Source organism: Opisthocomus hoazin, unplaced genomic scaffold, assembly GCF_030867145.1.
Source record: "Opisthocomus hoazin isolate bOpiHoa1 unplaced genomic scaffold, bOpiHoa1.hap1 HAP1_SCAFFOLD_42, whole genome shotgun sequence".
Taxonomy (NCBI): Eukaryota; Metazoa; Chordata; class Aves; order Opisthocomiformes; family Opisthocomidae; genus Opisthocomus; species Opisthocomus hoazin.
This window is the reverse complement of record NW_027448984.1, coordinates 671,464-740,673: the sequence shown is the minus strand read 5'-3', so window position 1 is coordinate 740,673 and position 69,210 is coordinate 671,464.

Here is a 69,210-nt window from a genome sequence, read left to right as displayed (position 1 = left end):
GCCACCTCAAACGTCAAACGAAGCTTTAGGTGTCTTTGCCGGGCGCCTGCGGCAGCCCTGCTCCCAAAATGCGAACGTCTGCAGATAGCTCGCAGGCAGAAAGAGCTAGCCTGGAAAGCTGTTGCTCAGCCTCATCTACCCATGGCACTGCTCGCACAGAGGCACAGAGACTGGGGCTGCTTGCTTGTCTTGCCACCTCAAACGTCAAAGGTATCTCTGGGTGTCCGTGCCGGGCGCCTGCGGCAGCCCTGCTCCCAAAATGCGAACGTCTGCAGATAGCTGGCAGGCAGAAAGAGCTAGCCTGGAAAGCTGTTGCTCAGCCTCATCTGCCCATGGCACTGCTCGCACAGAGGCACAGAGACTGGGGCTGCTTGCTTGTCTTGCCACCTCAAACGTCAAACGTATCTCTGGGTGTCCGTGCCGGGCGCCTGAGGCAGCCCTGCTCCCAAAATGCGAACGTCTGCAGATAGCTCGCAGGCAGAAAGAGCTAGCCTGGAAAGCTGTTGCTCAGCCTCATCTGCCCATGGCACTGCTCGCACAGAGGCACAGAGACTGGGGCTGCTTGCTTGTCTTGCCACCTCAAACGTTAAACGTATCTTTGGGTGTCTTTGCCGGGCGTCTCCGGCAGCCCTGCTCCCAAAATGCGAACGTCTGCAGATAGCTCGCAGGCAGAAAGAGCTAGCCTGGAAAGCTGTTGCTCAGCCTCATCTGCCCATGGCACTGCTCGCACAGAGGCACAGAGACTGGGGCTGCTTGCTTGTCTTGCCACCTCAAACGTCAAACGTATCTCTGGGTGTCCGTGCCGGGCGCCTGCGGCAGCCCTGCTCCCAAAATGCGAACGTCTGCAGATAGCTCGCAGGCAGAAAGAGCTAGCCTGGAAAGCTATTGCTCAGACTCATCTGCCCATGGCACTGCTCGCACAGAGGCACAGAGACTGGGGCTGCTTGCTTGTCTTGCCACCTCAAACGTCAAACGTATCTCTGTGTGTCTTTGCCGGGCGCCTGCGGCAGCCCTGCTCCCAAAATGCGAACGTCTGCAGATAGCTGGCAGGCAGAAAGAGCTAGCCTGGAAAGCTGTTGCTCAGCCTCATCTGCCCATGGCACTGCTCGCACAGAGGCACAGAGACTGGGGCTGCTTGCTTGTCTTGCCACCTCAAACGTCAAACGTAGCATTGGGTGTCTTTGCCGGGCGCCTGAGGCAGCCCTGCTCCCAAAATGCGAACGTCTGCAGATAGCTCGCAGGCAGAAAGAGCTAGCCTGGAAAGCTGTTGCTCAGCCTCATCTGCACATGGCACTGCTCGCACAGAGGCACAGAGACTGGGGCTGCTTGCTTGTCTTGCCACCTCAAACGTCAAAGGTATCTCTGGGTGTCCATGCCAGGCGCCTGCAGCAGCCCTGCTCCTAAAATGCGAACGTCTGCAGATAGCTGGCAGGCAGAAAGAGCTAGCCTGGAAAGCTGTTGCTCAGCCTCATCTGCCCATGGCACTGCTCGCACAGAGGCACAGAGACTGGGGCTGCTTCCTTGTCTTGCCACCTCAAACGTCAAAGGTATCTCTGGGTGTCCATGCCAGGCGCCTGAGGCAGCCCTGCTCCCAAAATGCGAACGTCTGCAGATAGCTGGCAGGCAGAAAGAGCTAGCCTGGAAAGCTGTTGCTCAGCCTCATCTGCCCATGGCACTGCTCACACAGAGGCACAGAGACTGGGGCTGCTTGCTTGTCTTGCCACCTCAAACGTCAAACGTATCTCTGGGTGTCTTTGCCGGGCACCTGAGGCAGCCCTGCTCCCAAAATGCAAACGTCTGCAGATAGCTGGCAGGCAGAAAGAGCTAGCCTGGAAAGCTGTTGCTCAGCCTCATCTGCCCATGGCACTGCTCGCACACAGGCACAGAGACTGGGGCTGCTTGCTTGTCTTGCCACCTCAAACGTCAAACGAAGCTTTAGGTGTCTTTGCCGGGCGCCTGCGGCAGCCCTGCTCCCAAAATGCGAACGTCTGCAGATAGCTCGCAGGCAGAAAGAGCTAGCCTGGAAAGCTGTTGCTCAGCCTCATCTACCCATGGCACTGCTCGCACAGAGGCACAGAGACTGGGGCTGCTTGCTTGTCTTGCCACCTCAAACGTCAAAGGTATCTCTGGGTGTCCGTGCCGGGCGCCTGCGGCAGCCCTGCTCCCAAAATGCGAACGTCTGCAGATAGCTGGCAGGCAGAAAGAGCTAGCCTGGAAAGCTGTTGCTCAGCCTCATCTGCCCATGGCACTGCTCGCACAGAGGCACAGAGACTGGGGCTGCTTGCTTGTCTTGCCACCTCAAACGTCAAACGTATCTCTGGGTGTCCGTGCCGGGCGCCTGAGGCAGCCCTGCTCCCAAAATGCGAACGTCTGCAGATAGCTCGCAGGCAGAAAGAGCTAGCCTGGAAAGCTGTTGCTCAGCCTCATCTGCCCATGGCACTGCTCGCACAGAGGCACAGAGACTGGGGCTGCTTGCTTGTCTTGCCACCTCAAACGTTAAACGTATCTTTGGGTGTCTTTGCCGGGCGTCTCCGGCAGCCCTGCTCCCAAAATGCGAACGTCTGCAGATAGCTCGCAGGCAGAAAGAGCTAGCCTGGAAAGCTGTTGCTCAGCCTCATCTGCCCATGGCACTGCTCGCACAGAGGCACAGAGACTGGGGCTGCTTGCTTGTCTTGCCACCTCAAACGTCAAACGTATCTCTGGGTGTCCGTGCCGGGCGCCTGCGGCAGCCCTGCTCCCAAAATGCGAACGTCTGCAGATAGCTCGCAGGCAGAAAGAGCTAGCCTGGAAAGCTATTGCTCAGACTCATCTGCCCATGGCACTGCTCGCACAGAGGCACAGAGACTGGGGCTGCTTGCTTGTCTTGCCACCTCAAACGTCAAACGTATCTCTGTGTGTCTTTGCCGGGCGCCTGCGGCAGCCCTGCTCCCAAAATGCGAACGTCTGCAGATAGCTGGCAGGCAGAAAGAGCTAGCCTGGAAAGCTGTTGCTCAGCCTCATCTGCCCATGGCACTGCTCGCACAGAGGCACAGAGACTGGGGCTGCTTGCTTGTCTTGCCACCTCAAACGTCAAACGTAGCATTGGGTGTCTTTGCCGGGCGCCTGAGGCAGCCCTGCTCCCAAAATGCGAACGTCTGCAGATAGCTCGCAGGCAGAAAGAGCTAGCCTGGAAAGCTGTTGCTCAGCCTCATCTGCCCATGGCACTGCTCGCACAGAGGCACAGAGACTGGGGCTGCTTGCTTGTCTTGCCACCTCAAACGTTAAACGTATCTTTGGGTGTCTTTGCCGGGCGTCTCCGGCAGCCCTGCTCCCAAAATGCGAACGTCTGCAGATAGCTCGCAGGCAGAAAGAGCTAGCCTGGAAAGCTGTTGCTCAGCCTCATCTGCCCATGGCACTGCTCGCACAGAGGCACAGAGACTGGGGCTGCTTGCTTGTCTTGCCACCTCAAACGTCAAAGGTATCTCTGGGTGTCTTTTCCGGGCGCCTGCGGCAGCCCTGCTCCCAAAATGCGAACGTCTGCAGATAGCTCGCAGGCAGAAAGAGCTAGCCTGGAAAGCTGTTGCTCAGCCTCATCTGCCCATGGCACTGCTCGCACAGAGGCACAGAGACTGGGGCTGCTTGCTTGTCTTGCCACCTCAAACGTCAAAGGTATCTCTGGGTGTCCGTGCCGGGCGCCTGCGGCAGCCCTGCTCCCAAAATGCGAACGTCTGCAGATAGCTCGCAGGCAGAAAGAGCTAGCCTGGAAAGCTGTTGCTCAGCCTCATCTGCCCATGGCACTGCTCGCACAGAGGCACAGAGACTGGGGCTGCTTGCTTGTCTTGCCACCTCAAACGTGAAACGTATCTTTGGGTGTCTTTGCCGGGCGTCTCCGGCAGCCCTGCTCCCAAAATGCGAACGTCTGCAGATAGCTGGCAGGCAGAAAGAGCTAGCCTGGAAAGCTCTTGCTCAGCCTCATCTGCCCATGGCACTGCTCGCACAGAGGCACAGAGACTGGGGCTCCTTGCTTGTCTTGCCACCTCAAACGTCAAACGTATCTCTGGGTGTCCGTGCCGGGCGCCTGCGGCAGCCCTGCTCCCAAAATGCGAACGTCTGCAGATAGCTCGCAGGCAGAAAGAGCTAGCCTGGAAAGCTGTTGCTCAGCCTCATCTGCCCATGGCACTGCTCGCACAGAGGCACAGAGACTGGGGCTGCTTGCTTGTCTTGCCACCTCAAACGTCAAAGGTATTTCTGGGTGTCCGTGCCGGGCGCCTGCGGCAGCCCTGCTCCCAAAATGCGAACGTCTGCAGATAGCTGGCAGGCAGAAAGAGCTAGCCTGGAAAGCTGTTGCTCAGCCTCATCTGCCCATGGCACTGCTCGCACAGAGGCACAGAGACTGGGGCTGCTTGCTTGTCTTGCCACCTCAAACGTCAAACGTAGCATTGGGTGTCTTTGCCGGGCGCCTGAGGCAGCCCTGCTCCCAAAATGCGAACGTCTGCAGATAGCTCGCAGGCAGAAAGAGCTAGCCTGGAAAGCTGTTGCTCAGCCTCATCTGCCCATGGCACTGCTCGCACAGAGGCACAGAGACTGGGGCTGCTTGCTTGTCTTGCCACCTCAAACGTTAAACGTATCTTTGGGTGTCTTTGCCGGGCGTCTCCGGCAGCCCTGCTCCCAAAATGCGAACGTCTGCAGATAGCTCGCAGGCAGAAAGAGCTAGCCTGGAAAGCTGTTGCTCAGCCTCATCTGCCCATGGCACTGCTCGCACAGAGGCACAGAGACTGGGGCTGCTTGCTTGTCTTGCCACCTCAAACGTCAAAGGTATCTCTGGGTGTCTTTTCCGGGCGCCTGCGGCAGCCCTGCTCCCAAAATGCGAACGTCTGCAGATAGCTCGCAGGCAGAAAGAGCTAGCCTGGAAAGCTGTTGCTCAGCCTCATCTGCCCATGGCACTGCTCGCACAGAGGCACAGAGACTGGGGCTGCTTGCTTGTCTTGCCACCTCAAACGTCATACGTATCTCTGGGTGTCCGTGCCGGGCGCCTGCGGCAGCCCTGCTCCCAAAATGCGAACGTCTGCAGATAGCTCGCAGGCAGAAAGAGCTAGCCTGGAAAGCTGTTGCTCAGCCTCATCTGCCCATGGCACTGCTCGCACAGAGGCACAGAGACTGGGGCTGCTTGCTTGTCTTGCCACCTCAAACGTTAAACGTATCTTTGGGTGTCTTTGCCGGGCGTCTCCGGCAGCCCTGCTCCCAAAATGCGAACGTCTGCAGATAGCTGGCAGGCAGAAAGAGCTAGCCTGGAAAGCTCTTGCTCAGCCTCATCTGCCCATGGCACTGCTCGCACAGAGGCACAGAGACTGGGGCTCCTTGCTTGTCTTGCCACCTCAAACGTCAAACGTATCTCTGGGTGTCCGTGCCGGGCGCCTGCGGCAGCCCTGCTCCCAAAATGCGAACGTCTGCAGATAGCTCGCAGGCAGAAAGAGCTAGCCTGGAAAGCTGTTGCTCAGCCTCATCTGCCCATGGCACTGCTCGCACAGAGGCACAGAGACTGGGGCTGCTTGCTTGTCTTGCCACCTCAAACGTCAAAGGTATTTCTGGGTGTCCGTGCCGGGCGCCTGCGGCAGCCCTGCTCCCAAAATGCGAACGTCTGCAGATAGCTCGCAGGCAGAAAGAGCTAGCCTGGAAAGCTGTTGCTCAGCCTCATCTGCCCATGGCACTACTCGCACATAGGCACAGAGACTGGGGCTGCTTGCTTGTCTTGCCACCTCAAACGTCAAACGTATCTCTGGGTGTCTTTGCCGGGTGCCTGCGGCAGCCCCGCTCCCAAAATGCGAACGTCTGCAGATAGCTCGCAGACAGAAAGAGCTAGCCTGGAAAGCTGTTGCTCAGCCTCATCTGCCCATGGCACTGCTCGCACAGAGGCACAGAGACTGGGGCTGCTTGCTTGTCTTGCCACCTCAAACGTCAAACGTAGCATTGGGTGTCTTTGCCGGGCGCCTCCGGAAGCCTTGCTCCCAAAATGCGAACGTCTGCAGATAGCTCGCAGGCAGAAAGAGCTAGCCTGGAAAGCTGTTGCTCAGCCTCATCTGCCCATGGCACTGCTCGCACAGAGGCACAGAGACTGGGGCTGCTTGCTTGTCTTGCCACCTCAAACGTCAAAGGTATCTCTGGGTGTCCGTGCCGGGCGCCTGAGGCAGCCCTGCTCCCAAAATGCAAACGTCTGCAGATAGCTGGCAGGCAGAAAGAGCTAGCCTGGAAAGCTGTTGCTCAGCCTCATCTGCCCATGGCACTGCTCGCACAGAGGCACAGAGACTGGGGCTGCTTGCTTGTCTTGCCACCTCAAACGTCAAAGGTATCTCTTGGGGTCCCTGCAGGGCGCCTCAGGCAGCCCTGCTCCCAAAATGCGAACGTCTGCAGATAACTGGCAGGCAGAAAGAGCTAGCCTGGAAAGCTGTTGCTCAGCCTCATCTGCCCATGGCACTGCTCGCACAGAGGCACAGAGACTGGGGCTCCTTGCTTGTCTTGCCACCTCAAACGTCAAAGGTATCTCTGAGTGTCCGTGCCGGGCGCCTGCGGCAGCCCTGCTCCCAAAATGCGAACGTCTGCAGATAGCTCGCAGGCAGAAAGAGCTAGCCTGGAAAGCTGTTGCTCAGCCTCATCTGCCCATGGCACTGCTCGCACAGAGGCACAGAGACTGGGGCTGCTTGCTTGTCTTGCCACCTCAAACGTCAAAGGTATCTCTGAGTGTCTTTTCCGGGCGCCTGCGGCAGCCCTGCTCCCAAAATGCGAACGTCTGCAGATAGCTTGCAGGCAGAAAGAGCTAGCCTGGAAAGCTGTTGCTCAGCCTCATCTGCCCATGGCACTGCTCGCACAGAGGCACAGAGACTGGGGCTGCTTGCTTGTCTTGACACCTCAAACGTTAAAAGTATCTTTGGGTGTCTTTGCCTGGCGCCTGCGGCAGCCCTGCTCCCAAAATGCAAACGTCTGCAGATAGCTCGCAGGCAGAAAGAGCTAGCCTGGAAAGCTGTTGCTCAGCCTCATCTGCCCATGGCACTGCTCGCACAGAGGCACAGAGACTGGGGCTGCTTGCTTGTCTTGCCACCTCAAACGTCAAACGTATCTTTGGTTGTCTTTGCCGGGCGTCCCCGGCAGCCCTGCTCCCAAAATGTGAACGTCTGCAGATAGCTGGCAGGCAGAAAGAGCTAGCCTGGAAAGCTATTGCTCAGCCTCATCTGCCCATGGCACTGCTCGCACAGAGGCACAGAGACTGGGGCTGCTTGCTTGTCTTACCACCTAAAACGTCAAACGTATCTCTGGGTGAATTTGCCGGGCGCCTGCGGCAGCCCTGCTCCCAAAATGCGAACGTCTGCAGATAGCTCGCAAGCAGAAAGAGCTAGCCTGGAAAGCTGTTGCTCAGCCTCATCTGCCCATGGCACTGCTTGCACAGAGGCACAGAGACTGGGGCTGCTTGCTTGTCTTGCCACCTCAAACGTCAAAGGTATCTCTGGGTGTCCGTGCCGGGCGCCTGCAGCAGCCCTGCTCCCAAAATGCGAACGTCTGCAGATAGCTGGCAGGCAGAAAGAGCTAGCCTGGAAAGCTGTTGCTCAGCCTCATCTGCCCATGGCACTGCTCGCACAGAGGCACAGAGACTGGGGCTGCTTGCTTGTCTTGCCACCTCAAACGTCAAACGTAGCTTTGGGTGTCTTTGCCGGGCGTCTGAGGCAGCCCTGCTCCCAAAATGCGAACGTCTGCAGATAGCTCGCAGGCAGAAAGAGCTAGCCTGGAAAGCTGTTGCTCAGCCTCATCTGCCCATGGCACTGCTCGCACAGAGGCACAGAGACTGGGGCTGCTTGCTTGTCTTGCCACCTCAAACGTCAAACGTATCTCTGGGTGTCCCTGCCGGGCGCCTGAGGCAGCCCTGCTCCCAAAATGCGAACGTCTGCAGATAGCTGGCAGGCAGAAAGAGCTAGCCTGGAAAGCTGTTGCTCAGCCTCATCTGCCCATGGCACTGCTCACATAGAGGCACAGAGACTGGGGCTGCTTGCTTGTCTTGCCACCTCAAACGTCAAAGGTATCTCTGGGTGTCCCTGCCGGGCGCCTGAGGCAGCCCTGCTCCCAAAATGCGAACGTCTGCAGATAGCTCACAGGCAGAAAGAGCTAGCCTGGAAAGCTGTTGCTCAGCCTCATCTGCCCATGGCACTGCTCACACAGAGGCACAGAGACTGGGGCTGCTTGCTTGTCTTGCCACCTCAACCATCAAACGTATCTCTGGGTGTCCGTGACTGGCGCCTGCGGCAGCCCTGCTCCCAAAATGCGAACGTCTGCAGATAGCTGGCAGGCAGAAAGAGCTAGCCTGGAAAGCTGTTGCTCAGCCTCATCTGCCCATGGCACTGCTCGCACAGAGGCACAGAGACTGGGGCTGCTTGCTTGTCTTGCCACCTCAAACGTCAAACGTATCTCTGGGTGTCCGTGCCTGGCGCTTGCGGCAGCCCTGCTCCCAAAATGCGAACGTCTGCAGATAGCTGGCAGGCAGAAAGTGCTAGCCTGGAAAGCTGTTGCTCAGCCTCATCTGCCCATGGCACTGCTCGCACAGAGGCACAGAGACTGGGGCTGCTTGCTTGTCTTGCCACCTCAAACGTCAAACGTATCTCTGGGTGTCCCTGCAGGGCGCCTGCGGCAGCCCTGCTCCCAAAATGCGAACGTCTGCAGATAGCTGGCAGGCAGAAAGAGCTAGCCTGGAAAGCTGTTGCTCAGCCTCATCTGCCCATGGCACTGCTCGCACAGAGGCACAGAGACTGGGGCTGCTTGCTTGTCTTGCCACCTCAAACGTTAAACGTATCTTTGGGTGTCTTTGCCGGGCGTCTCCGGCAGCCCTGCTCCCAAAATGCGAACGTCTGCAGATAGCTGGCAGGCAGAAAGAGTTAGCCTGGAAAGCTGTTGCTCAGCCTCATCTGCCCATGGCACTGCTTGCACAGAGGCACAGAGACTGGGGCTGCTTGCTTGTCTTGCCACCTCAAACGTCAAAGGTATCTCTGGGTGTCCCTGCCGGGCGCCTGCGGCAGCCCTGCTCCCAAAATGCGAACGTCTGCAGATAGATCGCAGGCAGAAAGAGCTAGCCTGGAAAGCTCTTGCTCAGCCTCATCTGCCCATGGCACTGCTCGCACAGAGGCACAGAGACTGGGGCTACTTGCTTGTCTTGCCACCTCAAACGTCAAAGGTATCTCTGTGTGTCTTTGCCTGGCGCCTGCGGCAGCCCTGCTCCCAAAATGCGAAGGTCTGCAGATAGCTCGCAGGCAGAAAGAGCTAGCCTGGAAAGCTGTTGCTCAGCCTCATCTGCCCATGGCACTGCTCGCACAGAGGCACAGAGACTGGGGCTGCTTGCTTGTCTTGCCACCTCAAACGTCAAAGGTATCTCTGGGTGTCCCTGCAGGGAGCCTGCGGCAGCCCTGCTCCCAAAATGCGAAAGTCTGCAGATAGCTCGCAGGCAGAAAGAGCTAGCCTGGAAAGCTGTTGCTCAGCCTCATCTGCCCATTGCACTGCTCACACAGAGGCACAGAGACTGGGGCTGCTTGCTTGTCTTGCCACCTCAAACATCAAACGTATCTCTGGGTGTCCGTGCCTGGCGCCTGCGGCAGCCCTGCTCCCAAAATGCGAACGTCTGCAGATAGCTGGCAGGCAGAAAGAGCTAGCCTGGAAAGCTGTTGCTCAGCCTCATCTGCCCATGGCACTGCTCGCACAGAGGCACAGAGACTGGGGCTGCTTGCTTGTCTTGCCACCTCAAACGTCAAAGGTATCTCTGGGTGTCTTTGCCGGGCGCCTGCGGCAGCCCTGCTCCCAAAATGCGAACGTCTGCAGATAGATCGCAGGCAGAAAGAGCTAGCCTGGAAAGCTGTTGCTCAGCCTCATCTGCCCATGGCACTGCTCGCACAGAGGCACAGAGACTGGGGCTACTTGCTTGTCTTGCCACCTCAAACGTCAAAGGTATCTCTGGGTGTCTTTGCCTGGCGCCTGCGGCAGCCCTGCTCCCAAAATGCGAACGTCTGCAGATAGCTGGCAGGCAGAAAGAGCTAGCCTGGAAAGCTGTTGCTCAGCCTCATCTGCCCATGGCACTGCTCGCACAGAGGCACAGAGACTGGGGCTGCTTGCTTGTCTTGCCACCTCAAACGTCAAAGGTATCTCTGGGTATCCCTGCAGGGCGCCTGCGGCAGCCCTGCTCCCAAAATGCGAACGTCTGCAGATAGCTCGCAGGCAGAAAGAGCTAGCCTGGAAAGCTGTTGCTCAGCCTCATCTGCCCATGGCACTGCTCGCACAGAGGCACAGAGACTGGGGCTGCTTGCTTGTCTTGCCACCTCAAACGTCAAAGGTATCTCTGGGTGTCCCTGCCGGGCGCCTGAGGCAGCCCTGCTCCCAAAATGCGAACGTCTGCAGATAGCTGGCAGGCAGAAAGAGCTAGCCTGGAAAGCTGTTGCTCAGCCTCATCTGCCCATGGCACTGCTCACATAGAGGCACAGAGACTGGGGCTGCTTGCTTGTCTTGCCACCTCAAACGTCAAAGGTATCTCTGGGTGTCCCTTCCGGGCGCCTGAGGCAGCCCTGCTCCCAAAATGCGAACGTCTGCAGATAGCTGGCAGGCAGAAAGAGCTAGCCTGGAAAGCTGTTGCTCAGCCTCATCTGCCCATGGCACTGCTCGCACAGAGGCACAGAGACTGGGGCTGCTTGCTTGTCTTGCCACCTCAAACGTCAAAGGTATCTCTGGGTATCCCTGCAGGGCGCCTGCGGCAGCCCTGCTCCCAAAATGCGAACGTCTGCAGATAGCTCGCAGGCAGAAACAGCTAGCCTGGAAAGCTGTTGCTCAGCCTCATCTGCCCATGGCACTGCTCGCACAGAGGCACAGAGACTGGGGCTGCTTGCTTGTCTTGCCACCTCAAACGTCAAAGGTATCTCTGGGTGTCCCTGCCGGGCGCCTGAGGCAGCCCTGCTCCCAAAATGCGAACGTCTGCAGATAGCTGGCAGGCAGAAAGAGCTAGCCTGGAAAGCTGTTGCTCAGCCTCATCTGCCCATGGCACTGCTCACATAGAGGCACAGAGACTGGGGCTGCTTGCTTGTCTTGCCACCTCAAACGTCAAAGGTATCTCTGGGTGTCCCTTCCGGGCGCCTGAGGCAGCCCTGCTCCCAAAATGCGAACGTCTGCAGATAGCTGGCAGGCAGAAAGAGCTAGCCTGGAAAGCTGTTGCTCAGCCTCATCTGCCCATGGCACTGCTCACACAGAGGCACAGAGACTGGGGCTGCTTGCTTGTCTTGCCACCTCAAACATCAAACGTATCTCTGGGTGTCCGTGACTGTTGCCTGCGGCAGCCCTGCTCCCAAAATGCGAACGTCTGCAGATAGCTGGCAGGCAGAAAGAGCTAGCCTGGAAAGCTGTTGCTCAGCCTCATCTGCCCATGGCACTGCTCGCACAGAGGCACAGAGACTGGGGCTGCTTGCTTGTATTGCCACCTCAAACGTCAAACGTATCTCTGGGTGTCCGTGCCTGGCGCCTGCGGCAGCCCTGCTCCCAAAATGCGAACGTCTGCAGATAGCTGGCAGGCAGAAAGAGCTAGCCTGGAAAGCTGTTGCTCAGCCTCATCTGCCCATGGCACTGCTCGCACAGAGGCACAGAGACTGGGGCTGCTTGCTTGTCTTGCCACCTCAAACGTCAAAGGTATCTCTGGCTGTCCCTGCAGGGCGCCTGCGGCAGCCCTGCTCCCAAAATGCGAACGTCTGCAGATAGCTGGCAGGCAGAAAGAGCTAGCCTGGAAAGCTGTTGCTCAGCCTCATCTGCCCATGGCACTGCTCGCACACAGGCACAGAGACTGGGGCTGCTTGCTTGTCTTGCCACCTCAAACGTCAAACGTACCTTTGGGTGTCTTTGCCGGGCGTCTCCGGCAGCCCTGCTCCCAAAATGCGAACGTCTGCAGATAGCTCGCAGGCAGAAAGAGCTAGCCTGGAAAGCTGTTGCTCAGCCTCATCTGCCCATGGCACTGCTCGCACAGAGGCACAGAGACTGGGGCTGCTTGCTTGTCTTGCCACCTCAAACGTCAAAGGTATCTCTGGGTGTCCCTGCCGGGCGCCTGCGGCAGCCCTGCTCCCAAAATGTGAACGTCTGCAGATAGCTGGCAGGCAGAAAGAGCTAGCCTGGAAAGCTGTTGCTCAGCCTCATCTGCCCATGGCACTGCTCACATAGAGGCACAGAGACTGGGGCTGCTTGCTTGTCTTGCCACCTCAAACGTCAAAGGTATCTCTGGGTGTCCGTGCCGGGCGCCTGCGGCAGCCCTGCTCCCAAAATGCGAACGTCTGCAGATAGCTCACAGGCAGAAAGAGCTAGCCTGGAAAGCTGTTGCTCAGCCTCATCTGCCCATGGCACTGCTCACACAGAGGCACAGAGACTGGGGCTGCTTGCTTGTCTTGCCACCTCAAACATCAAACGTATCTCTGGGTGTCCGTGACTGTTGCCTGCGGCAGCCCTGCTCCCAAAATGCGAACGTCTGCAGATAGCTGGCAGGCAGAAAGAGCTAGCCTGGAAAGCTGTTGCTCAGCCTCATCTGCCCATGGCACTGCTCGCACAGAGGCACAGAGACTGGGGCTGCTTGCTTGTCTTGCCACCTCAAACGTCAAACGTATCTCTGGGTGTCCGTGCCGGGCGCCTGCGGCAGCCCTGCTCCCAAAATGCGAACGTCTGCAGATAGCTGGCAGGCAGAAAGAGCTAGCCTGGAAAGCTGTTGCTCAGCCTCATCTGCCCATGGCACTGCTCGCACAGAGGCACAGAGACTGGGGCTGCTTGCTTGTCTTGCCACCTCAAACGTTAAACGTATCTTTGGGTGTCCCTGCCGGGCGCCTCCGGCAGCCCTGCTCCCAAAATGCGAACTTCTGCAGATAGCTCACAGGCAGAAAGAGCTAGCCTGGAAAGCTGTTGCTCAGCCTCATCTGCCCATGGCACTGCTCACACAGTGGCACAGAGACTGGGGCTGCTTGCTTGTCTTGCCACCTCAAACATCAAACGTATCTCTGGGTATCCGTGCCTGGCGCCTGCGGCAGCCCTGCTCCCAAAATGTGAACGTCTGCAGATAGCTGGCAGGCAGAAAGAGCTAGCCTGGAAAGCTGTTGCTCAGCCTCATCTGCCCATGGCACTGCTCGCACAGAGGCACCGAGACTGCGGCTGCTTGCTTGTCTTGCCACCTCAAAAGTTAAAAGTATCTTTGGGTGTCTTTGCCGGGCGCCTGCGGCAGCCCTGCTCCCAAAATGCGAACGTCTGCAGATAGCTGGCAGGCAGAAAGAGCTAGCCTGGAAAGCTGTTGCTCAGCCTCATCTGCCCATGGCACTGCTCGCACAGAGGCACAGAGACTGGGGCTGCTTGCTTGTCTTGCCACCTCAAACGTCAAAGGTATCTCTGGGTATCCCTGCAGGGCGCCTGCGGCAGCCCTGCTCCCAAAATGCGAACGTCTGCAGATAGCTCGCAGGCAGAAACAGCTAGCCTGGAAAGCTGTTGCTCAGCCTCATCTGCCCATGGCACTGCTCGCACAGAGGCACAGAGACTGGGGCTGCTTGCTTGTCTTGCCACCTCAAACGTCACACGTATCTTTGGGTGTCTTTGCCGGGAGTCTCCGGCAGCCCTGCTCCCAAAATGCGAACGTCTGCAGATAGCTCGCAGGCAGAAAGAGCTAGCCTGGAAAGCTGTTGCTCAGCCTCATCTGCCCATGGCACTGCTCGCACAGAGGCACAGAGACTGGGGCTGCTTGCTTGTCTTGCCACCTCAAACGTCAAAGGTATCTCTGGGTGTCCCTGCCGGGCGCCTGAGGCAGCCCTGCTCCCAAAATGCGAACGTCTGCAGATAGCTGGCAGGCAGAAAGAGCTAGCCTGGAAAGCTGTTGCTCAGCCTCATCTGCCCATGGCACTGCTCACATAGAGGCACAGAGACTGGGGCTGCTTGCTTGTCTTGCCACCTCAAACGTCAAAGGTATCTCTGGGTGTCCCTTCCGGGCGCCTGAGGCAGCCCTGCTCCCAAAATGCGAACGTCTGCAGATAGCTGGCAGGCAGAAAGAGCTAGCCTGGAAAGCTGTTGCTCAGCCTCATCTGCCCATGGCACTGCTCACACAGAGGCACAGAGACTGGGGCTGCTTGCTTGTCTTGCCACCTCAAACATCAAACGTATCTCTGGGTGTCCGTGACTGTTGCCTGCGGCAGCCCTGCTCCCAAAATGCGAACGTCTGCAGATAGCTGGCAGGCAGAAAGAGCTAGCCTGGAAAGCTGTTGCTCAGCCTCATCTGCCCATGGCACTGCTCGCACAGAGGCACAGAGACTGGGGCTGCTTGCTTGTATTGCCACCTCAAACGTCAAACGTATCTCTGGGTGTCCGTGCCTGGCGCCTGCGGCAGCCCTGCTCCCAAAATGCGAACGTCTGCAGATAGCTGGCAGGCAGAAAGAGCTAGCCTGGAAAGCTGTTGCTCAGCCTCATCTGCCCATGGCACTGCTCGCACAGAGGCACAGAGACTGGGGCTGCTTGCTTGTCTTGCCACCTCAAACGTCAAAGGTATCTCTGGCTGTCCCTGCAGGGCGCCTGCGGCAGCCCTGCTCCCAAAATGCGAACGTCTGCAGATAGCTGGCAGGCAGAAAGAGCTAGCCTGGAAAGCTGTTGCTCAGCCTCATCTGCCCATGGCACTGCTCGCACACAGGCACAGAGACTGGGGCTGCTTGCTTGTCTTGCCACCTCAAACGTCAAACGTACCTTTGGGTGTCTTTGCCGGGCGTCTCCGGCAGCCCTGCTCCCAAAATGCGAACGTCTGCAGATAGCTCGCAGGCAGAAAGAGCTAGCCTGGAAAGCTGTTGCTCAGCCTCATCTGCCCATGGCACTGCTCGCACAGAGGCACAGAGACTGGGGCTGCTTGCTTGTCTTGCCACCTCAAACGTCAAAGGTATCTCTGGGTGTCCCTGCCGGGCGCCTGCGGCAGCCCTGCTCCCAAAATGTGAACGTCTGCAGATAGCTGGCAGGCAGAAAGAGCTAGCCTGGAAAGCTGTTGCTCAGCCTCATCTGCCCATGGCACTGCTCACATAGAGGCACAGAGACTGGGGCTGCTTGCTTGTCTTGCCACCTCAAACGTCAAAGGTATCTCTGGGTGTCCGTGCCGGGCGCCTGCGGCAGCCCTGCTCCCAAAATGCGAACGTCTGCAGATAGCTCACAGGCAGAAAGAGCTAGCCTGGAAAGCTGTTGCTCAGCCTCATCTGCCCATGGCACTGCTCACACAGAGGCACAGAGACTGGGGCTGCTTGCTTGTCTTGCCACCTCAAACATCAAACGTATCTCTGGGTGTCCGTGACTGTTGCCTGCGGCAGCCCTGCTCCCAAAATGCGAACGTCTGCAGATAGCTGGCAGGCAGAAAGAGCTAGCCTGGAAAGCTGTTGCTCAGCCTCATCTGCCCATGGCACTGCTCGCACAGAGGCACAGAGACTGGGGCTGCTTGCTTGTCTTGCCACCTCAAACGTCAAACGTATCTCTGGGTGTCCGTGCCGGGCGCCTGCGGCAGCCCTGCTCCCAAAATGCGAACGTCTGCAGATAGCTGGCAGGCAGAAAGAGCTAGCCTGGAAAGCTGTTGCTCAGCCTCATCTGCCCATGGCACTGCTCGCACAGAGGCACAGAGACTGGGGCTGCTTGCTTGTCTTGCCACCTCAAACGTTAAACGTATCTTTGGGTGTCCCTGCCGGGCGCCTCCGGCAGCCCTGCTCCCAAAATGCGAACTTCTGCAGATAGCTCACAGGCAGAAAGAGCTAGCCTGGAAAGCTGTTGCTCAGCCTCATCTGCCCATGGCACTGCTCACACAGTGGCACAGAGACTGGGGCTGCTTGCTTGTCTTGCCACCTCAAACATCAAACGTATCTCTGGGTATCCGTGCCTGGCGCCTGCGGCAGCCCTGCTCCCAAAATGTGAACGTCTGCAGATAGCTGGCAGGCAGAAAGAGCTAGCCTGGAAAGCTGTTGCTCAGCCTCATCTGCCCATGGCACTGCTCGCACAGAGGCACCGAGACTGCGGCTGCTTGCTTGTCTTGCCACCTCAAAAGTTAAAAGTATCTTTGGGTGTCTTTGCCGGGCGCCTGCGGCAGCCCTGCTCCCAAAATGCGAACGTCTGCAGATAGCTGGCAGGCAGAAAGAGCTAGCCTGGAAAGCTGTTGCTCAGCCTCATCTGCCCATGGCACTGCTCGCACAGAGGCACAGAGACTGGGGCTGCTTGCTTGTCTTGCCACCTCAAACGTCAAAGGTATCTCTGGGTATCCCTGCAGGGCGCCTGCGGCAGCCCTGCTCCCAAAATGCGAACGTCTGCAGATAGCTCGCAGGCAGAAACAGCTAGCCTGGAAAGCTGTTGCTCAGCCTCATCTGCCCATGGCACTGCTCGCACAGAGGCACAGAGACTGGGGCTGCTTGCTTGTCTTGCCACCTCAAACGTCACACGTATCTTTGGGTGTCTTTGCCGGGAGTCTCCGGCAGCCCTGCTCCCAAAATGCGAACGTCTGCAGATAGCTCGCAGGCAGAAAGAGCTAGCCTGGAAAGCTGTTGCTCAGCCTCATCTGCCCATGGCACTGCTCGCACAGAGGCACAGAGACTGGGGCTGCTTGCTTGTCTTGCCACCTCAAACGTCAAAGGTATCTCTGGGTGTCCCTGCCGGGCGCCTGAGGCAGCCCTGCTCCCAAAATGCGAACGTCTGCAGATAGCTGGCAGGCAGAAAGAGCTAGCCTGGAAAGCTGTTGCTCAGCCTCATCTGCCCATGGCACTGCTCACATAGAGGCACAGAGACTGGGGCTGCTTGCTTGTCTTGCCACCTCAAACGTCAAAGGTATCTCTGGGTGTCCCTGCCGGGCGCCTCAGGCAGCCCTGCTCCCAAAATGCGAACGTCTGCAGATAGCTGGCAGGCAGAAAGAGCTAGCCTGGAAAGCTGTTGCTCAGCCTCATCTGCCCATGGCACTGCTCACACAGAGGCACAGAGACTGGGGCTGCTTGCTTGTCTTGCCACCTCAAACATCAAACGTATCTCTGGGTGTCCGTGACTGTTGCCTGCGGCAGCCCTGCTCCCAAAATGCGAACGTCTGCAGATAGCTGGCAGGCAGAAAGAGCTAGCCTGGAAAGCTGTTGCTCAGCCTCATCTGCCCATGGCACTGCTCGCACAGAGGCACAGAGACTGGGGCTGCTTGCTTGTATTGCCACCTCAAACGTCAAACGTATCTCTGGGTGTCCGTGTCTGGCGCCTGCGGCAGCCCTGCTCCCAAAATGCGAACGTCTGCAGATAGCTGGCAGGCAGAAAGAGCTAGCCTGGAAAGCTGTTGCTCAGCCTCATCTGCCCATGGCACTGCTCGCACAGAGGCACAGAGACTGGGGCTGCTTGCTTGTCTTGCCACCTCAAACGTCAAAGGTATCTCTGGCTGTCCCTGCAGGGCGCCTGCGGCAGCCCTGCTCCCAAAATGCGAACGTCTGCAGATAGCTGGCAGGCAGAAAGAGCTAGCCTGGAAAGCTGTTGCTCAGCCTCATCTGCCCATGGCACTGCTCGCACACAGGCACAGAGACTGGGGCTGCTTGCTTGTCTTGCCACCTCAAACGTCAAACGTACCTTTGGGTGTCTTTGCCGGGCGTCTCCGGCAGCCCTGCTCCCAAAATGCGAACGTCTGCAGATAGCTCGCAGGCAGAAAGAGCTAGCCTGGAAAGCTGTTGCTCAGCCTCATCTGCCCATGGCACTGCTCGCACAGAGGCACAGAGACTGGGGCTGCTTGCTTGTCTTGCCACCTCAAACGTCAAAGGTATCTCTGGGTGTCCCTGCCGGGCGCCTGCGGCAGCCCTGCTCCCAAAATGAGAACGTCTGCAGATAGCTGGCAGGCAGAAAGAGCTAGCCTGGAAAGCTGTTGCTCAGCCTCATCTGCCCATGGCACTGCTCACATAGAGGCACAGAGACTGGGGCTGCTTGCTTGTCTTGCCAACTCAAACGTCAAAGGTATCTCTGGGTGTCCCTGCCGGGCGCCTGCGGCAGCCCTGCTCCCAAAATGCGAACGTCTGCAGATAGCTCACAGGCAGAAAGAGCTAGCCTGGAAAGCTGTTGCTCAGCCTCATCTGCCCATGGCACTGCTCACACAGAGGCACAGAGACTGGGGCTGCTTGCTTGTCTTGCCACCTCAAACATCAAACGTATCTCTGGGTGTCCGTGACTGTTGCCTGCGGCAGCCCTGCTCCCAAAATGCGAACGTCTGCAGATAGCTGGCAGGCAGAAAGAGCTAGCCTGGAAAGCTGTTGCTCAGCCTCATCTGCCCATGGCACTGCTCGCACAGAGGCACAGAGACTGGGGCTGCTTGCTTGTCTTGCCACCTCAAACGTCAAACGTATCTCTGGGTGTCCGTGCCGGGCGCCTGCGGCAGCCCTGCTCCCAAAATGCGAACGTCTGCAGATAGCTGGCAGGCAGAAAGAGCTAGCCTGGAAAGCTGTTGCTCAGCCTCATCTGCCCATGGCACTGCTCGCACAGAGGCACAGAGACTGGGGCTGCTTGCTTGTCTTGCCACCTCAAACGTCAAAGGTATCTCTGGGTGTCCCTGCCGGGCGCCTCCGGCAGCCCTGCTCCCAAAATGCGAACTTCTGCAGATAGCTCACAGGCAGAAAGAGCTAGCCTGGAAAGCTGTTGCTCAGCCTCATCTGCCCATGGCACTGCTCACACAGTGGCACAGAGACTGGGGCTGCTTGCTTGTCTTGCCACCTCAAACATCAAACGTATCTCTGGGTATCCGTGCCTGGCGCCTGCGGCAGCCCTGCTCCCAAAATGTGAACGTCTGCAGATAGCTGGCAGGCAGAAAGAGCTAGCCTGGAAAGCTGTTGCTCAGCCTCATCTGCCCATGGCACTGCTCGCACAGAGGCACCGAGACTGCGGCTGCTTGCTTGTCTTGCCACCTCAAAAGTTAAAAGTATCTTTGGGTGTCTTTGCCGGGCGCCTGCGGCAGCCCTGCTCCCAAAATGCGAACGTCTGCAGATAGCTCGCAGGCAGAAAGAGCTAGCCTGGAAAGCTGTTGCTCAGCCTCATCTGCCCATGGCACTGCTCGCACAGAGGCACAGAGACTGGGGCTGCTTGCTTGTCTTGCCACCTCAAACATCAAACGTATCTTTGGTTGTCTTTGCCGGGCGCCTGCGGCAGCCCTGCTCCCAAAATGCGAACGTCTGCAGATAGCTCGCAGGCAGAAAGAGCTACCCTGGAAAGCTATTGCTCAGCCTCATCTGCCCATGGCACTGCTCGCACAGAGGCACAGAGACTGGGGCTGCTTGCTTGTCTTACCACCTCAAACGTCAAACGTATCTCTTGGGGTCAGTGCCGGGCGCCTGCGGCAGCCCTGCTCCCAAAATGCGAACGTCTGCAGATAGCTCGCAAGCAGAAAGAGCTAGCCTGGAAAGCTGTTGCTCAGCCTCATCTGCCCATGGCACTGCTCGCACAGAGGCACAGAGACTGGGGCTGCTTGCTTGTCTTGCCACCTCAAACGTCAAACGTATCTTTGGGTGTGTTTGCCGGGCGCCTGCGGCAGCCCTGCTCCCAAAATGCGAACGTCTGCAGATAGATCGCAGGCAGAAAGAGCTAGCCTGGAAAGCTGTTGCTCAGCCTCATCTGCCCATGGCACTGCTCACACAGAGGCACAGAGACTGGGGCTGCTTGCTTGTCTTGCCACCTCAAACGTCAAAGGTATCTCTGGGTGTCCGTGCCGGGCGCCTGCGGCAGCCCTGCTCCCAAAATGCGAACGTCTGCAGATAGCTGGCAGGCAGAAAGAGCTAGCCTGGAAAGCTGTTGCTCAGCCTCATCTGCACATGGCACTGCTCGCACAGAGGCACAGAGACTGGGGCTGCTTGCTTGTCTTGCCACCTCAAACGTCAAAGGTAGCTTTGGGTGTCTTTGCCTGGCGCCTGTGGCAGCCCTGCTCCCAAAATGCAAACGTCTGCAGATAGCTGGCAGGCAGAAAGAGCTAGCCTGGAAAGCTGTTGCTCAGCCTCATCTGCCCATGGCACTGCTCGCACAGAGGCACAGAGACTGGGGCTGCTTGCTTGTCTTGCCACCTCAAACGTCAAACGTATCTTTGGTTGTCTTTGCCGGGCGTACCCGGCAGCCCTGCTCCCAAAATGCGAACGTCTGCAGATAGCTCGCAGGCAGAAAGAGCTAGCCTGGAAAGCTGTTGCTCAGCCTCATCTGCCCATGGCACTGCTCGCACAGAGGCACAGAGACTGGGGCTGCTTGCTTGTCTTACCACCTCAAACGTCAAACGTATCATTGGGTGTCTTTGCCTGGCGCCTGCGGCAGCCCTGCTCCCAAAATGCGAACGTCTGCAGATAGCTCGCAAGCAGAAAGAGCTAGCCTGGAAAGCTGTTGCTCAGCCTCATCTGCCCATGGCACTGCTCGCACAGAGGCACAGAGACTGGGGCTGCTTGCTTGTCTTGCCACCTCAAACGTCAAAGGTATCTCTGGGTGTCCCTGCCGGGCGCCTGCGGCAGCCCTGCTCCCAAAATGCGAACGTCTGCAGATAGCTCGCAGGCAGAAAGAGCTAGCCTGGAAAGCTGTTGCTCAGCCTCATCTGCCCATGGCACTGCTCGCACAGAGGCACAGAGACTGGGGCTACTTGCTTGTCTTGACACCTCAAACGTCAAAGGTATCTCTGGGTGTACCTGCCGGGCGCCTGCGGCAGCCCTGCTCCCAAAATGCGAACGTCTGCAGATAGCTGGCAGGCAGAAAGAGCTAGCCTGGAAAGCTGTTGCTCAGCCTCATCTGCCCATGGCACTGTTCGCACAGAGGCACAGAGACTGGGGCTGCTTGCTTGTCTTGCCACCTCAAACGTCAAAGGTATCTCTGGGTGTCCGTGCCGGGCGCCAGCGGCAGCCCTGCTCCGAAAATGCGAACGTCTGCAGATAGCTGGCAGGCAGAAAGAGCTAGCCTGGAAAGCTGTTACTCAGCCTCATCTGCCCATGGCACTGCTCGCACAGAGGCACAGAGACTGGGGCTGCTTGCTTGTCTTGCCACCTCAAACGTCAAACGTATCTTTGGGTGTCTTTGCCGGGCGCCTGCGGCAGCCCTGCTCCCAAAATGCGAACGTCTGCAGATAGCTGGCAGGCAGAAAGAGCTAGCCTGGAAAGCTGTTGCTCAGCCTCATCTGCCCATGGCACTGCTCGCACAGAGGCACAGAGACTGGGGCTGCTTGCTTGTCTTGCCACCTCAAACGTCAAAGGTATCTCTGGGTGTCTTTCCTGGCGCCTGCGGCAGCCCTGCTCCCAAAATGCGAACGTCTGCAGATAGCTCGCAGGCAGAAAGAGCTAGCCTGGAAAGCTGTTACTCAGCCTCATCCGCCCATGGCACTGCTCGCACAGAGGCACAGAGACTGGGGCTGCTTGCTTGTCTTGCCAACTGAAACGTCAAACGTATCTTTGGGTGTCTTTGCCGGGCGTCTCCGGCAGCCCTGCTCCCAAAATGCGAACGTCTGCAGATAGCTCGCAGGCAGAAAGAGCTAGCCTGGAAAGCTGTTGCTCAGCCTCATCTGCCCATGGCACTGCTCGCACAGAGGCACAGAGACTGGGGCTGCTTGCTTGTCTTGCCACCTCAAACGTCAAATGTATCTCTGGGTGTGTTTGCCGGGCGCCTGCGGCAGCCCTGCTCCCAAAATGCGAACGTCTGCAGATAGCTGGCAGGCAGAAAGAGCTAGCCTGGAAAGCTGTTGCTCAGCCTCATCTGCCCATGGCACTGCTCGCACAGAGGCACAGAGACTGGGGCTACTTGCTTGTCTTGCCACCTCAAACGTCAAAGGTATCTCTGGGTGTCTTTCCTGGCGCCTGCGGCAGCCCTGCTCCCAAAATGCGAACGTCTGCAGATAGCTCGCAGGCAGAAAGAGCTAGCCTGGAAAGCTGTTGCTCAGCCTCATCTGCCCATGGCACTGCTCACACAGAGGCACAGAGACTGGGGCTGCTTGCTTGTCTTGCCACCTCAAACGTCAAAGGTATCTCTGGGTGTCCCTGCCGGGCGCCTGCGGCAGCCCTGCTCCCAAAATGCGAACGTCTGCAGATAGCTGGCAGGCAGAAAGAGCTAGCCTGGAAAGCTGTTACTCAGCCTCATCTGCCCATGGCACTGCTCACACAGAGGCACAGAGACTGGGGCTGCTTGCTTGTCTTGCCACCTCAAACGTTAAACGTAGCTTTGGGTGTCTTTGCCGGGCGTCTCCGGCAGCCCTGCTCCCAAAATGCGAACGTCTGCAGATAGCTCGCAGGCAGAAAGAGCTAGCCTGGAAAGCTGTTGCTCAGCCTCATCTGCCCATGGCACTGCTCGCACAGAGGCACAGAGACTGGGGCTGCTTGCTTGTCTTGCCACCTCAAACGTCAAAGGTATCTCTGGGTGTCTTTCCTGGCGCCTGCGGCAGCCCTGCTCCCAAAATGCGAACGTCTGCAGATAGCTCACAGGCAGAAAGAGCTAGCCTGGAAAGCTGTTGCTCAGCCTCATCTGCCCATGGCACTGCTCACACAGAGGCACAGAGACTGGGGCTGCTTGCTTGTCTTGCCACCTCAAACATCAAACGTATCTCTGGGTGTCCGTGCCTGGCGCCTGCGGCAGCCCTGCTCCCAAAATGCGAACGTCTGCAGATAGCTGGCAGGCAGAAAGTGCTAGCCTGGAAAGCTGTTGCTCAGCCTCATCTGCCCATGGCACTGCTCGCACAGAGGCACAGAGACTGGGGCTGCTTGCTTGTCTTGCCACCTCAAACGTCAAACGTATCTCTGGGTGTCCGTGCCTGGCGCCTGCGGCAGCCCTGCTCCCAAAATGCGAACGTCTGCAGATAGCTGGCAGGCAGAAAGAGCTAGCCTGGAAAGCTGTTGCTCAGCCTCATCTGCCCATGGCACTGCTCGCACAGAGGCACAGAGACTGGGGCTGCTTGCTTGTCTTGCCACCTCAAACGTTAAACGTATCTTTGGGTGTCTTTGCCAGGCGTCTCCGGCAGCCCTGCTCCCAAAATGCGAACGTCTGCAGATAGCTGGCAGGCAGAAAGAGCTAGCCTGGAAAGCTGTTACTCAGCCTCATCTGCCCATGGCACTGCTCGCACAGAGGCACAGAGACTGGGGCTGCTTGCTTGTCTTGCCACCTCAAACGTCAAACGTATCTTTGGGTGTCTTTGCCGGGCGTCTCCGGCAGCCCTGCTCCCAAAATGCGAACGTCTGCAGATAGCTGGCAGGCAGAAAGAGCTAGCCTGGAAAGCTGTTGCTCAGCCTCATCTGCCCATGGCACTGCTCGCACAGAGGCACAGAGACTGGGGCTGCTTGCTTGTCTTGCCACCTCAAACGTCAAAGGTATCTCTGGGTGTCTTTCCTGGCGCCTGCGGCAGCCCTGCTCTTAAAATGCGAACGTCTGCAGATAGCTCGCAGGCAGAAAGAGCTAGCCTGGAAAGCTGTTGCTCAGCCTCATCTGCCCATGGCACTGCTCACACAGAGGCACAGAGACTGGGGCTGCTTGCTTGTCTTGCCACCTCAAACGTCAAAGGTATCTCTGGGTGTGTTTGCCGGGCGCCTGCGGCAGCCCTGCTCCCAAAATGCGAACGTCTGCAGATAGCTGGCAGGCAGAAAGAGCTAGCCTGGAAAGCTGTTGCTCAGCCTCATCTGCCCATGGCACTGCTCGCACAGAGGCACAGAGACTGGGGCTACTTGCTTGTCTTGCCACCTCAAACGTCAAAGGTATCTCTGGGTGTCTTTCCTGGCGCCTCCGGCAGCCCTGCTCCCAAAATGCGAACGTCTGCAGATAGCTCGCAGGCAGAAAGAGCTAGCCTGGAAAGCTGTTGCTCAGCCTCATCTGCCCATGGCACTGCTCGCACAGAGGCACAGAGACTGGGGCTGCTTTCTTGTCTTGCCACCTCAAACGTCAAAGGTATCTCTGGGTGTCTTTCCTGGCGCCTGCGGCAGCCCTGCTCCCAAAATGCGAACGTCTGCAGATAGCTCACAGGCAGAAAGAGCTAGCCTGGAAAGCTGTTGCTCAGCCTCATCTGCCCATGGCACTGCTCACACAGAGGCACAGAGACTGGGGCTGCTTGCTTGCCTTGCCACCTCAAACGTCACACGAAACTTTGGGTGTCTTTGCCGGGCGCCTGCGGCAGCCCTGCTCCCAAAATGCGAACGTCTGCAGATAGCTGGCAGGCAGAAAGAGCTAGCCTGGAAAGCTGTTGCTCAGCCTCATCTGCCCATGGCACTGCTCGCACAGAGCCACAGACACTGGGGCTGCTTGCTTGTCTTGCCACCTCAAACGTCAAAGGTATCTCTGGGTGTCTTTGCCGGGCGCCTGAGGCAGCCCTGCTCCCAAAATGCGAACGTCTGCAGATAGCTCACAGGCAGAAAGAGCTAGCCTGGAAAGCTGTTGCTCAGCCTCATCTGCCCATGGCACTGCTCACACAGAGGCACAGAGACTGGGGCTGCTTGCTTGTCTTGCCACCTCAAACATCAAACGTATCTCTGGGTGTCCGTGCCTGGCGCCTGCGGCAGCCCTGCTCCCAAAATGCGAACATCTGCAGATAGCTGGCAGGCAGAAAGAGCTAGCCTGGAAAGCTGTTGCTCAGCCTCATCTGCCCATGGCACTGCTCGCACAGAGGCACAGAGACTGGGGCTGCTTGCTTGTCTTGCCACCTCAAACGTCATACGTATCTCTGGGTGTCCGTGCCTGGCGCCAGCGGCAGCCCTGCTCCCAAAATGCGAACGTCTGCAGATAGCTGGCAGGCAGAAAGAGCTAGCCTGGAAAGCTGTTGCTCAGCCTCATCTGCCCATGGCACTGCTCGCACAGAGGCACAGAGACTGGGGCTGCTTGCTTGTCTTGCCACCTCAAACGTTAAACGTAGCATTGGGTGTCTTTGCCGTTCGCCTCCGGCAGCCCTGCTCCCAAAATGCGAACGTCTGCAGATAGCTCGCAGACAGAAAGAGCTAGCCTGGAAAGCTGTTGCTCAGCCTCATCTGCCCATGGCACTGCTCGCACAGAGGCACAGAGACTGGGGCTGCTTGCTTGTCTTGCCACCTCAAACATCAAACGTATCTTTGGGTGTCCGTGCCAGCCACCTGCGGCAGCCCTGCTCCCAAAATGCGAACGTCTGCAGATAGCTGGCAGGCAGAAAGAGCTAGCCTGGAAAGCTGTTGCTCAGCCTCATCTGCCCATGGCACTGCTCGCACAGAGGCACAGAGACTGGGGCTGCTTGCTTGTCTTGCCACCTCAAACGTTAAACGTATCTTTGGGTGTCTTTGCCGGGCGTCTCCGGCAGCCCTGCTCCCAAAATGCGAACGTCTGCAGATAGCTCGCAGGCAGAAAGAGCTAGCCTGGAAAGCTGTTGCTCAGCCTCATCTGCCCATGGCACTGCTCACACAGAGGCACAGAGACTGGGGCTGCTTGCTTGTCTTGCCACCTCAAACATCAAACGTATCTTTGGGTGTCCGTGCCAGCCGCCTGCGGCAGCCCTGCTCCCAAAATGCGAACGTCTGCAGATAGCTCGCAGGCAGAAAGAGCTAGCCTGGAAAGCTGTTGCTCAGCCTCATCTGCCCATGGCACTGCTCACACAGAGGCACAGAGACTGGGGCTGCTTGCTTGTCTTGCCACCTCAAACTTCAAACGTATCTCTGGGTGTCTTTGCCGGGCGCCTGCGGCAGCCCTGCTCCCAAAATGCGAACGTCTGCAGATAGCTGGCAGGCAGAAAGAGCTAGCCTGGAAAGCTGTTGCTCAGCCTCATCTGCCCATGGCACTGCTCGCACAGAGGCACAGAGACTGGGGCTGCTTGCTTGTCTTGCCACCTCAAACGTCAAACGTATCTCTGGGTGTCCGTGCCTGGCGCCTGCGGCAGCCCTGCTCCCAAAATGCGAACGTCTGCAGATAGCTCGCAGGCAGAAAGAGCTAGCCTGGAAAGCTGTTGCTCAGCCTCATCTGCCCATGGCACTGCTCGCACAGAGGCACAGAGACTGGGGCTGCTTGCTTGTCTTGCCACCTCAAACTTAAAACGTAGCTTTGGGTGTCTTTGCCGGGCGTCTCCGTCAGTCCTGCTCCCAAAATGCGAACGTCTGCAGATAGCTGGCAGGCAGAAAGAGCTAGCCTGGAAAGCTGTTGCTCAGCCTCATCTGCCCATGGCACTGCTCGCACAGAGGCACAGAGACTGGGGCTGCTTGCTTGTCTTGCCACCTCAAACGTCAAACGTAGCTTTGGGTGTCTTTGCCGGGCGCCTGCGGCAGCCCTGCTCCCAAAATGCGAACGTCTGCAGATAGCTCGCAAGCAGAAAGAGCTAGCCTGGAAAGCTGTTGCTCAGCCTCATCTGCCCATGGCACTGCTCACATAGAGGCACAGAGACTGGGGCTGCTTACTTGTCTTGCCACCTCAAACGTCAAAGGTATCTCTGGGTGTCCCTGCCGGGCGCCTGCGGCAGCCCTGCTCCCAAAATGTGAAAGTCTGCAGATAGCTCGCAGGCAGAAAGAGCTAGCCTGGAAAGCTGTTGCTCAGCCTCATCTGCCCATGGCACTGCTCACACAGAGGCACAGAGACTGGGGCTGCTTGCTTGTCTTGCCACCTCAAACATCAAACGTATCTCTGGGTGTCCCTGCAGGGCGCCTGCGGCAGCCCTGCTCCCAAAATGCGAACGTCTGCAGATAGCTGGCAGGCAGAAAGAGCTAGCCTGGAAAGCTGTTGCTCAGCCTCATCTGCCCATGGCACTGCTCGCACAGAGGCACAGAGACTGGGGCTGCTTGCTTGTCTTGCCACCTCAAACTTAAAACGTAGCTTTGGGTGTCTTTGCCGGGCGTCTCCGTCAGCCCTGCTCCCAAAATGCGAACGTCTGCAGATAGCTCGCAGGCAGAAAGAGCTAGCCTGGAAAGCTGTTGCTCAGCCTCATCTGCCCATGGCACTGCTCGCACAGAGGCACAGAGACTGGGGCTGCTTGCTTGTCTTGCCACCTCAAACGTCAAAGGTATCTCTGGGTGTCTTTCCTGGCGCCTGCGGCAGCCCTGCTCCCAAAATGCGAACGTCTGCAGATAGCTCACAGGCAGAAAGAGCTAGCCTGGAAAGCTGTTGCTCAGCCTCATCTGCCCATGGCACTGCTCACACAGAGGCACAGAGACTGGGGCTGCTTGCTTGTCTTGCCACCTCAAACATCAAACGTATCTCTGGGTGTCCGTGCCTGGCGCCTGCGGCAGCCCTGCTCCCAAAATGCGAACGTCTGCAGATAGCTGGCAGGCAGAAAGTGCTAGCCTGGAAAGCTGTTGCTCAGCCTCATCTGCCCATGGCACTGCTCGCACAGAGGCACAGAGACTGGGGCTGCTTGCTTGTCTTGCCACCTCAAACGTCAAACGTATCTCTGGGTGTCCGTGCCTGGCGCCTGCGGCAGCCCTGCTCCCAAAATGCGAACGTCTGCAGATAGCTGGCAGGCAGAAAGAGCTAGCCTGGAAAGCTGTTGCTCAGCCTCATCTGCCCATGGCACTGCTCGCACAGAGGCACAGAGACTGGGGCTGCTTGCTTGTCTTGCCACCTCAAACGTTAAACGTATCTCTGGGTGTCTTTCCTGGCGCCTCCGGCAGCCCTGCTCCCAAAATGCGAACGTCTGCAGATAGCTCGCAGGCAGAAAGAGCTAGCCTGGAAAGCTGTTGCTCAGCCTCATCTGCCCATGGCACTGCTCGCACAGAGGCACAGAGACTGGGGCTGCTTTCTTGTCTTGCCACCTCAAACGTCAAAGGTATCTCTGGGTGTCTTTCCTGGCGCCTGCGGCAGCCCTGCTCCCAAAATGCGAACGTCTGCAGATAGCTCACAGGCAGAAAGAGCTAGCCTGGAAAGCTGTTGCTCAGCCTCATCTGCCCATGGCACTGCTCACACAGAGGCACAGAGACTGGGGCTGCTTGCTTGCCTTGCCACCTCAAACGTCACACGAAACTTTGGGTGTCTTTGCCGGGCGCCTGCGGCAGCCCTGCTCCCAAAATGCGAACGTCTGCAGATAGCTGGCAGGCAGAAAGAGCTAGCCTGGAAAGCTGTTGCTCAGCCTCATCTGCCCATGGCACTGCTCGCACAGAGCCACAGACACTGGGGCTGCTTGCTTGTCTTGCCACCTCAAACGTCAAAGGTATCTCTGGGTGTCTTTGCCGGGCGCCTGAGGCAGCCCTGCTCCCAAAATGCGAACGTCTGCAGATAGCTCACAGGCAGAAAGAGCTAGCCTGGAAAGCTGTTGCTCAGCCTCATCTGCCCATGGCACTGCTCACACAGAGGCACAGAGACTGGGGCTGCTTGCTTGTCTTGCCACCTCAAACATCAAACGTATCTCTGGGTGTCCGTGCCTGGCGCCTGCGGCAGCCCTGCTCCCAAAATGCGAACATCTGCAGATAGCTGGCAGGCAGAAAGAGCTAGCCTGGAAAGCTGTTGCTCAGCCTCATCTGCCCATGGCACTGCTCGCACAGAGGCACAGAGACTGGGGCTGCTTGCTTGTCTTGCCACCTCAAACGTCATACGTATCTCTGGGTGTCCGTGCCTGGCGCCAGCGGCAGCCCTGCTCCCAAAATGCGAACGTCTGCAGATAGCTGGCAGGCAGAAAGAGCTAGCCTGGAAAGCTGTTGCTCAGCCTCATCTGCCCATGGCACTGCTCGCACAGAGGCACAGAGACTGGGGCTGCTTGCTTGTCTTGCCACCTCAAACGTTAAACGTAGCATTGGGTGTCTTTGCCGTTCGCCTCCGGCAGCCCTGCTCCCAAAATGCGAACGTCTGCAGATAGCTCGCAGACAGAAAGAGCTAGCCTGGAAAGCTGTTGCTCAGCCTCATCTGCCCATGGCACTGCTCGCACAGAGGCACAGAGACTGGGGCTGCTTGCTTGTCTTGCCACCTCAAACATCAAACGTATCTTTGGGTGTCCGTGCCAGCCACCTGCGGCAGCCCTGCTCCCAAAATGCGAACGTCTGCAGATAGCTGGCAGGCAGAAAGAGCTAGCCTGGAAAGCTGTTGCTCAGCCTCATCTGCCCATGGCACTGCTCGCACAGAGGCACAGAGACTGGGGCTGCTTGCTTGTCTTGCCACCTCAAACGTTAAACGTATCTTTGGGTGTCTTTGCCGGGCGTCTCCGGCAGCCCTGCTCCCAAAATGCGAACGTCTGCAGATAGCTCGCAGGCAGAAAGAGCTAGCCTGGAAAGCTGTTGCTCAGCCTCATCTGCCCATGGCACTGCTCACACAGAGGCACAGAGACTGGGGCTGCTTGCTTGTCTTGCCACCTCAAACATCAAACGTATCTTTGGGTGTCCGTGCCAGCCGCCTGCGGCAGCCCTGCTCCCAAAATGCGAACGTCTGCAGATAGCTCGCAGGCAGAAAGAGCTAGCCTGGAAAGCTGTTGCTCAGCCTCATCTGCCCATGGCACTGCTCACACAGAGGCACAGAGACTGGGGCTGCTTGCTTGTCTTGCCACCTCAAACTTCAAACGTATCTCTGGGTGTCTTTGCCGGGCGCCTGCGGCAGCCCTGCTCCCAAAATGCGAACGTCTGCAGATAGCTGGCAGGCAGAAAGAGCTAGCCTGGAAAGCTGTTGCTCAGCCTCATCTGCCCATGGCACTGCTCGCACAGAGGCACAGAGACTGGGGCTGCTTGCTTGTCTTGCCACCTCAAACGTCAAACGTATCTCTGGGTGTCCGTGCCTGGCGCCTGCGGCAGCCCTGCTCCCAAAATGCGAACGTCTGCAGATAGCTCGCAGGCAGAAAGAGCTAGCCTGGAAAGCTGTTGCTCAGCCTCATCTGCCCATGGCACTGCTCGCACAGAGGCACAGAGACTGGGGCTGCTTGCTTGTCTTGCCACCTCAAACTTAAAACGTAGCTTTGGGTGTCTTTGCCGGGCGTCTCCGTCAGCCCTGCTCCCAAAATGCGAACGTCTGCAGATAGCTCGCAGGCAGAAAGAGCTAGCCTGGAAAGCTGTTGCTCAGCCTCATCTGCCCATGGCACTGCTCGCACAGAGGCACAGAGACTGGGGCTGCTTGCTTGTCTTGCCACCTCAAACGTCAAAGGTATCTCTGGGTGTCTTTCCTGGCGCCTGCGGCAGCCCTGCTCCCAAAATGCGAACGTCTGCAGATAGCTCACAGGCAGAAAGAGCTAGCCTGGAAAGCTGTTGCTCAGCCTCATCTGCCCATGGCACTGCTCACACAGAGGCACAGAGACTGGGGCTGCTTGCTTGTCTTGCCACCTCAAACATCAAACGTATCTCTGGGTGTCCGTGCCTGGCGCCTGCGGCAGCCCTGCTCCCAAAATGCGAACGTCTGCAGATAGCTGGCAGGCAGAAAGTGCTAGCCTGGAAAGCTGTTGCTCAGCCTCATCTGCCCATGGCACTGCTCGCACAGAGGCACAGAGACTGGGGCTGCTTGCTTGTCTTGCCACCTCAAACGTCAAACGTATCTCTGGGTGTCCGTGCCTGGCGCCTGCGGCAGCCCTGCTCCCAAAATGCGAACGTCTGCAGATAGCTGGCAGGCAGAAAGAGCTAGCCTGGAAAGCTGTTGCTCAGCCTCATCTGCCCATGGCACTGCTCGCACAGAGGCACAGAGACTGGGGCTGCTTGCTTGTCTTGCCACCTCAAACGTTAAACGTATCTTTGGGTGTCTTTGCCAGGCGTCTCCGGCAGCCCTGCTCCCAAAATGCGAACGTCTGCAGATAGCTGGCAGGCAGAAAGAGCTAGCCTGGAAAGCTGTTACTCAGCCTCATCTGCCCATGGCACTGCTCGCACAGAGGCACAGAGACTGGGGCTGCTTGCTTGTCTTGCCACCTCAAACGTCAAACGTATCTTTGGGTGTCTTTGCCGGGCGTCTCCGGCAGCCCTGCTCCCAAAATGCGAACGTCTGCAGATAGCTGGCAGGCAGAAAGAGCTAGCCTGGAAAGCTGTTGCTCAGCCTCATCTGCCCATGGCACTGCTCGCACAGAGGCACAGAGACTGGGGCTGCTTGCTTGTCTTGCCACCTCAAACGTCAAAGGTATCTCTGGGTGTCTTTCCTGGCGCCTGCGGCAGCCCTGCTCTTAAAATGCGAACGTCTGCAGATAGCTCGCAGGCAGAAAGAGCTAGCCTGGAAAGCTGTTGCTCAGCCTCATCTGCCCATGGCACTGCTCACACAGAGGCACAGAGACTGGGGCTGCTTGCTTGTCTTGCCACCTCAAACGTCAAAGGTATCTCTGGGTGTGTTTGCCGGGCGCCTGCGGCAGCCCTGCTCCCAAAATGCGAACGTCTGCAGATAGCTGGCAGGCAGAAAGAGCTAGCCTGGAAAGCTGTTGCTCAGCCTCATCTGCCCATGGCACTGCTCGCACAGAGGCACAGAGACTGGGGCTACTTGCTTGTCTTGCCACCTCAAACGTCAAAGGTATCTCTGGGTGTCTTTCCTGGCGCCTCCGGCAGCCCTGCTCCCAAAATGCGAACGTCTGCAGATAGCTCGCAGGCAGAAAGAGCTAGCCTGGAAAGCTGTTGCTCAGCCTCATCTGCCCATGGCACTGCTCGCACAGAGGCACAGAGACTGGGGCTGCTTTCTTGTCTTGCCACCTCAAACGTCAAAGGTATCTCTGGGTGTCTTTCCTGGCGCCTGCGGCAGCCCTGCTCCCAAAATGCGAACGTCTGCAGATAGCTCACAGGCAGAAAGAGCTAGCCTGGAAAGCTGTTGCTCAGCCTCATCTGCCCATGGCACTGCTCACACAGAGGCACAGAGACTGGGGCTGCTTGCTTGCCTTGCCACCTCAAACGTCACACGAAACTTTGGGTGTCTTTGCCGGGCGCCTGCGGCAGCCCTGCTCCCAAAATGCGAACGTCTGCAGATAGCTGGCAGGCAGAAAGAGCTAGCCTGGAAAGCTGTTGCTCAGCCTCATCTGCCCATGGCACTGCTCGCACAGAGCCACAGACACTGGGGCTGCTTGCTTGTCTTGCCACCTCAAACGTCAAAGGTATCTCTGGGTGTCTTTGCCGGGCGCCTGAGGCAGCCCTGCTCCCAAAATGCGAACGTCTGCAGATAGCTCACAGGCAGAAAGAGCTAGCCTGGAAAGCTGTTGCTCAGCCTCATCTGCCCATGGCACTGCTCACACAGAGGCACAGAGACTGGGGCTGCTTGCTTGTCTTGCCACCTCAAACATCAAACGTATCTCTGGGTGTCCGTGCCTGGCGCCTGCGGCAGCCCTGCTCCCAAAATGCGAACATCTGCAGATAGCTGGCAGGCAGAAAGAGCTAGCCTGGAAAGCTGTTGCTCAGCCTCATCTGCCCATGGCACTGCTCGCACAGAGGCACAGAGACTGGGGCTGCTTGCTTGTCTTGCCACCTCAAACGTCATACGTATCTCTGGGTGTCCGTGCCTGGTGCCAGCGGCAGCCCTGCTCCCAAAATGCGAACGTCTGCAGATAGCTGGCAGGCAGAAAGAGCTAGCCTGGAAAGCTGTTGCTCAGCCTCATCTGCCCATGGCACTGCTCGCACAGAGGCACAGAGACTGGGGCTGCTTGCTTGTCTTGCCACCTCAAACGTTAAACGTAGCATTGGGTGTCTTTGCCGTTCGCCTCCGGCAGCCCTGCTCCCAAAATGCGAACGTCTGCAGATAGCTCGCAGACAGAAAGAGCTAGCCTGGAAAGCTGTTGCTCAGCCTCATCTGCCCATGGCACTGCTCGCACAGAGGCACAGAGACTGGGGCTGCTTGCTTGTCTTGCCACCTCAAACATCAAACGTATCTTTGGGTGTCCGTGCCAGCCACCTGCGGCAGCCCTGCTCCCAAAATGCGAACGTCTGCAGATAGCTGGCAGGCAGAAAGAGCTAGCCTGGAAAGCTGTTGCTCAGCCTCATCTGCCCATGGCACTGCTCGCACAGAGGCACAGAGACTGGGGCTGCTTGCTTGTCTTGCCACCTCAAACGTTAAACGTATCTTTGGGTGTCTTTGCCGGGCGTCTCCGGCAGCCCTGCTCCCAAAATGCGAACGTCTGCAGATAGCTCGCAGGCAGAAAGAGCTAGCCTGGAAAGCTGTTGCTCAGCCTCATCTGCCCATGGCACTGCTCACACAGAGGCACAGAGACTGGGGCTGCTTGCTTGTCTTGCCACCTCAAACATCAAACGTATCTTTGGGTGTCCGTGCCAGCCGCCTGCGGCAGCCCTGCTCCCAAAATGCGAACGTCTGCAGATAGCTCGCAGGCAGAAAGAGCTAGCCTGGAAAGCTGTTGCTCAGCCTCATCTGCCCATGGCACTGCTCACACAGAGGCACAGAGACTGGGGCTGCTTGCTTGTCTTGCCACCTCAAACTTCAAACGTATCTCTGGGTGTCTTTGCCGGGCGCCTGCGGCAGCCCTGCTCCCAAAATGCGAACGTCTGCAGATAGCTGGCAGGCAGAAAGAGCTAGCCTGGAAAGCTGTTGCTCAGCCTCATCTGCCCATGGCACTGCTCGCACAGAGGCACAGAGACTGGGGCTGCTTGCTTGTCTTGCCACCTCAAACGTCAAACGTATCTCTGGGTGTCCGTGCCTGGCGCCTGCGGCAGCCCTGCTCCCAAAATGCGAACGTCTGCAGATAGCTCGCAGGCAGAAAGAGCTAGCCTGGAAAGCTGTTGCTCAGCCTCATCTGCCCATGGCACTGCTCGCACAGAGGCACAGAGACTGGGGCTGCTTGCTTGTCTTGCCACCTCAAACTTAAAACGTAGCTTTGGGTGTCTTTGCCGGGCGTCTCCGTCAGTCCTGCTCCCAAAATGCGAACGTCTGCAGATAGCTGGCAGGCAGAAAGAGCTAGCCTGGAAAGCTGTTGCTCAGCCTCATCTGCCCATGGCACTGCTCGCACAGAGGCACAGAGACTGGGGCTGCTTGCTTGTCTTGCCACCTCAAACGTCAAACGTAGCTTTGGGTGTCTTTGCCGGGCGCCTGCGGCAGCCCTGCTCCCAAAATGCGAACGTCTGCAGATAGCTCGCAAGCAGAAAGAGCTAGCCTGGAAAGCTGTTGCTCAGCCTCATCTGCCCATGGCACTGCTCACATAGAGGCACAGAGACTGGGGCTGCTTACTTGTCTTGCCACCTCAAACGTCAAAGGTATCTCTGGGTGTCCCTGCCGGGCGCCTGCGGCAGCCCTGCTCCCAAAATGTGAAAGTCTGCAGATAGCTCGCAGGCAGAAAGAGCTAGCCTGGAAAGCTGTTGCTCAGCCTCATCTGCCCATGGCACTGCTCACACAGAGGCACAGAGACTGGGGCTGCTTGCTTGTCTTGCCACCTCAAACATCAAACGTATCTCTGGGTGTCCCTGCAGGGCGCCTGCGGCAGCCCTGCTCCCAAAATGCGAACGTCTGCAGATAGCTGGCAGGCAGAAAGAGCTAGCCTGGAAAGCTGTTGCTCAGCCTCATCTGCCCATGGCACTGCTCGCACAGAGGCACAGAGACTGGGGCTGCTTGCTTGTCTTGCCACCTCAAACTTAAAACGTAGCTTTGGGTGTCTTTGCCGGGCGTCTCCGTCAGCCCTGCTCCCAAAATGCGAACGTCTGCAGATAGCTCGCAGGCAGAAAGAGCTAGCCTGGAAAGCTGTTGCTCAGCCTCATCTGCCCATGGCACTGCTCGCACAGAGGCACAGAGACTGGGGCTGCTTGCTTGTCTTGCCACCTCAAACATCAAATGTATCTTTGGGGGTCCGTGCCAGCCACCTGCGGCAGCCCTGCTCCCAAAATGCGAACGTCTGCAGATAGCTGGCAGGCAGAAAGAGCTAGCCTGGAAAGCTGTTGCTCAGCCTCATCTGCCCATGGCACTGCTCACACAGAGGCACAGAGACTGGGGCTGCTTGCTTGTCTTGTCACCTCAAACATCAAACGTATCTCTGGGTGTCCGTGCCGGCCGCCTGCGGCAGCCCTGCTCCCAAAATGCGAACGTCTGCAGATAGCTGGCAGGCAGAAAGAGCTAGCCTGGAAAGCTGTTGCTCAGCCTCATCTGCCCATGGCACTTCTCGCACAGAGGCACAGAGACTGGGGCTGCTTGCTTGTCTTGCCACCTCAAACGTCAAACGTATCTCTGGGTGTCCGTGCCTGGCGCCTGCGGCAGCCCTGCTCCCAAAATGCGAACGTCTGCAGATAGCTGGCAGGCAGAAAGAGCTAGCCTGGAAAGCTGTTGCTCAGCCTCATCTGCCCATGGCACTGCTCGCACAGAGGCACAGAGACTGGGGCTGCTTGCTTGTCTTGCCACCTCAAACGTCAAACGTATCCTTGTTTGTCTTTGCCGGGCGTCTCCGTCAGTCCTGCTCCCAAAATGCGAACGTCTGCAGATAGCTCGCAGGCAGAAAGAGCTAGCCTGGAAAGCTGTTGCTCAGCCTCATCTGCCCATGGCACTGCTCGCACAGAGGCACAGAGACTGGGGCTGCTTGCTTGTCTTGCCACCTCAAACGTCAAACGTAGCTTTGGGTGTCTTTGCCGGGCGCCTGCGGCAGCCCTGCTCCCAAAATGCGAACGTCTGCAGATAGCTCGCAGGCAGAAAGAGCTAGCCTGGAAAGCTGTTGCTCAGCCTCATCTGCCCATGGCACTGCTCGCACAGAGGCACAGAGACTGGGGCTGCTTGCTTGTCTTGCCACCTCAAACGTCATACGTATCTCTGGGTGTCCATGCCTGGCGCCTGCGGCAGCCCTGCTCCCAAAATGCGAACGTCTGCAGATAGCTGGCAGGCAGAAAGAGCTAGCCTGGAAAGCTGTTGCTCAGCCTCATCTGCCCATGGCACTGCTCGCACAGAGGCACAGAGACTGGGGCTGCTTGCTTGTCTTGCCACCTCAAACGTCAAACGTAGCATTGGGTGTCTTTGCCGGGCGCCTCCGGAAGCCTTATTCCCAAAATGCGAACGTCTGCAGATAGCTGGCAGGCAGAAAGAGCTAGCCTGGAAAGCTGTTGCTCAGCCTCATCTGCCCATGGCACTGCTCGCACAGAGGCACAGAGACTGGGGCTGCTTGCTTGTCTTGCCACCTCAAACGTCAAAGGTATCTCTGGGTGTCCCTGCCGGGCGCCTGCGGCAGCCCTGCTCCCAAAATGCGAAAGTCTGCAGATAGCTCGCAGGCAGAAAGAGCTAGCCTGGAAAGCTCTTGCTCAGCCTCATCTGCCCATGGCACTGCTCGCACAGAGGCACAGAGACTGGGGCTGCTTGCTTGTCTTGCCACCTCAAACGTCAAACGTAGCATTGGGTGTCTTTGCCGGGCGCCTCCGGAAGCCTTGCTTCCAAAATGTGAACGTCTGCAGATAGCTCGCAAGCAGAAAGAGCTAGCCTGGAAAGCTGTTGCTCAGCCTCATCTGCCCATGGCACTGCTCACATAGAGGCACAGAGACTGGGGCTGCTTACTTGTCTTGCCACCTCAAACGTCAAAGGTATCTCTGGGTGTCCCTGCTGGGCGCCTGCGGCAGCCCTGCTCCCAAAATGCGAAAGTCTGCAGATAGCTGGCAGGCAGAAAGAGCTAGCCTGGAAAGCTGTTGCTCAGCCTCATCTGCCCATGGCACTGCTCGCACAGAGGCACAGAGACTGGGGCTGCTTGCTTGTCTTGCCACCTCAAACGTCAAACGTAGCATTGGTTGTCTTTGCCGGGCGCCTCCGGAAGCCTTGCTCCCAAAATGCGAACGTCTGCAGATAGCTGGCAGGCAGAAAGAGCTAGCCTGGAAAGCTGTTGCTCAGCCTCATCTGCCCATGGCACTGCTCGCACAGAGGCACAGAGACTGGGGCTGCTTGCTTGTCTTGCCACCTCAAACGTCATACGTATCTCTGGGTGTCCGTGCCTGGCGCCTGCGGCAGCCCTGCTCCCAAAATGCGAACGTCTGCAGATAGCTCGCAGGCAGAAAGAGCTAGCCTGGAAAGCTGTTGCTCAGCCTCATCTGCCCATGGCACTGCTCGCACAGAGGCACAGAGATTGGGGCTGCTTGCTTGTCTTGCCACCTCAAACGTTAAACGTATCTTTGGGTGTCTTTGCCGGGCGTCTCCGGCAGCCCTGCTCCCAAAATGCGAACGTCTGCAGATAGCTCGCAGGCAGAAAGAGCTAGCCTGGAAAGCTGTTGCTCAGCCTCATCTGCCCATGGCACTGCTCACACAGAGGCACAGAGACTGGGGCTGCTTGCTTGTCTTGCCACCTCAAACATCAAACGTATCTCTGGGTGTCCCTGCAGGGCGCCTGCGGCAGCCCTGCTCCCAAAATGCGAACGTCTGCAGATAGCTGGCAGGCAGAAAGAGCTAGCCTGGAAAGCTGTTGCTCAGCCTCATCTGCCCATGGCACTGCACGCACAGAGGCACAGAGACTGGGGCTGCTTGCTTGTCTTGCCACCTCAAACATCAAACGTATCTCTGGGTGTCTTTGCCGGGCGCATGCGGCAGCCCTGCTCCCAAAATGCGAACGTCTGCAGATAGCTGGCAGGCAGAAAGAGCTAGCCTGGAAAGCTGTTGCTCAGCCTCATCTGCCCATGGCACTGCTCGCACAGAGGCACAGAGACTGGGGCTGCTTGCTTGTCTTGCCACCTCAAACGTCAAACGTAGCTTTGGGTGTCTTTGCCGGGCGCCTGCGGCAGCCCTGCTCCCAAAATGCGAACGTCTGCAGATAGCTCGCAAGCAGAAAGAGCTAGCCTGGAAAGCTGTTGCTCAGCCTCATCTGCCCATGGCACTGCTCACATAGAGGCACAGAGACTGGGGCTGCTTGCTTGTCTTGCCACCTCAAACGTCAAACGTAGCTTTGGGTGTCTTTGCCGGGCGCCTGCGGCAGCCCTGCTCCCAAAATGCAAACGTCTGCAGATAGCTGGCAGGCAGAAAGAGCTAGCCTGGAAAGCTGTTGCTCAGCCTCATCTGCCCATGGCACTGCTCGCACAGAGGCACAGAGACTGGGGCTGCTTGCTTATCTTGCCACCTCAAACGTCAAACGTAGCATAGGGTGTCTTTGCCGGGCGCCTCCGGAAGCCTTGCTCCCAAAATGCGAACGTCTGCAGATAGCTGGCAGGCAGAAAGAGCTAGCCTGGAAAGCTGTTGCTCAGCCTCATCTGCCCATGGCACTGCTCGCACAGAGGCACAGAGACTGGGGCTGCTTGCTTATCTTGCCACCTCAAACGTCAAACGTAGCATAGGGTGTCTTTGCCGGGCGCCTCCGGAAGCCTTGCTCCCAAAATGCGAACGTCTGCAGATAGCTGGCAGGCAGAAAGAGCTAGCCTGGAAAGCTGTTGCTCAGCCTCATCTGCCCATGGCACTGCTCGCACAGAGGCACAGAGACTGGGGCTGCTTGCTTGTCTTGCCACCTCAAACGTCAAAGGTATCTCTGGGTGTCCGTGCCTGGCGCCTGCGGCAGCCCTGCTCCCAAAATGCGAACGTCTGCAGATAGCTCGCAGGCAGAAAGAGCTAGCCTGGAAAGCTGTTGCTCAGCCTCATCTGCCCATGGCACTGCTCGCACAGAGGCACAGAGACTGGGGCTGCTTGCTTGTCTTGCCACCTCAAACTTAAAACGTAGCTTTGGGTGTCTTTGCCGGGCGTCTCTGTCAGTCCTGCTCCCAAAATGCGAACGTCTGCAGATAGCTGGCAGGCAGAAAGAGCTAGCCTGGAAAGCTGTTGCTCAGCCTCATCTGCCCATGGCACTGCTCGCACAGAGGCACAGAGACTGGGGCTGCTTGCTTGTCTTGCCACCTCAAACGTCAAATGTATCTCTGGGTGTCCGTGCCTGGCGCCTGCGGCAGCCCTGCTCCCAAAATGCGAACGTCTGCAGATAGCTCGCAAGCAGAAAGAGCTAGCCTGGAAAGCTGTTGCTCAGCCTCATCTGCCCATGGCACTGCTCACATAGAGGCACAGAGACTGGGGCTGCTTACTTGTCTTGCCACCTCAAACGTCAAAGGTATCTCTGGGTGTCCCTGCCGGGCGCCTGCGGCAGCCCTGCTCCCAAAATGTGAAAGTCTGCAGATAGCTCGCAGGCAGAAAGAGCTAGCCTGGAAAGCTGTTGCTCAGCCTCATCTGCCCATGGCACTGCTCACACAGAGGCACAGAGACTGGGGCTGCTTGCTTGTCTTGCCACCTCAAACATCAAACGTATCTCTGGGTGTCCCTGCAGGGCGCCTGCGGCAGCCCTGCTCCCAAAATGCGAACGTCTGCAGATAGCTCGCAGGCAGAAAGTGCTAGCCTGGAAAGCTGTTGCTCAGCCTCATCTGCCCATGGCACTGCTCGCACAGAGGCACAGAGACTGGGGCTGCTTGCTTGTCTTGCCACCTCAAACATCAAACGTACCTCTGGGTGTTCGTGCCTGGCGCCTGCGGCAGCCCTGCTCCCAAAATGCGAACGTCTGCAGATAGCTGGCAGGCAGAAAGAGCTAGCCTGGAAAGCTGTTGCTCAGCCTCATCTGCCCATGGCACTGCTCGCACAGAGGCACAGAGACTGGGGCTGCTTGCTTGTCTTGCCACCTCAAACTTAAAACGTAGCTTTGGGTGTCTTTGCCGGGCGTCTCCGTCAGTCCTGCTCCCAAAATGCGAACGTCTGCAGATAGCTGGCAGGCAGAAAGAGCTAGCCTGGAAAGCTGTTGCTCAGCCTCATCTGCCCATGGCACTGCTCGCACAGAGGCACAGAGACTGGGGCTGCTTGCTTGTCTTTCCACCTCAAACGTCAAACGTAGCTTTGGGTGTCTTTGCCGGGCGCCTGCGGCAGCCCTGCTCCCAAAATCCGAACGTCTGCAGATAGCTCGCAAGCAGAAAGAGCTAGCCTGGAAAGCTGTTGCTCAGCCTCATCTGCCCATGGCACTGCTCACATAGAGGCACAGAGACTGGGGCTGCTTACTTGTCTTGCCACCTCAAACGTCAAAGGTATCTCTGGGTGTCCCTGCCGGGCGCCTGCGGCAGCCCTGCTCCCAAAATGTGAAAGTCTGCAGATAGCTCGCAGGCAGAAAGAGCTAGCCTGGAAAGCTGTTGCTCAGCCTCATCTGCCCATGGCACTGCTCACACAGAGGCACAGAGACTGGGGCTGCTTGCTTGTCTTGCCACCTCAAACATCAAACGTATCTCTGGGTGTCCGTGCCTGGCGCCTGCGGCAGCCCTGCTCCCAAAATGCGAAAGTCTGCAGATAGCTCGCAGGCAGAAAGTGCTAGCCTGGAAAGCTGTTGCTCAGCCTCATCTGCCCATGGCACTGCTCACACAGAGGCACAGAGACTGGGGCTGCTTGCTTGTCTTGTCACCTCAAACATCAAACGTATCTCTGGGTGTCCGTGCCGGCCGCCTGCGGCAGCCCTGCTCCCAAAATGCGAACGTCTGCAGATAGCTGGCAGGCAGAAAGAGCTAGCCTGGAAAGCTGTTGCTCAGCCTCATCTGCCCATGGCACTGCTCGCACAGAGGCACAGAGACTGGGGCTGCTTGCTTGTCTTGCCACCTCAAACGTCAAACGTATCTCTGGGTGTCCGTGCCTGGCGCCTGCGGCAGCCCTGCTCCCAAAATGCGAACGTCTGCAGATAGCTGGCAGGCAGAAAGAGCTAGCCTGGAAAGCTGTTGCTCAGCCTCATCTGCCCATGGCACTGCTCGCACAGAGGCACAGAGACTGGGGCTGCTTGCTTGTCTTGCCACCTCAAACGTCAAACGTATCCTTGTTTGTCTTTGCCGGGCGTCTCCGTCAGTCCTGCTCCCAAAATGCGAACGTCTGCAGATAGCTGGCAGGCAGAAAGAGCTAGCCTGGAAAGCTGTTGCTCAGCCTCATCTGCCCATGGCACTGCTCGCACAGAGGCATAGAGACTGGGGCTGCTTGCTTGTCTTGCCACCTCAAACGTCAAACGTAGCTTTGGGTGTCTTTGCCGGGCGCCTGCGGCAGCCCTGCTCCCAAAATGCGAAAGTCTGCAGATAGCTCGCAGGCAGAAAGAGCTAGCCTGGAAAGCTGTTGCTCAGCCTCATCTGCCCATGGCACTGCTCGCACAGAGGCACAGAGACTGGGGCTGCTTGCTTGTCTTGCCACCTCAAACGTCAAACGTAGCATTGGGTGTCTTTGCCGGGCGCCTCCGGAAGCCTTGCTCCCAAAATGCGAACGTCTGCAGATAGCTCGCAGGCAGAAAGAGCTAGCCTGGAAAGCTGTTGCTCAGCCTCATCTGCCCATGGCACTGCTCGCACAGAGGCACAGAGACTGGGGCTGCTTGCTTGTCTTGCCACCTCAAACGTCATACGTATCTCTGGGTGTCCATGCCTGGCGCCTGCGGCAGCCCTGCTCCCAAAATGCGAACGTCTGCAGATAGCTGGCAGGCAGAAAGAGCTAGCCTGGAAAGCTGTTGCTCAGCCTCATCTGCCCATGGCACTGCTCGCACAGAGGCACAGAGACTGGGGCTGCTTGCTTGTCTTGCCACCTCAAACGTCAAACGTAGCATTGGGTGTCTTTGCCGGGCGCCTCCGGAAGCCTTATTCCCAAAATGCGAACGTCTGCAGATAGCTCGCAGGCAGAAAGAGCTAGCCTGGAAAGCTGTTGCTCAGCCTCATCTGCCCATGGCACTGCTCGCACAGAGGCACAGAGACTGGGGCTGCTTGCTTGTCTTGCCACCTCAAACGTCAAAGGTATCTCTGGGTGTCCCTGCCGGGCGCCTGCGGCAGCCCTGCTCCCAAAATGCGAAAGTCTGCAGATAGCTCGCAGGCAGAAAGAGCTAGCCTGGAAAGCTCTTGCTCAGCCTCATCTGCCCATGGCACTGCTCGCACAGAGGCACAGAGACTGGGGCTGCTTGCTTGTCTTGCCACCTCAAACGTCAAACGTAGCATTGGGTGTCTTTGCCTGGCGCCTCCGGAAGCCTTGCTTCCAAAATGTGAAAGTCTGCAGATAGCTCGCAAGCAGAAAGAGCTAGCCTGGAAAGCTGTTGCTCAGCCTCATCTGCCCATGGCACTGCTCACATAGAGGCACAGAGACTGGGGCTGCTTACTTGTCTTGCCACCTCAAACGTCAAAGGTATCTCTGGGTGTCCCTGCCGGGCGCCTGCGGCAGCCCTGCTCCCAAAATGCGAAAGTCTGCAGATAGCTGGCAGGCAGAAAGAGCTAGCCTGGAAAGCTGTTGCTCAGCCTCATCTGCCCATGGCACTGCTCGCACAGAGGCACAGAGACTGGGGCTGCTTGCTTGTCTTGCCACCTCAAACGTCAAACGTAGCATTGGTTGTCTTTGCCGGGCGCCTCCGGAAGCCTTGCTCCCAAAATGCGAACGTCTGCAGATAGCTGGCAGGCAGAAAGAGCTAGCCTGGAAAGCTGTTGCTCAGCCTCATCTGCCCATGGCACTGCTCGCACAGAGGCACAGAGACTGGGGCTGCTTGCTTGTCTTGCCACCTCAAACGTCATACGTATCTCTGGGTGTCCGTGCCTGGCGCCTGCGGCAGCCCTGCTCCCAAAATGCGAACGTCTGCAGATAGCTCGCAGGCAGAAAGAGCTAGCCTGGAAAGCTGTTGCTCAGCCTCATCTGCCCATGGCACTGCTCGCACAGAGGCACAGAGATTGGGGCTGCTTGCTTGTCTTGCCACCTCAAACGTTAAACGTATCTTTGGGTGTCTTTGCCGGGCGTCTCCGGCAGCCCTGCTCCCAAAATGCGAACGTCTGCAGATAGCTGGCAGGCAGAAAGAGCTAGCCTGGAAAGCTGTTGCTCAGCCTCATCTGCCCATGGCACTGCTCGCACAGAGGCACAGAGACTGGGGCTGCTTGCTTGTCTTGCCACCTCAAACATCAAACGTATCTTTGGGTGTCCGTGCCAGCCGCCTGCGGCAGCCCTGCTCCCAAAATGCGAACATCTGCAGATAGCTGGCAGGCAGAAAGAGCTAGCCTGGAAAGCTGTTGCTCAGCCTCATCTGCCCATGGCACTGCTCACACAGAGGCACAGAGACTGGGGCTGCTTGCTTGTCTTGCCACCTCAAACATCAAACGTATCTCTGGGTGTCCCTGCAGGGCGCCTGCGGCAGCCCTGCTCCCAAAATGCGAACGTCTGCAGATAGCTGGCAGGCAGAAAGAGCTAGCCTGGAAAGCTGTTGCTCAGCCTCATCTGCCCATGGCACTGCACGCACAGAGGCACAGAGACTGGGGCTGCTTGCTTGTCTTGCCACCTCAAACTTAAAACGTATCTCTGGGTGTCTTTGCCGGGCGCATGCGGCAGCCCTGCTCCCAAAATGCGAACGTCTGCAGATAGCTGGCAGGCAGAAAGAGCTAGCCTGGAAAGCTGTTGCTCAGCCTCATCTGCCCATGGCACTGCTCACACAGAGGCACAGAGACTGGGGCTGCTTGCTTGTCTTGTCACCTCAAACATCAAACGTATCTCTGGGTGTCCGTGCCGGCCGCCTGCGGCAGCCCTGCTCCCAAAATGCGAACGTCTGCAGATAGCTGGCAGGCAGAAAGAGCTAGCCTGGAAAGCTGTTGCTCAGCCTCATCTGCCCATGGCACTGCTCGCACAGAGGCACAGAGACTGGGGCTGCTTGCTTGTCTTGCCACCTCAAACGTCAAACGTATCTCTGGGTGTCCGTGACTGGCGCCTGCGGCAGCCCTGCTCCCAAAATGCGAACGTCTGCAGATAGCTGGCAGGCAGAAAGAGCTAGCCTGGAAAGCTGTTGCTCAGCCTCATCTGCCCATGGCACTGCTCGCACAGAGGCACAGAGACTGGGGCTGCTTGCTTGTCTTGCCACCTCAAACGTCAAACGTATCCTTGTTTGTCTTTGCCGGGCGTCTCCGTCAGTCCTGCTCCCAAAATGCGAACGTCTGCAGATAGCTCGCAGGCAGAAAGAGCTAGCCTGGAAAGCTGTTGCTCAGCCTCATCTGCCCATGGCACTGCTCGCACAGAGGCACAGAGACTGGGGCTGCTTGCTTGTCTTGCCACCTCAAACGTCAAACGTAGCTTTGGGTGTCTTTGCCGGGCGCCTGCGGCAGCCCTGCTCCCAAAATGCGAAAGTCTGCAGATAGCTCGCAGGCAGAAAGAGCTAGCCTGGAAAGCTGTTGCTCAGCCTCATCTGCCCATGGCACTGCTCGCACAGAGGCACAGAGACTGGGGCTGCTTGCTTGTCTTGCCACCTCAAACGTCAAACGTAGCATTGGGTGTCTTTGCCGGGCGCCTCCGGAAGCCTTGCTCCCAAAATGCGAACGTCTGCAGATAGCTGGCAGGCAGAAAGAGCTAGCCTGGAAAGCTGTTGCTCAGCCTCATCTGCCCATGGCACTGCTCGCACAGAGGCACAGAGACTGGGGCTGCTTGCTTGTCTTGCCACCTCAAACGTCATACGTATCTCTGGGTGTCCATGCCTGGCGCCTGCGGCAGCCCTGCTCCCAAAATGCGAACGTCTGCAGATAGCTGGCAGGCAGAAAGAGCTAGCCTGGAAAGCTGTTGCTCAGCCTCATCTGCCCATGGCACTGCTCGCACAGAGGCACAGAGACTGGGGCTGCTTGCTTGTCTTGCCACCTCAAACGTCAAACGTAGCATTGGGTGTCTTTGCCGGGCGCCTCCGGAAGCCTTATTCCCAAAATGCGAACGTCTGCAGATAGCTCGCAGGCAGAAAGAGCTAGCCTGGAAAGCTGTTGCTCAGCCTCATCTGCCCATGGCACTGCTCGCACAGAGGCACAGAGACTGGGGCTGCTTGCTTGTCTTGCCACCTCAAACGTCAAACGTAGCTTTGGGTGTCTTTGCCGGGCGCCTGAAGCAGCCCTGCTCCCAAAATGCGAACGTCTGCAGATAGCTGGCAGGCAGAAAGAGCTAGCCTGGAAAGCTGTTGCTCAGCCTCATCTGCCCATGGCACTGCTCGCACAGAGGCACAGAGACTGGGGCTGCTTGCTTGTCTTGCCACCTCAAACTTCCAACGTAGCTTTGGGTGTCTTTGCCGGGCGCCTCCGGAAGCCTTGCTCCCAAAATGCGAACGTCTGCAGATAGCTGGCAGGCAGAAAGAGCTAGCCTGGAAAGCTGTTGCTCAGCCTCATCTGCCCATGGCACTGCTCGCACAGAGGCACAGAGACTGGGGCTGCTTGCTTGTCTTGCCACCTCAAACGTCAAACGTATCTCTTGGGGTCAGTGCCGGGCGCCTGCGGCAACCCTGCTCCCAAAATGCGAACGTCTGCAGATAGCTGGCAGGCAGAAAGAGCTAGCCTGGAAAGCTGTTGCTCAGCCTCATCTGCCCATGGCACTGCTCGCACAGAGGCACAGAGACTGGGGCTGCTTGCTTGTCTTGCCACCTCAAACGTCAAAGGTATCTCTGGGTGTCCGTGCCGGGCGCCTGAGGCAGCCCTGCTCCCAAAATGCGAACGTCTGCAGGTAGCTGGCAGGCAGAAAGAGCTAGCCTGGAAAGCTGTTGCTCAGCCTCATCTGCCCATGGCACTGCTCGCACAGAGGCACAGAGACTGGGGCTGCTTGCTTGTCTTGCCACCTCAAACTTCAAACGTATCTCTGGGTGTCCGTGCCTGGCGCCTGCGGCAGCCCTGCTCCCAAAATGTGAACGTCTGCAGATAGCTGGCAGGCAGAAAGAGCTAGCCTGGAAAGCTGTTGCTCAGCCTCATCTGCCCATGGCACTGCTCGCACAGAGGCACAGAGACTGGGGCTGCTTGCTTGTCTTGCCAACTCAAACGTTAAACGTATCTTTGGGTGTCTTTGCCGGGCGTCTCCGGCAGCCCTGCTCCCAAAATGCGAACGTCTGCAGATAGCTCGCAGGCAGAAAGAGCTAGCCTGGAAAGCTGTTGCTCAGCCTCATCTGCCCATGGCACTGCTCGCACAGAGGCACAGAGACTGGGGCTGCTTGCTTCCCTTGCCACCTCAAACGTCAAACGAAGCTTTGGGTGTCTTTGCCGGGCGCCTGCGGCAGCCCTGCTCCCAAAATGCGAACGTCTGCAGATAGCTGGCAGGCAGAAAGAGCTAGCCTGGAAAGCTGTTGCTCAGCCTCATCTGCCCATGGCACTGCTCACACAGAGGCACAGAGACTGGGGCTGCTTGCTTGTCTTGCCACCTCAAACATCAAACGTATCTCTGGGTGTCCGTGCCTGGCGCCTGCGGCAGCCCTGCTCCCAAAATGCGAACGTCTGCAGATAGCTCGCAGGCAGAAAGAGCTAGCCTGGAAAGCTGTTGCTCAGCCTCATCTGCCCATGGCACTGCTCGCACAGAGGCACAGAGATTGGGGCTGCTTGCTTGTCTTGCCACCTCAAACGTTAAACTTATCTTTGGGTGTCTTTGCCGGGCGTCTCCGGCAGCCCTGCTCCCAAAATGCGAACGTCTGCAGATAGCTGGCAGGCAGAAAGAGCTAGCCTGGAAAGCTGTTGCTCAGCCTCATCTGCCCATGGCACTGCTCACACAGAGGCACAGAGACTGGGGCTGCTTGCTTGTCTTGCCACCTCAAACATCAAACGTATCTTTGGGTGTCCGTGCCAGCCGCCTGCGGCAGCCCTGCTCCCAAAATGCGAACATCTGCAGATAGCTGGCAGGCAGAAAGAGCTAGCCTGGAAAGCTGTTGCTCAGCCTCATCTGCCCATGGCACTGCTCGCACAGAGGCACAGAGACTGGGGCTGCTTGCTTGTCTTGCCACCTCAAACGTCAAACGTATCTCTTGGGGTCAGTGCCGGGCGCCTGCGGCAACCCTGCTCCCAAAATGCGAACGTCTGCAGATAGCTGGCAGGCAGAAAGAGCTAGCCTGGAAAGCTGTTGCTCAGCCTCATCTGCCCATGGCACTGCTCGCACAGAGGCACAGAGACTGGGGCTGCTTGCTTGTCTTGCCACCTCAAACGTCAAAGGTATCTCTGGGTGTCCGTGCCGAGCGCCTGAGGCAGCCCTGCTCCCAAAATGCGAACGTCTGCAGGTAGCTCGCAGGCAGAAAGAGCTAGCCTGGAAAGCTGTTGCTCAGCCTCATCTGCCCATGGCACTGCTCGCACAGAGGCACAGAGACTGGGGCTGCTTGCTTGTCTTGCCACCTCAAACGTCAAAGGTATGTCTGGGTGTCCGTGCCTGGCGCCTGCAGCAGCCCTGCTCCCAAAATGTGAACGTCTGCAGATAGCTGGCAGGCAGAAAGAGCTAGCCTGGAAAGCTGTTGCTCAGCCTCATCTGCCCATGGCACTGCTCGCACAGAGGCACAGAGACTGGGGCTGCTTGCTTGTCTTGCCAACTCAAACGTTAAACGTATCTTTGGGTGTCTTTGCCGGGCGTCTCCGGCAGCCCTGCTCCCAAAATGCGAACGTCTGCAGATAGCTGGCAGGCAGAAAGAGCTAGCCTGGAAAGCTGTTGCTCAGCCTCATCTGCCCATGGCACTGCTCACACAGAGGCACAGAGACTGGGGCTGCTTGCTTGTCTTGCCACCTCAAACATCAAACGTATCTTTGGGTGTCCGTGCCAGCCGCCTGCGGCGGCCCTGCTCCCAAAATGCGAACATCTGCAGATAGCTGGCAGGCAGAAAGAGCTAGCCTGGAAAGCTGTTGCTCAGCCTCATCTGCCCATGGCACTGCTCGCACAGAGGCACAGAGACTGGGGCTGCTTACTTGTCTTGCCACCTCAAACGTCAAAGGTATCTCTGGGTGTCCGTGCCTGGCGCCTGCGGCAGCCCTGCTCCCAAAATGCGAACGTCTGCAGATAGCTGGCAGGCAGAAAGAGCTAGCCTGGAAAGCTGTTGCTCAGCCTCATCTGCCCATGGCACTGCTCGCACAGAGGCACAGAGACTGGGGCTGCTTGCTTGTCTTGCCACCTCAAACGTCAAACGTAGCTTTGGGTGTCTTTGCCGGGCGCCTGAAGCAGCCCTGCTCCCAAAATGCGAACGTCTGCAGATAGCTGGCAGGCAGAAAGAGCTAGCCTGGAAAGCTGTTGCTCAGCCTCATCTGCCCATGGCACTGCTCGCACAGAGGCACAGAGACTGGGGCTGCTTGCTTGTCTTGCCACCTCAAACTTCCAACGTAGCTTTGGGTGTCTTTGCCGGGCGCCTGCGGCAGCCCTGCTCCCAAAATGCGAACGTCTGCAGATAGCTGGCAGGCAGAAAGAGCTAGCCTGGAAAGCTGTTGCTCAGCCTCATCTGCCCATGGCACTGCTCGCACAGAGGCACAGAGACTGGGGCTGCTTGCTTGTCTTGCCACCTCAAACGTCAAACGTAGCATTGGGTGTCTTTGCCGGGCGCCTCCGGAAGCCTTGCTCCCAAAATGCGAACGTCTGCAGATAGCTCGCAGGCAGAAAGAGCTAGCCTGGAAAGCTGTTGCTCAGCCTCATCTGCCCATGGCACTGCTCGCACAGAGGCACAGAGACTGGGGCTGCTTGCTTGTCTTGCCACCTCAAACGTCAAACGTATCTCTTGGGGTCAGTGCCGGGCGCCTGCGGCAACCCTGCTCCCAAAATGCGAACGTCTGCAGATAGCTGGCAGGCAGAAAGAGCTAGCCTGGAAAGCTGTTGCTCAGCCTCATCTGCCCATGGCACTGCTCGCACAGAGGCACAGAGACTGGGGCTGCTTGCTTGTCTTGCCACCTCAAACGTCAAAGGTATCTCTGGGTGTCCGTGCCGGGCGCCTGAGGCAGCCCTGCTCCCAAAATGCGAACGTCTGCAGGTAGCTCGCAGGCAGAAAGAGCTAGCCTGGAAAGCTGTTGCTCAGCCTCATCTGCCCATGGCACTGCTCGCACAGAGGCACAGAGACTGGGGCTGCTTGCTTGTCTTGCCACCTCAAACTTCAAACGTATCTTTGGGTGTCTTTGCCGGGCGTCTCCGGCAGCCCTGCTCCCAAAATGCGAACGTCTGCAGATAGCTCGCAGGCAGAAAGAGCTAGCCTGGAAAGCTGTTGCTCAGCCTCATCTGCCCATGGCACTGCTCGCACAGAGGCACAGAGACTGGGGCTGCTTGCTTGCCTTGCCACCTCAAACGTCAAACGAAGCTTTGGGTGTCTTTGCCGGGCGCCTGCGGCAGCCCTGCTCCCAAAATGCGAACGTCTGCAGATAGCTGGCAGGCAGAAAGAGCTAGCCTGGAAAGCTGTTGCTCAGCCTCATCTGCCCATGGCACTGCTCGCACAGAGGCACAGAGACTGGGGCTGCTTGCTTGTCTTGCCACCTCAAACGTCAAAGGTATCTCTGGGTGTCTTTGCCGGGCGCCTGAGGCAGCCCTGCTCCCAAAATGCGAACGTCTGCAGATAGCTCACAGGCAGAAAGAGCTAGCCTGGAAAGCTGTTGCTCAGCCTCATCTGCCCATGGCACTGCTCACACAGAGGCACAGAGACTGGGGCTGCTTGCTTGTCTTGCCACCTCAAACATCAAACGTATCTCTGGGTGTCCGTGCCTGGCGCCTGCGGCAGCCCTGCTCCCAAAATGCGAACGTCTGCAGATAGCTGGCAGGCAGAAAGAGCTAGCCTGGAAAGCTGTTGCTCAGCCTCATCTGCCCATGGCACTGCTCGCACAGAGGCACAGAGACTGGGGCTGCTTGCTTGTCTTGCCACCTCAAACGTCATACGTATCTCTGGGTGTCCGTGCCTGGCGCCTGCGGCAGCCCTGCTCCCAAAATGCGAACGTCTGCAGATAGCTCGCAGGCAGAAAGAGCTAGCCTGGAAAGCTGTTGCTCAGCCTCATCTGCCCATGCCACTGCTCGCACAGAGGCACAGAGACTGGGGCTGCTTGCTTGTCTTGCCACCTCAAACGTTAAACGTAGCTTTGGGTGTCTTTGCCGGGCGTCTCCGGCAGCCCTGCTCCCAAAATGCGAACGTCTGCAGATAGCTGGCAGGCAGAAAGAGCTAGCCTGGAAAGCTGTTGCTCAGCCTCATCTGCCCATGGCACTGCTCACACAGAGGCACAGAGACTGGGGCTGCTTGCTTGTCTTGCCACCTCAAACATCAAACGTATCTTTGGGTGTCCGTGCCAGCCGCCTGCGGCAGCCCTGCTCCCAAAATGCGAACGTCTGCAGATAGCTGGCAGGCAGAAAGAGCTAGCCTGGAAAGCTGTTGCTCAGCCTCATCTGCCCATGGCACTGCTCGCACAGAGGCACAGAGACTGGGGCTGCTTGCTTGTCTTGCCACCTCAAACGTCAAATGTATCTCTGGGTGTCCGTGCCTGGCGCCTGCGGCAGCCCTGCTCCCAAAATGCGAACGTCTGCAGATAGCTGGCAGGCAGAAAGAGCTAGCCTGGAAAGCTGTTGCTCAGCCTCATCTGCCCATGGCACTGCTCGCACAGAGGCACAGAGACTGGGGCTGCTTGCTTGTCTTGCCACCTCAAACGTTAAACGTATCTTTGGGTGTCTTTGCCGGGCGTCTCCGTCAGTCCTGCTCCCAAAATGCGAACGTCTGCAGATAGCTCGCAGGCAGAAAGAGCTAGCCTGGAAAGCTGTTGCTCAGCCTCATCTGCCCATGGCACTGCTCGCACAGAGGCACAGAGACTGGGGCTGCTTGCTTGTCTTGCCACCTCAAACGTCAAACGTAGCATTGGGTGTCTTTGCCGGGCGCCTGCGGCAGCCCTGCTCCCAAAATGCGAACGTCTGCAGATAGCTGGCAGGCAGAAAGAGCTAGCCTGGAAAGCTGTTGCTCAGCCTCATCTGCCCATGGCACTGCTCGCACAGAGGCACAGAGACTGGGGCTGCTTGCTTGTCTTGCCACCTCAAACGTCAAACGTAGCATTGGGTGTCTTTGCCGGGCGCCTCCGGAAGCCTTGCTCCCAAAATGCGAACGTCTGCAGATAGCTCGCAGGCAGAAAGAGCTAGCCTGGAAAGCTGTTGCTCAGCCTCATCTGCCCATGGCACTGCTCGCACAGAGGCACAGAGACTGGGGCTGCTTGCTTGTCTTGCCACCTCAAACGTCAAACGTATCTCTTGGGGTCAGTGCCGGGCGCCTGCGGCAACCCTGCTCCCAAAATGCGAACGTCTGCAGATAGCTGGCAGGCAGAAAGAGCTAGCCTGGAAAGCTGTTGCTCAGCCTCATCTGCCCATGGCACTGCTCACACAGAGGCACAGAGACTGGGGCTGCTTGCTTGTCTTGCCACCTCAAACGTCAAAGGTATCTCTGGGTGTCCGTGCCGGGCGCCTGAGGCAGCCCTGCTCCCAAAATGCGAACGTCTGCAGGTAGCTCGCAGGCAGAAAGAGCTAGCCTGGAAAGCTGTTGCTCAGCCTCATCTGCCCATGGCACTGCTCGCACAGAGGCACAGAGACTGGGGCTGCTTGCTTGTCTTGCCACCTCAAACTTCAAACGTATCTTTGGGTGTCTTTGCCGGGCGTCTCCGGCAGCCCTGCTCCCAAAATGCGAACGTCTGCAGATAGCTCGCAGGCAGAAAGAGCTAGCCTGGAAAGCTGTTGCTCAGCCTCATCTGCCCATGGCACTGCTCGCACAGAGGCACAGAGACTGGGGCTGCTTGCTTGCCTTGCCACCTCAAACGTCAAACGAAGCTTTGGGTGTCTTTGCCGGGCGCCTGCGGCAGCCCTGCTCCCAAAATGCGAACGTCTGCAGATAGCTGGCAGGCAGAAAGAGCTAGCCTGGAAAGCTGTTGCTCAGCCTCATCTGCCCATGGCACTGCTCGCACAGAGGCACAGAGACTGGGGCTGCTTGCTTGTCTTGCCACCTCAAACGTCAAAGGTATCTCTGGGTGTCTTTGCCGGGCGCCTGAGGCAGCCCTGCTCCCAAAATGCGAACGTCTGCAGATAGCTCACAGGCAGAAAGAGCTAGCCTGGAAAGCTGTTGCTCAGCCTCATCTGCCCATGGCACTGCTCCCACAGAGGCACAGAGACTGGGGCTGCTTGCTTGTCTTGCCACCTCAAACATCAAACGTATCTCTGGGTGTCCGTGCCTGGCGCCTGCGGCAGCCCTGCTCCCAAAATGCGAACGTCTGCAGATAGCTGGCAGGCAGAAAGAGCTAGCCTGGAAAGCTGTTGCTCAGCCTCATCTGCCCATGGCACTGCTCGCACAGAGGCACAGAGACTGGGGCTGCTTGCTTGTCTTGCCACCTCAAACGTCATACGTATCTCTGGGTGTCCGTGCCTGGCGCCTGCGGCAGCCCTGCTCCCAAAATGCGAACGTCTGCAGATAGCTGGCAGGCAGAAAGAGCTAGCCTGGAAAGCTGTTGCTCAGCCTCATCTGCCCATGCCACTGCTCGCACAGAGGCACAGAGACTGGGGCTGCTTGCTTGTCTTGCCACCTCAAACGTTAAACGTAGCTTTGGGTGTCTTTGCCGGGCGTCTCCGGCAGCCCTGCTCCCAAAATGCGAACGTCTGCAGATAGCTGGCAGGCAGAAAGAGCTAGCCTGGAAAGCTGTTGCTCAGCCTCATCTGCCCATGGCACTGCTCACACAGAGGCACAGAGACTGGGGCTGCTTGCTTGTCTTGCCACCTCAAACATCAAACGTATCTTTGGGTGTCCGTGCCAGCCGCCTGCGGCAGCCCTGCTCCCAAAATGCGAACGTCTGCAGATAGCTGGCAGGCAGAAAGAGCTAGCCTGGAAAGCTGTTGCTCAGCCTCATCTGCCCATGGCACTGCTCGCACAGAGGCACAGAGACTGGGGCTGCTTGCTTGTCTTGCCACCTCAAACGTCAAATGTATCTCTGGGTGTCCGTGCCTGGCGCCTGCGGCAGCCCTGCTCCCAAAATGCGAACGTCTGCAGATAGCTGGCAGGCAGAAAGAGCTAACCTGGAAAGCTGTTGCTCAGCCTCATCTGCCCATGGCACTGCTCGCACAGAGGCACAGAGACTGGGGCTGCTTGCTTGTCTTGCCACCTCAAACTTAAAACGTAGCTTTGGGTGTCTTTGCCGGGCGTCTCCGTCAGTCCTGCTCCCAAAATGCGAACGTCTGCAGATAGCTCGCAGGCAGAAAGAGCTAGCCTGGAAAGCTGTTGCTCAGCCTCATCTGCCCATGGCACTGCTCGCACAGAGGCACAGAGACTGGGGCTGCTTGCTTGTCTTGCCACCTCAAACGTCAAACGTAGCATTGGGTGTCTTTGCCGGGCGCCTGCGGCAGCCCTGCTCCCAAAATGCGAACGTCTGCAGATAGCTCGCAGGCAGAAAGAGCTAGCCTGGAAAGCTGTTGCTCAGCCTCATCTGCCCATGGCACTGCTCACACAGAGGCACAGAGACTGGGGCTGCTTGCTTGTCTTGCCACCTCAAACGTCAAAGGTATCTCTGGGTGTCCGTGCCGGGCGCCTGCAGCAGCCCTGCTCCCAAAATGCGAACGTCTGCAGATAGCTCGCAGGCAGAAAGAGCTAGCCTGGAAAGCTGTTGCTCAGCCTCATCTGCCCATGGCACTGCTCGCACAGAGGCACAGAGACTGGGGCTGCTTGCTTGTCTTGCCACCTCAAACGTCAAACGTAGCATTGGGTGTCTTTGCCGGGCGTCTCCAGCAGCCCTGCTCCCAAAATGCGAACGTCTGCAGATAGCTCGCAGGCAGAAAGAGCTAGCCTGGAAAGCTGTTGCTCAGCCTCATCTGCCCATGGCACTGCTCGCACAGAGGCACAGAGACTGGGGCTGCTTGCTTGTCTTGCCACCTCAAACGTCAAAGGTATCTCTGGGTGTGCATGCCGGGCGCCTGAGGCAGCCCTGCTCCCAAAATGCGAACGTCTGCAGATAGCTCGCAGGCAGAAAGAGCTAGCCTGGAAAGCTGTTGCTCAGCCTCATCTGCCCATGGCACTGCTCACACAGAGGCACAGAGACTGGGGCTGCTTGCTTGTCTTGCCACCTCAAACGTCAAAGGTATCTCTGGGTGTCCGTGCCGGGCGCCTGCAGCAGCCCTGCTCCCAAAATGCGAACGTCTGCAGATAGCTCGCAGGCAGAAAGAGCTAGCCTGGAAAGCTGTTGCTCAGCCTCATCTGCCCATGGCACTGCTCGCACAGAGGCACAGAGACTGGGGCTGCTTGCTTGTCTTGCCACCTCAAACGTCAAAGGTATCTCTGGGTGTCCCTGCCGGGCGCCTGCGTCAGCCCTGCTCCCAAAATGCGAACGTCTGCAGATAGCTCGCAGGCAGAAAGAGCTAGCCTGGAAAGCTGTTGCTCAGCCTCATCTGCCCATGGCACTGCTCGCACAGAGGCACAGAGACTGGGGCTGCTTGCTTGTCTTGCCACCTCAAACGTCAAACGTATCTCTTGGGGTCAGTGCCGGGCGCCTGCGGCAGCCCTGCTCCCAAAATGCGAACGTCTGCAGATAGCTCGCAGGCAGAAAGATCTAGCCTGGAAAGCTGTTGCTCAGCCTCATCTGCCCATGGCACTGCTCACACAGAGGCACAGAGACTGGGGCTGCTTGCTTGTCTTGCCACCTCAAACGTTAAACGTATCTTTAGGTGTCTTTGCCGGGCGTCTCCGGCAGCCCTGCTCCCAAAATGCGAACGTCTGCAGATAGATCGCAGGCAGAAAGAGCTAGCCTGGAAAGCTGTTGCTCAGCCTCATCTGCCCATGGCACTGCTCACACAGAGGCACAGAGACTGGGGCTGCTTGCTTGTCTTGCCACCTCAAACATCAAACGTATCTTTGTGTGTCCGTGCCAACCGAATGCGGCAGTCCTGCTCCCAAAATGCGAACGTCTGCAGATAGCTCGCAGGCAGAAAGAGCTAGCCTGGAAAGCTCTTGCTCAGCCTCATCTGCCCATGGCACTGCTCGCACAGAGGCACAGAGACTGGGGCTGCTTGCTTGTCTTGCCACCTCAAACGTCAAACGTAGCTTTGGGTGTCTTTGCCGGGCGCCTGAGGCAGCCCTGCTCCCAAAATGCGAACGTCTGCAGATAGCTCGCAGGCAGAAAGAGCTAGCCTGGAAAGCTGTTGCTCAGCCTCATCTGCCCATGGCACTGCTCGCACAGAGGCACAGAGACTGGGGCTGCTTGCTTGTTCTGCCACCTCAAACTTCCAACGTAGCTTTGGGTGTCTTTGCCGGGCGCCTGCGGCAGCCCTGCTCCCAAAATGCGAACGTCTGCAGATAGCTGGCAGGCAGAAAGAGCTAGCCTGGAAAGCTGTTGCTCAGCCTCATCTGCCCATGGCACTGCTCGCACAGAGGCACAGAGACTGGGGCTGCTTGCTTGTCTTGCCACCTCAAACTTAAAACGTAGCTTTGGGTGTCTTTGCCGGGTGTCTCCGTCAGTCCTGCTCCCAAAATGCGAACGTCTGCAGATAGCTCGCAGGCAGAAAGAGCTAGCCTGGAAAGCTGTTGCTCAGCCTCATCTGCCCATGGCACTGCTCGCACAGAGGCACAGAGACTGGGGCTGCTTGCTTGTCTTGCCACCTCAAACGTCAAACGTAGCATTGGGTGTCTTTGCCGGGCGCCTCCGGAAGCCTTGCTCCCAAAATGCGAACGTCTGCAGATAGCTCGCAGGCAGAAAGAGCTAGCCTGGAAAGCTGTTCATCAGCCTCATCTGCCCATGGCACTGCTCACACAGAGGCACAGAGACTGGGGCTGCTTGCTTGTCTTGCCACCTCAAACATCAAACGTATCTCTGGGTGTCCGTGCCTGGCGCCTGCGGCAGCCCTGCTCCCAAAATGCGAACGTCTGCAGATAGCTGGCAGGCAGAAAGAGCTAGCCTGGAAAGCTGTTGCTCAGCCTCATCTGCCCATGGCACTGCTCGCACAGAGGCACAGAGACTGGGGCTGCTTGCTTGTCTTGCCACCTCAAACGTCAAACGTATCTCTGGGTGTCCGTGCCTGGCGCCTGCGGCAGCCCTGCTCCCAAAATGCGAACGTCTGCAGATAGCTGGCAGGCAGAAAGAGCTAGCCTGGAAAGTTGTTGCTCAGCCTCATCTGCCCATGGCACTGCTTGCACAGAGGCACAGAGACTGGGGCTGCTTGCTTGTCTTGCCACCTCAAACTTAAAACGTAGCTTTGGGTGTCTTTGCCGGGCGTCTCCGGCAGTCCTGCTCCCAAAACGCGAACGTCTGCAGATAGCTCGCAGGCAGAAAGAGCTAGCCTGGAAAGCTGTTGCTCAGCCTCATCTGCCCATGGCACTGCTCGCACAGAGGCACAGAGACTGGGGCTGCTTGCTTGTCTTGCCACCTCAAACGTCAAACGTAGCATTGGGTGTCTTTGCCGGGCGCCTCCGGAAGCCTTGCTCCCAAAATGCGAACGTCTGCAGATAGCTGGCAGGCAGAAAGAGCTAGCCTGGAAAGCTGTTGCTCAGCCTCATCTGCCCATGGCACTGCTCGCACAGAGGCACAGAGACTGGGGCTGCTTGCTTGTCTTGCCACCTCAAACGTCAAACGTAGCATTGGGTGTCTTTGCCGGGCGCCTCCGGAAGCCTTGCTCCCAAAATGCGAACGTCTGCAGATAGCTCGCAGGCAGAAAGAGCTAGCCTGGAAAGCTGTTGCTCAGCCTCATCTGCCCATGGCACTGCTCGCACAGAGGCACAGAGACTGGGGCTGCTTGCTTGTCTTGCCACCTCAAACGTCAAACGTATCTCTGGGTGTCTTTGCCGGGCGCCTGCGGCAGCCCTGCTCCCAAAATGCGAACGTCTGCAGATAGCTCGCAAGCAGAAAGAGCTAGCCTGGAAAGCTGTTGCTCAGCCTCATCTGCCCATGGCACTGCTCACATAGAGGCACAGAGACTGGGGCTGCTTACTTGTCTTGCCACCTCAAACGTCAAATGTATCTCTGGGTGTCCCTGCCGGGCGCCTGCGGCAGCCCTGCTCCCAAAATGCGAAAGTCTGCAGATAGCTCGCAGGCAGAAAGAGCTAGCCTGGAAAGCTGTTGCTCAGCCTCATCTGCCCATGGCACTGCTCACACAGAGGCACAGAGACTGGGGCTGCTTGCTTGTCTTGCCACCTCAAACATCAAACGTATCTCTGGGTGTCCGTGCCTGGCGCCTGCGGCAGCCCTGCTCCCAAAATGTGAACGTCTGCAGATAACTCGCAGGCAGAAAGAGCTAGCCTGGAAAGCTGTTGCTCAGCCTCATCTGCCCATGGCACTGCTCGCACAGAGGCACAGGGACTGGGGCTGCTTGCTTGTCTTGCCACCTCAAACGTCAAAGGTATCTCTGGGTGTCCGTGCCTGGCGCCTGCGGCAGCCCTGCTCCCAAAATGCGAACGTCTGCAGATAGCTGGCAGGCAGAAAGAGCTAGCCTGGAAAGCTGTTGCTCAGCCTCATCTGCCCATGGCACTGCTCGCACAGAGGCACAGAGACTGGGGCTGCTTGCTTGTCTTGCCACCTCAAACTTAAAACGTAGCTTTGGGTGTCTTTGCCGGGCGCCTGAGGCAGCCCTGCTCCCAAAATGCGAACGTCTGCAGATAGCTGGCAGGCAGAAAGAGCTAGCCTGGAAAGCTGTTGCTCAGCCTCATCTGCCCATGGCACTGCTCGCACAGAGGCACAGAGACTGGGGCTGCTTGCTTGTTCTGCCACCTCAAACTTCCAACGTAGCTTTGGGTGTCTTTGCCGGGCGCCTGCGGCAGCCCTGCTCCCAAAATGTGAACGTCTGCAGATAGCTGGCAGGCAGAAAGAGCTAGCCTGGAAAGCTGTTGCTCAGCCTCATCTGCCCATGGCACTGCTCACACAGAGGCACAGAGACTGGGGCTGCTTGCTTGTCTTGCCACCTCAAACTTAAAACGTAGCTTTGGGTGTCTTTGCCGGGCGTCTCCGTCAGTCCTGCTCCCAAAATGCGAACGTCTGCAGATAGCTCGCAGGCAGAAAGAGCTAGCCTGGAAAGCTGTTGCTCAGCCTCATCTGCCCATGGCACTGCTCGCACAGAGGCACAGAGACTGGGGCTGCTTGCTTGTCTTGCCACCTCAAACGTCAAACGTAGCATTGGGTGTCTTTGCTGGGCGCCTCCGGAAGCCTTGCTCCCAAAATGCGAACGTCTGCAGATAGCTCGCAGGCAGAAAGAGCTAGCCTGGAAAGCTGTTCATCAGCCTCATCTGCCCATGGCACTGCTCGCACAGAGGCACAGAGACTGGGGCTGCTTGCTTGTCTTGCCACCTCAAACATCAAACATATCTCTGGGTGTCCGTGCCTGGCGCCTGCGGCAGCCCTGCTCCCAAAATGCGAACGTCTGCAGATAGCTGGCAGGCAGAAAGAGCTAGCCTGGAAAGCTGTTGCTCAGCCTCATCTGCCCATGGCACTGCTCGCACAGAGGCACAGGGACTGGGGCTGCTTGCTTGTCTTGCCACCTCAAACGTCAAAAGTATCTCTGGGTGTCCGTGCCTGGCGCCTGCGGCAGCCCTGCTCCCAAAATGCGAACATCTGCAGATAGCTGGCAGGCAGAAAGAGCTAGCCTGGAAAGCTGTTGCTCAGCCTCATCTGCCCATGGCACTGCTTGCACAGAGGCACAGAGACTGGGGCTGCTTGCTTGTCTTGCCACCTCAAACTTAAAACGTAGCTTTGGGTGTCTTTGCCGGGCGTCTCCGTCAGTCCTGCTCCCAAAACGCGAACGTCTGCAGATAGCTCGCAGGCAGAAAGAGCTAGCCTGGAAAGCTGTTGCTCAGCCTCATCTGCCCATGGCACTGCTCGCACAGAGGCACAGAGACTGGGGCTGCTTGCTTGTCTTGCCACCTCAAACGTCAAACGTAGCTTTGGGTGTCTTTGCCGGGCGCCTGAGGCAGCCCTGCTCCCAAAATGCGAACGTCTGCAGATAGCTGGCAGGCAGAAAGAGCTAGCCTGGAAAGCTGTTGCTCAGCCTCATCTGCCCATGGCACTGCTCGCACAGAGGCACAGAGACTGGGGCTGCTTGCTTGTTCTGCCACCTGAAACTTCCAACGTAGCTTTGGGTGTCTTTGCCGGGCGCCTCCGGAAGCCTTGCTCCCAAAATGCGAACGTCTGCAGATAGCTGGCAGGCAGAAAGAGCTAGCCTGGAAAGCTGTTGCTCAGCCTCATCTGCCCATGGCACTGCTCGCACAGAGGCACAGAGACTGGGGCTGCTTGCTTGTCTTGCCACCTCAAACTTCCAACGTATCTTTGGGTGTCTTTGCCGGGCGTCTCCGGCAGCCCTGCTCCCAAAATGCGAACGTCTGCAGATAGCTGGCAGGCAGAAAGAGCTAGCCTGGAAAGCTGTTGCTCAGCCTCATCTGCCAATGGCACTGCTTGCACAGAGGCACAGAGACTGGGGCTGCTTGCTTGTCTTGCCACCTCAAACATCAAACGTATCTCTGGGTGTCCGTTCCGGGCGCCTGCGGCAGACTTGCTCCCAAAATGCGAACGTCTGCAGATAGCTGGCAGGCAGAAAGCGCTAGCCTGGAAAGCTGTTGCTCAGCCTCATCTGCCCATGGCACTGCTCGCACAGAGGCACAGAGACTGGGGCTGCTTACTTGTCTTGCCACCTCAAACGTCAAACGTATCTCTGGGTGTCCGTGCCTGGCGCCTGCGGCAGCCCTGCTCCCAAAATGCGAACGTCTGCAGATAGCTGGCAGGCAGAAAGAGCTAGCCTGGAAAGCTGTTGCTCAGCCTCATCTGCCCATGGCACTGCTCGCACAGAGGCACAGAGACTGGGGCTGCTTGCTTGTCTTGCCACCTCAAACTTATAACGTATCTTTGGGTGTCTTTGCCGGGCGTCTCCGGCAGCCGTGCTCCCAAAATGCGAACGTCTGCAGATAGCTCGCAGGCAGAAAGAGCTAGCCTGGAAAGCTGTTGCTCAGCCTCATCTGCCCATGGCACTGCTTGCACAGAGGCACAGAGACTGGGGCTGCTTGCTTGTCTTGCCACCTCAAACGTCAAAGGTATCTCTGGGTGTCCGTTCCGGGCGCCTGCAGCAGCCCTGCTCCCAAAATGCGAACGTCTGCAGATAGCTCGCAGGCAGAAAGAGCTAGCCTGGAAAGCTGTTGCTCAGCCTCATCTGCCCATGGCACTGCTCGCACAGAGGCACAGAGACTGGGGCTGCTTGCTTGTCTTGCCACCTAAAACGTCAAACGTATCTTTGGGTGTCTTTGCCGGGCGTCTCCGGCAGCCCTGCTCCCAAAATGCGAACGTCTGCAGATAGCTCGCAGGCAGAAAGAGCTAGCCTGGAAAGCTGTTGCTCAGCCTCATCTGCCCATGGCACTGCTCGCACAGAGGCACAGAGACTGGGGCTGCTTGCTTGTCTTGCCACCTCAAACGTCAAAGGTATCTCTGGGTGTCCATGCCGGGCGCCTGAGGCAGCCATGCTCCCAAAATGCGAACGTCTGCAGATAGCTCGCAGGCAGAAAGAGCTAGCCTGGAAAGCTGTTGCTCAGCCTCATCTGCCCATGGCACTGCTCGCACAGAGGCACAGAGACTGGGGCTGCTTGCTTGTCTTGCCACCTCAAACGTCAAACGTATCTCCTGGGGTCAGTGCCGGGCGCCTGCGGCAGCCCTGCTCCCAAAATGCAAACGTCTGCAGATAGCTGGCAGGCAGAAAGATCTAGCCTGGAAAGCTGTTGCTCAGCCTCATCTGCCCATGGCACTGCTCGCACAGAGGCACAGAGACTGGGGCTGCTTGCTTGTCTTGCCACCTCAAACGTCAAACGTATCTTCGGGTGTCTTTGCCGGGCATCTCCGGCAGCCCTGCTCCCAAAATGCGAACGTCTGCAGATAGCTCGCAGGCAGAAAGAGCTAGCCTGGAAAGCTCTTGCTCAGCCTCATCTGCCCATGGCACTGCTCGCACAGAGGCACAGAGACTGGGGCTGCTTGCTTGTCTTGCCACCTCAAACGTCAAAGGTATCTCTGGGTGTCCGTGCCGGGCGCCTGAGGCAGCCCTGCTCCCAAAATGCAAACGTCTGCAGATAGCTCGCAGGACAAAAGAGCTAGCCTGGAAAGCTGTTGCTCAGCCTCATCTGCCCATGGCACTGCTCACACAGAGGCACAGAGATTGGGGCTGCTTGCTTGTCTTGCCACCTCAAACGTCAAAGGTATCTCTTGGGGTCAGTGCCGGGCGCCTGCGGCAGCCCTGCTCCCAAAATGCGAACGTCTGCAGATAGCTGGCAGGCAGAAAGAGCTAGCCTGGAAAGCTGTTGCTCAGCCTCATCTGCCCATGCAACTGCTCGCACAGAGGCACAGAGACTGGGGCTGCTTGCTTGTCTTGCCACCTCAAACGTCAAAGGTATCTCTGGGTGTCCCTGCCGGGCGCCTGCGGCAGCCCTGCTCCCAAAATGCGAACGTATGCAGAGCTCGCAGGCAGAAAGAGCTAGCCTGGAAAGCTGTTGCTCAGCCTCATCTGCCCATGGCACTGCTCGCACAGAGGCACAGAGACTGGGGCTGCTTGCTTGTCTTGCCACCTCAAACGTCAAACGTATCTCCTGGGGTCAGTGCCGGGCGCCTGCGGCAGCCCTGCTCCCAAAATGCGAACGTCTGCAGATAGCTGGCAGGCAGAAAGAGCTAGCCTGGAAAGCTGTTGCTCAGCCTCATCTGCCCATGGCACTGCTCGCACAGAGGCACAGAGACAGGGGCTGCTTGCTTGTCTTGCCACCTCAAACGTCAAACGTATCTTTGGGTGTCTTTGCCGGGCGTCTCCGGCAGCCCTGCTCCCAAGATGCGAACGTCTGCAGATAGCTGGCAGGCAGAAAGAGCTAGCCTGGAAAGCTCTTGCTCAGCCTCATCTGCCCATGGCACTGCTCACACAGAGGCACAGGGACTGGGGCTGCTTGCTTGTCTTGCCACCTCAAACGTCAAAGGTATCTCTGGGTGTCCGTGCCGGGCGCCTGCGGCAGCCCTGCTCCCAAAATGCGAACGTCTGCAGATAGCTGGCAGGCAGAAAGAGCTAGCCTGGAAAGCTGTTGCTCAGCCTCATCTGCCCATGGCACTGCTCGCACAGAGGCACAGAGATTGGGGCTGCTTGCTTGTCTTGCCACCTCAAACGTCAAAGGTATCTCTGGGTGTCCCTGCCGGGCGCCTGAGGCAGCCCTGCTCCCAAAATGCGAACGTCTGCAGATAGCTGGCAGGCAGAAAGAGCTAGCCTGGAAAGCTGTTGCTCAGCCTCATCTGCCCATGGCACTGCTCACACAGAGGCACAGAGACTGGGGCTGCTTGCTTGTCTTGCCACCTCAAACGTCAAAGGTATCTCTGGGTGTCCGTGCCGGGCGCCTGCGGCAGCCCTGCTCCCAAAATGCGAACGTCTGCAGATAGCTCGCAGGCAGAAAGAGCTAGCCTGGAAAGCTGTTGCTCAGCCTCATCTGCCCATGGCACTGCTCGCACAGAGGCACAGAGACTGGGGCTGCTTGCTTGTCTTGCCACCTCAAACGTCAAATGTATCTCTGGGTGTCCGTGCCTGGCGCCTGCGGCAGCCCTGCTCCCAAAATGCGAACGTCTGCAGATAGCTGGCAGGCAGAAAGAGCTAGCCTGGAAAGCTGTTGCTCAGCCTCATCTGCCCATGGCACTGCTCGCACAGAGGCACAGAGACTGGGGCTGCTTGCTTGTCTTGCCACCTCAAACGTCAAACGTAACATTGGGTGTCTTTGCCGGGCGCCTCCGGAACCCTTGCTCCCAAAATGCGAACGTCTGCAGATAGCTCGCAGGCAGAAAGAGCTAGCCTGGAAAGCTGTTGCTCAGCCTCATCTGCCCATGGCACTGCTCGCACAGAGGCACAGAGACTGGGGCTGCTTGCTTGTCTTGCCACCTCAAACGTCAAAGGTATCTCTGGGTGTCCATGCCAGGCGCCTGAGGCAGCCCTGCTCCCAAAATGCGAATGTCTGCAGATAGCTCGCAGGCAGAAAGAGCTAGCCTGGAAAGCTGTTGCTCAGCCTCATCTGCCCATGGCACTGCTCGCACAGAGGCACAGAGACTGGGGCTGCTTGCTTGTCTTGCCACCTCAAACGTCAAACGTATCACTTGGGGTCCCTGCAGGGCGCCTCAGGCAGCCCTGCTCCCAAAATGCGAACGTCTGCAGATAGCTCGCAGGCAGAAAGAGCTAGCCTGGAAAGCTCTTGCTCAGCCTCATCTGCCCATGGCACTGCTCGCACAGAGGCACAGAGACTGGGGCTGCTTGCTTGTCTTGCCACCTCAAACATCAAAGGTATCTCTGGGTGTCCGTGCCGGGCGCCTGCAGCAGCCCTGCTCCCAAAATGCGAACGTCTGCAGATAGCTCGCAGGCAGAAAGAGCTAGCCTGGAAAGCTGTTGCTCAGCCTCATCTGCCCATGGCACTGCTCACACAGAGGCACAGAGACTGGGGCTGCTTGCTTGTCTTGCCACCTCAAACATCAAACGTATCTTTGTGTGTCCGTGCCAACCGAATGCGGCAGTCCTGCTCCCAAAATGCGAACGTCTGCAGATAGCTCGCAGGCAGAAAGAGCTAGCCTGGAAAGCTCTTGCTCAGCCTCATCTGCCCATGGCACTGCTCGCACAGAGGCACAGAGACTGGGGCTGCTTGCTTGTCTTGCCACCTCAAACGTCAAACGTAGCTTTGGGTGTCTTTGCCGGGCGCCTGAGGCAGCCCTGCTCCCAAAATGCGAACGTCTGCAGATAGCTGGCAGGCAGAAAGAGCTAGCCTGGAAAGCTGTTGCTCAGCCTCATCTGCCCATGGCACTGCTCGCACAGAGGCACAGAGACTGGGGCTGCTTGCTTGTTCTGCCACCTCAAACTTCCAACGTAGCTTTGGGTGTCTTTGCCGGGCGCCTGCGGCAGCCCTGCTCCCAAAATGCGAACGTCTGCAGATAGCTGGCAGGCAGAAAGAGCTAGCCTGGAAAGCTGTTGCTCAGCCTCATCTGCCCATGGCACTGCTCGCACAGAGGCACAGAGACTGGGGCTGCTTGCTTGTCTTGCCACCTCAAACTTAAAACGTAGCTTTGGGTGTCTTTGCCGGGTGTCTCCGTCAGTCCTGCTCCCAAAATGCGAACGTCTGCAGATAGCTCGCAGGCAGAAAGAGCTAGCCTGGAAAGCTGTTGCTCAGCCTCATCTGCCCATGGCACTGCTCGCACAGAGGCACAGAGACTGGGGCTGCTTGCTTGTCTTGCCACCTCAAACGTCAAACGTAGCATTGGGTGTCTTTGCCGGGCGCCTCCGGAAGCCTTGCTCCCAAAATGCGAACGTCTGCAGATAGCTCGCAGGCAGAAAGAGCTAGCCTGGAAAGCTGTTCATCAGCCTCATCTGCCCATGGCACTGCTCACACAGAGGCACAGAGACTGGGGCTGCTTGCTTGTCTTGCCACCTCAAACATCAAACGTATCTCTGGGTGTCCGTGCCTGGCGCCTGCGGCAGCCCTGCTCCCAAAATGCGAACGTCTGCAGATAGCTGGCAGGCAGAAAGAGCTAGCCTGGAAAGCTGTTGCTCAGCCTCATCTGCCCATGGCACTGCTCGCACAGAGGCACAGAGACTGGGGCTGCTTGCTTGTCTTGCCACCTCAAACGTCAAACGTATCTCTGGGTGTCCGTGCCTGGCGCCTGCGGCAGCCCTGCTCCCAAAATGCGAACGTCTGCAGATAGCTGGCAGGCAGAAAGAGCTAGCCTGGAAAGTTGTTGCTCAGCCTCATCTGCCCATGGCACTGCTTGCACAGAGGCACAGAGACTGGGGCTGCTTGCTTGTCTTGCCACCTCAAACTTAAAACGTAGCTTTGGGTGTCTTTGCCGGGCGTCTCCGGCAGTCCTGCTCCCAAAACGCGAACGTCTGCAGATAGCTCGCAGGCAGAAAGAGCTAGCCTGGAAAGCTGTTGCTCAGCCTCATCTGCCCATGGCACTGCTCGCACAGAGGCACAGAGACTGGGGCTGCTTGCTTGTCTTGCCACCTCAAACGTCAAACGTAGCATTGGGTGTCTTTGCCGGGCGCCTCCGGAAGCCTTGCTCCCAAAATGCGAACGTCTGCAGATAGCTGGCAGGCAGAAAGAGCTAGCCTGGAAAGCTGTTGCTCAGCCTCATCTGCCCATGGCACTGCTCGCACAGAGGCACAGAGACTGGGGCTGCTTGCTTGTCTTGCCACCTCAAACGTCAAACGTAGCATTGGGTGTCTTTGCCGGGCGCCTCCGGAAGCCTTGCTCCCAAAATGCGAACGTCTGCAGATAGCTCGCAGGCAGAAAGAGCTAGCCTGGAAAGCTGTTGCTCAGCCTCATCTGCCCATGGCACTGCTCGCACAGAGGCACAGAGACTGGGGCTGCTTGCTTGTCTTGCCACCTCAAACGTCAAACGTATCTCTGGGTGTCTTTGCCGGGCGCCTGCGGCAGCCCTGCTCCCAAAATGCGAACGTCTGCAGATAGCTCGCAAGCAGAAAGAGCTAGCCTGGAAAGCTGTTGCTCAGCCTCATCTGCCCATGGCACTGCTCACATAGAGGCACAGAGACTGGGGCTGCTTACTTGTCTTGCCACCTCAAACGTCAAATGTATCTCTGGGTGTCCCTGCCGGGCGCCTGCGGCAGCCCTGCTCCCAAAATGCGAAAGTCTGCAGATAGCTCGCAGGCAGAAAGAGCTAGCCTGGAAAGCTGTTGCTCAGCCTCATCTGCCCATGGCACTGCTCACACAGAGGCACAGAGACTGGGGCTGCTTGCTTGTCTTGCCACCTCAAACATCAAACGTATCTCTGGGTGTCCGTGCCTGGCGCCTGCGGCAGCCCTGCTCCCAAAATGTGAACGTCTGCAGATAACTCGCAGGCAGAAAGAGCTAGCCTGGAAAGCTGTTGCTCAGCCTCATCTGCCCATGGCACTGCTCGCACAGAGGCACAGGGACTGGGGCTGCTTGCTTGTCTTGCCACCTCAAACGTCAAAGGTATCTCTGGGTGTCCGTGCCTGGCGCCTGCGGCAGCCCTGCTCCCAAAATGCGAACGTCTGCAGATAGCTGGCAGGCAGAAAGAGCTAGCCTGGAAAGCTGTTGCTCAGCCTCATCTGCCCATGGCACTGCTCGCACAGAGGCACAGAGACTGGGGCTGCTTGCTTGTCTTGCCACCTCAAACTTAAAACGTAGCTTTGGGTGTCTTTGCCGGGCGCCTGAGGCAGCCCTGCTCCCAAAATGCGAACGTCTGCAGATAGCTGGCAGGCAGAAAGAGCTAGCCTGGAAAGCTGTTGCTCAGCCTCATCTGCCCATGGCACTGCTCGCACAGAGGCACAGAGACTGGGGCTGCTTGCTTGTTCTGCCACCTCAAACTTCCAACGTAGCTTTGGGTGTCTTTGCCGGGCGCCTGCGGCAGCCCTGCTCCCAAAATGTGAACGTCTGCAGATAGCTGGCAGGCAGAAAGAGCTAGCCTGGAAAGCTGTTGCTCAGCCTCATCTGCCCATGGCACTGCTCACACAGAGGCACAGAGACTGGGGCTGCTTGCTTGTCTTGCCACCTCAAACTTAAAACGTAGCTTTGGGTGTCTTTGCCGGGCGTCTCCGTCAGTCCTGCTCCCAAAATGCGAACGTCTGCAGATAGCTCGCAGGCAGAAAGAGCTAGCCTGGAAAGCTGTTGCTCAGCCTCATCTGCCCATGGCACTGCTCGCACAGAGGCACAGAGACTGGGGCTGCTTGCTTGTCTTGCCACCTCAAACGTCAAACGTAGCATTGGGTGTCTTTGCTGGGCGCCTCCGGAAGCCTTGCTCCCAAAATGCGAACGTCTGCAGATAGCTCGCAGGCAGAAAGAGCTAGCCTGGAAAGCTGTTCATCAGCCTCATCTGCCCATGGCACTGCTCGCACAGAGGCACAGAGACTGGGGCTGCTTGCTTGTCTTGCCACCTCAAACATCAAACATATCTCTGGGTGTCCGTGCCTGGCGCCTGCGGCAGCCCTGCTCCCAAAATGCGAACGTCTGCAGATAGCTGGCAGGCAGAAAGAGCTAGCCTGGAAAGCTGTTGCTCAGCCTCATCTGCCCATGGCACTGCTCGCACAGAGGCACAGGGACTGGGGCTGCTTGCTTGTCTTGCCACCTCAAACGTCAAAAGTATCTCTGGGTGTCCGTGCCTGGCGCCTGCGGCAGCCCTGCTCCCAAAATGCGAACATCTGCAGATAGCTGGCAGGCAGAAAGAGCTAGCCTGGAAAGCTGTTGCTCAACCTCATCTGCCCATGGCACTGCTTGCACAGAGGCACAGAGACTGGGGCTGCTTGCTTGTCTTGCCACCTCAAACTTAAAACGTAGCTTTGGGTGTCTTTGCCGGGCGTCTCCGTCAGTCCTGCTCCCAAAACGCGAACGTCTGCAGATAGCTCGCAGGCAGAAAGAGCTAGCCTGGAAAGCTGTTGCTCAGCCTCATCTGCCCATGGCACTGCTCGCACAGAGGCACAGAGACTGGGGCTGCTTGCTTGTCTTGCCACCTCAAACGTCAAACGTAGCTTTGGGTGTCTTTGCCGGGCGCCTGAGGCAGCCCTGCTCCCAAAATGCGAACGTCTGCAGATAGCTGGCAGGCAGAAAGAGCTAGCCTGGAAAGCTGTTGCTCAGCCTCATCTGCCCATGGCACTGCTCGCACAGAGGCACAGAGACTGGGGCTGCTTGCTTGTTCTGCCACCTGAAACTTCCAACGTAGCTTTGGGTGTCTTTGCCGGGCGCCTCCGGAAGCCTTGCTCCCAAAATGCGAACGTCTGCAGATAGCTGGCAGGCAGAAAGAGCTAGCCTGGAAAGCTGTTGCTCAGCCTCATCTGCCCATGGCACTGCTCGCACAGAGGCACAGAGACTGGGGCTGCTTGCTTGTCTTGCCACCTCAAACTTCCAACGTATCTTTGGGTGTCTTTGCCGGGCGTCTCCGGCAGCCCTGCTCCCAAAATGCGAACGTCTGCAGATAGCTGGCAGGCAGAAAGAGCTAGCCTGGAAAGCTGTTGCTCAGCCTCATCTGCCAATGGCACTGCTTGCACAGAGGCACAGAGACTGGGGCTGCTTGCTTGTCTTGCCACCTCAAACATCAAACGTATCTCTGGGTGTCCGTTCCGGGCGCCTGCGGCAGACTTGCTCCCAAAATGCGAACGTCTGCAGATAGCTGGCAGGCAGAAAGCGCTAGCCTGGAAAGCTGTTGCTCAGCCTCATCTGCCCATGGCACTGCTCGCACAGAGGCACAGAGACTGGGGCTGCTTACTTGTCTTGCCACCTCAAACGTCAAACGTATCTCTGGGTGTCCGTGCCTGGCGCCTGCGGCAGCCCTGCTCCCAAAATGCGAACGTCTGCAGATAGCTGGCAGGCAGAAAGAGCTAGCCTGGAAAGCTGTTGCTCAGCCTCATCTGCCCATGGCACTGCTCGCACAGAGGCACAGAGACTGGGGCTGCTTGCTTGTCTTGCCACCTCAAACTTATAACGTATCTTTGGGTGTCTTTGCCGGGCGTCTCCGGCAGCCGTGCTCCCAAAATGCGAACGTCTGCAGATAGCTCGCAGGCAGAAAGAGCTAGCCTGGAAAGCTGTTGCTCAGCCTCATCTGCCCATGGCACTGCTTGCACAGAGGCACAGAGACTGGGGCTGCTTGCTTGTCTTGCCACCTCAAACGTCAAAGGTATCTCTGGGTGTCCGTTCCGGGCGCCTGCAGCAGCCCTGCTCCCAAAATGCGAACGTCTGCAGATAGCTCGCAGGCAGAAAGAGCTAGCCTGGAAAGCTGTTGCTCAGCCTCATCTGCCCATGGCACTGCTCGCACAGAGGCACAGAGACTGGGGCTGCTTGCTTGTCTTGCCACCTAAAACGTCAAACGTATCTTTGGGTGTCTTTGCCGGGCGTCTCCGGCAGCCCTGCTCCCAAAATGCGAACGTCTGCAGATAGCTCGCAGGCAGAAAGAGCTAGCCTGGAAAGCTGTTGCTCAGCCTCATCTGCCCATGGCACTGCTCGCACAGAGGCACAGAGACTGGGGCTGCTTGCTTGTCTTGCCACCTCAAACGTCAAAGGTATCTCTGGGTGTCCATGCCGGGCGCCTGAGGCAGCCATGCTCCCAAAATGCGAACGTCTGCAGATAGCTCGCAGGCAGAAAGAGCTAGCCTGGAAAGCTGTTGCTCAGCCTCATCTGCCCATGGCACTGCTCGCACAGAGGCACAGAGACTGGGGCTGCTTGCTTGTCTTGCCACCTCAAACGTCAAACGTATCTCCTGGGGTCAGTGCCGGGCGCCTGCGGCAGCCCTGCTCCCAAAATGCAAACGTCTGCAGATAGCTGGCAGGCAGAAAGATCTAGCCTGGAAAGCTGTTGCTCAGCCTCATCTGCCCATGGCACTGCTCGCACAGAGGCACAGAGACTGGGGCTGCTTGCTTGTCTTGCCACCTCAAACGTCAAACGTATCTTCGGGTGTCTTTGCCGGGCATCTCCGGCAGCCCTGCTCCCAAAAATGCGAACGTCTGCAGATAGCTCGCAGGCAGAAAGAGCTAGCCTGGAAAGCTCTTGCTCAGCCTCATCTGCCCATGGCACTGCTCGCACAGAGGCACAGAGACTGGGGCTGCTTGCTTGTCTTGCCACCTCAAACGTCAAAGGTATCTCTGGGTGTCCGTGCCGGGCGCCTGAGGCAGCCCTGCTCCCAAAATGCAAACGTCTGCAGATAGCTCGCAGGACAAAAGAGCTAGCCTGGAAAGCTGTTGCTCAGCCTCATCTGCCCATGGCACTGCTCACACAGAGGCACAGAGATTGGGGCTGCTTGCTTGTCTTGCCACCTCAAACGTCAAAGGTATCTCTTGGGGTCAGTGCCGGGCGCCTGCGGCAGCCCTGCTCCCAAAATGCGAACGTCTGC